The sequence below is a fragment of the Salvelinus fontinalis genome, chromosome 3 (assembly GCF_029448725.1).
Source record: "Salvelinus fontinalis isolate EN_2023a chromosome 3, ASM2944872v1, whole genome shotgun sequence".
Lineage (NCBI taxonomy): Eukaryota > Metazoa > Chordata > Actinopteri > Salmoniformes > Salmonidae > Salvelinus > Salvelinus fontinalis.
The window spans coordinates 56,437,092-56,509,180 of NC_074667.1; the positions used below are offsets into that span (position 1 = coordinate 56,437,092).

At 43.5% G+C, this 72,089-nt stretch overlaps 1 protein-coding gene across 1 annotated transcript; it reads right to left on the bottom strand.

Annotated features, from left to right (window-relative positions):
• Positions 1–23,420: 23,420 nt before the first annotated feature.
• LOC129851157 (membrane metallo-endopeptidase-like 1) lies at positions 23,421–47,051 on the bottom strand. Its single transcript, XM_055917498.1, has 24 exons — positions 46,745–47,051; positions 43,929–44,223; positions 43,368–43,397; positions 42,970–43,029; positions 42,645–42,806; positions 42,393–42,473; positions 42,141–42,236; positions 39,462–39,580; positions 39,276–39,341; positions 39,041–39,175; positions 38,668–38,757; positions 37,893–38,029; positions 37,579–37,672; positions 37,148–37,276; positions 36,887–36,985; positions 36,185–36,268; positions 35,946–36,049; positions 35,784–35,842; positions 29,050–29,169; positions 28,773–28,906; positions 28,557–28,622; positions 28,321–28,416; positions 26,352–26,428; positions 23,421–26,258 (listed from the first exon to the last, which is right to left on the bottom strand). Exons 2-24 carry the CDS (start codon positions 44,083–44,085, stop codon positions 26,159–26,161), a joined length of 2,295 nt encoding a protein of 764 aa, XP_055773473.1. The 5' UTR covers positions 44,086–44,223; positions 46,745–47,051; the 3' UTR covers positions 23,421–26,158.
• Between the last annotated feature and the right edge of the window lie 25,038 nt (positions 47,052–72,089).

The following is a 72,089-nucleotide window of genomic DNA, read 5'->3' on the forward strand; positions in this document are numbered from 1 at the left end:
CATGTCTATCAGTAGAGAGAGGGAGAGATGAGAGTAGCAGGCTCATGTCTATCAGTAGAGAGAGGGAGAGATGAGAGTAGCAGGCTCATGTCTATCAGAGTAGAGAGAGGGAGAGATGACAGTAGCAGGCTCATGTCTATCAGAGTAGAGAGAGGGAGAGATGACAGTAGCAGGCTCATGTCTATCAGAGTAGAGAGAGGGAGAGATGACAGTAGCAGGCTCATGTCTATCAGAGTAGAGAGAGGGAGAGATGAGAGTAGCAGGCTCATGTCTATCAGTAGAGAGAGGGAGAGATGAGAGTAGCAGGCTCATGTCTATCAGTAGAGAGAGGGAGAGATGAGAGTAGCAGGCTCATGTCTATCAGTAGAGAGAGAGGGAGAGATGAGAGTAGCAGGCTCATGTCTATCAGTAGAGAGAGGGAGAGATGAGAGTAGCAGGCTCATGTCTATCAGTAGAGAGAGGGAGAGATGAGAGTAGCAGGCTCATGTCTATCAGTAGAGAGAGAGAGAGATGAGAGTAGCAGGCTCATGTCTATCAGTAGAGAGAGGGAGAGATGAGAGTAGCAGGCTCATATCTATCAGTAGAGAGAGGGAGAGATGAGAGTAGCAGGCTCATATCTGTCAGTAGAGAGTGGGAGAGATGAGAGTAGCAGGCTCATGTCTATCAGTAGAGAGAGGGAGAGATGAGAGTAGCAGGCTCATATCTATCAGTAGAGAGAGGGAGAGATGAGAGTAGCAGGCTCATGTCTATCAGTAGAGAGTGGGAGAGATGAGAGTAGCAGGCTCATGTCTATCAGTAGAGAGTGGGAGAGATGAGAGTAGCAGGCTCATGTCTATCTGAGTAGAGAGAGGGAGAGATGAGAGTAACAGGCTCATGTCTATCTGAGTAGAGAGAGGGAGAGATGAGAGTAGCAGGCTCATGTCTATCAGTAGAGAGAGGGAGAGATGAGAGTAGCAGGCTCATGTCTATCAGTAGAGAGAGGGAGAGATTAGAGTAGCAGGCTCATGTCTATCAGAGTAGAGAGAGGGAGAGATGACAGTAGCAGGCTCATGTCTATCAGAGTAGAGAGAGGGAGAGATGAGAGTAGCAGGCTCATGTCTATCAGTAGAGAGGGAGACATGAGAGTAGCAGGCTCATGTCTATCAGTAGAGAGAGGGAGAGATGAGAGTAGCAGGCTCATATCTATCAGTAGAGAGAGGGAGAGATGAGAGTAGCAGGCTAATGTCTATCAGAGTAGAGAGAGGGAGATATGACAGTAGCAGGCTCATGTCTATCAGAGTAGAGAGAGGGAGAGATGACAGTAGCAGGCTCATGTCTATCAGTAGAGAGAGGGAGAGATGAGAGTAGCAGGCTCATGTCTGTCAGTAGAGAGAGGGAGAGATGAGAGTAGCAGGCTCATGTCTATCAGAGTAGAGAGAGGGAGAGATGAGAGTAGCAGGCTCATGTCTATCAGTAGAGAGAGGGAGAGATGAGAGTAGCAGGCTCATGTCTATCAGTAGAGAGAGGGAGAGATGAGAGTAGCAGGCTCATATCTGTCAGTAGAGAGAGGGAGAGATGAGAGTAGCAGGCTCATGTCTATCAGAGTAGAGAGAGGGAGAGATGAGAGTAGCAGGCTCATGTCTATCAGTAGAGAGAGGGAGAGATGAGAGTAGCAGGCTCATGTCTATCAGTAGAGAGAGGGAGAGATGAGAGTAGCAGGCTCATGTCTATCAGTAGAGAGAGGGAGAGATGAGAGTAGCAGGCTCATGTCTATCAGTAGAGAGAGAGGGAGAGATGACAGTAGCAGGCTCATGTCTATCAGTAGAGAGAGGGAGAGATGAGAGTAGCAGGCTAATGTCTATCAGAGTAGAGAGAGGGAGAGATGAGAGTAGCAGGCTCATGTCTATCAGTAGAGAGAGAGGGAGAGATGACAGTAGCAGGCTCATGTCTATCAGTAGAGAGAGAGGGAGAGATGAGAGTAGCAGGCTCATGTCTATCAGTAGAGAGAGGGAGAGATGAGAGTAGCAGGCTCATGTCTATCAGTAGAGAGAGGGAGAGATGAGAGTAGCAGGCTCATGTCTATCAGAGTAGAGAGAGGGAGATATGACAGTAGCAGGCTCATGTCTATCAGAGTAGAGAGAGGGAGAGATGACAGTAGCAGGCTCATGTCTATCAGTAGAGAGAGGGAGAGATGAGAGTAGCAGGCTCATGTCTATCAGTAGAGAGAGGGAGAGATGAGAGTAGCAGGCTCATATCTGTCAGTAGAGAGAGGGAGAGATGAGAGTAGCAGGCTCATGTCTATCAGAGTAGAGAGAGGGAGAGATGAGAGTAGCAGGCTCATGTCTATCAGTAGAGAGAGGGAGAGATGAGAGTAGCAGGCTCATGTCTATCAGTAGAGAGAGGGAGAGATGAGAGTAGCAGGCTCATGTCTATCAGTAGAGAGAGGGAGAGATGAGAGTAGCAGGCTATTGTCTATCAGAGTAGAGAGAGGGAGAGATGAGAGTAGCAGGCTAATGTCTATCAGAGTAGAGAGAGGGAGAGATGAGAGTAGCAGGCTCATGTCTATCAGTAGAGAGAGGGAGAGATGAGAGTAGCAGGCTCATGTCTATCAGTAGAGAGAGAGGGAGAGATGAGAGTAGCAGGCTTATGTCTATCAGTAGAGAGAGGGAGAGATGAGAGTAGCAGGCTCATGTCTATCAGTAGAGAGAGGGAGAGATGAGAGTAGCAGGCTCATATCTATCAGTAGAGAGAGAGGGAGAGATGAGAGTAGCAGGCTCATGTCTATCAGTAGAGAGAGGGAGAGATGAGAGTAGCAGGCTCATGTCTATCAGTAGAGAGTGGGAGAGATGAGAGTAGCAGGCTCATGTCTATCAGTAGAGAGAGGGTGAGATGAGAGTAGCAGGCTCATGTCTATCTGAGTAGAGAGAGGGAGAGATGAGAGTAGCAGGCTCATATCTATCAGTAGAGAGAGGGAGAGATGAGAGTAGCAGGCTCATGTCTATCAGTAGAGAGTGGGAGAGATGAGAGTAGCAGGCTCATGTCTATCAGTAGAGAGTGGGAGAGATGAGAGTAGCAGGCTCATGTCTATCTGAGTAGAGAGAGGGAGAGATGAGAGTAGCAGGCTCATATCTATCAGTAGAGAGTGGGAGAGATGAGAGTAGCAGGCTCATGTCTATCAGTAGAGAGTGGGAGAGATGAGAGTAGCAGGCTCATGTCTATCAGTAGAGAGTGGGAGAGATGAGAGTAGCAGGCTCATGTCTAACTGAGTAGAGAGAGGGAGAGATGAGAGTAGCAGGCTCATGTCTATCAGTAGAGAGAGGGAGAGATGAGAGTAGCAGGCTCATGTCTATCAGTAGAGAGAGGGAGAGATGAGAGTAGCAGGCTCATGTCTATCAGAGTAGAGAGAGAGGGAGAGATGAGAGTAGCAGGCTCATGTCTATCAGAGTAGAGAGAGGGAGAGATGAGAGTAGCAGGCTCATGTCTCAGTAGAGAGAGGGAGAGATGAGAGTAGCAGGCTCATGTCTATCAGTAGAGAGAGGGAGAGATGAGAGTAGCAGGCTCATGTCTATCAGTAGAGAGAGGGAGAGATGAGAGTAACAGGCTCATGTCTATCAGAGTAGAGAGTGGGAGAGATGAGAGTAGCAGGCTCATGTCTATCAGAGTAGAGAGAGGGAGAGATGAGAGTAGCAGGCTCATGTCTATCAGAGTAGAGAGAGGGAGAGATGAGAGTAGCAGGCTCATATCTATCAGTAGAGAGAGGGAAAGATGAGAGTAGCAGGCTAATGTCTATCAGAGTAGAGAGAGGGAGAGATGAGAGTAGCAGGCTCATATCTATCAGTAGAGAGAGGGAGAGATGAGAGTAGCAGGCTAATGTCTATCAGTAGAGAGAGGGAGAGATGAGAGTAGCAGGCTCATATCTGTCAGTAGAGAGAGGGAGAGATGAGAGTAGCAGGCTCATATCTGTCAGAGTAGAGAGAGGGAGAGATGACAGTAGCAGGCTCATGTCTATCAGAGTAGAGAGAGGGAGAGATGAGAGTAGCAGGCTCATGTCTATCAGTAGAGAGTGGGAGAGATGAGAGTAGCAGGCTCATGTCTATCAGTAGAGAGAGGGAGAGATGAGAGTAGCAGGCTCATGTCTATCAGTAGAGAGAGGGAGAGATGAGAGTAGCAGGCTCATGTCTATCAGTAGAGAGAGGGAGAGATGAGAGTAGCAGGCTCATATCTGTCAGTAGAGAGTGGGAGAGATGAGAGTAGCAGGCTCATATCTATCAGTAGAGAGAGGGAGAGATGAGAGTAGCAGGCTAATGTCTATCAGTAGAGAGAGGGAGAGATGAGTAGCAGGCTCATATCTATCAGTAGAGAGAGGGAGAGATGAGAGTAGCAGGCTAATGTCTATCAGTATAGAGAGGGAGAGATGAGAGTAGCAGGCTCATGTCTATCAGTAGAGAGTGGGAGAGATGAGAGTAGCAGGCTCATATCTATCAGTAGAGAGAGGGAGAGATTAGAGTAGCAGGCTCATGTCTATCAGTAGAGAGAGGGAGAGATGAGAGTAGCAGGCTCATGTCTATCAGTAGAGAGAGGGAGAGATGAGAGTAGCAGGCTCATGTCTATCAGTAGAGAGAGGGAGAGATGAGAGTAGCAGGCTCATATCTATCAGTAGAGAGAGTGGGAGAGATGAGAGTAGCAGGCTCATGTCTATCAGTAGAGAGAGAGGGAGAGATGAGAGTAGCAGGCTCATATCTGTCAGTAGAGAGAGGGAGAGATGAGAGTAGCAGGCTCATGTCTATCAGAGTAGAGAGAGGGAGAGATGAGAGTAGCAGGCTCATGTCTATCAGAGTAGAGAGAGGGAGAGATGAGAGTAACAGGCTCATGTCTATCAGTAGAGAGAGGGAGAGATGAGAGTAACAGGCTCATATCTATCAGTAGAGAGAGGGAGAGATGAGAGTAGCAGGCTCATGTCTATCTGAGTAGAGAGAGGGAGAGATGACAGTAGCAGGCTCATGTCTATCAGTAGAGAGAGGGAGAGATGACAGTAGCAGGCTCATGTCTATCAGTAGATAGTGGGAGAGATGAGAGTAGCAGGCTCATGTCTATCAGTAGAGAGAGGGAGAGATGAGAGTAGCAGGCTCATATCTGTCAGTAGAGAGAGGGAGAGATGAGAGTAGCAGGCTCATGTCTATCAGTAGAGAGAGGGAGAGATGAGAGTAGCAGGCTCATATCTGTCAGTAGAGAGAGGGAGAGATGAGAGTAGCAGGCTCATGTCTATCAGTAGAGAGAGGGAGAGATGAGAGTAGCAGGCTCATGTCTATCAGTAGAGAGAGAGGGAGAGATGAGAGTAACAGGCTCATGTCTATCAGAGTAGAGAGAGGGAGAGATGACAGTAGCAGGCTCATGTCTATCAGTAGAGAGAGGGAGAGATGACAGTAGCAGGCTCATGTCTATCAGAGTAGAGAGAGGGAGAGATGACAGTAGCAGGCTCATGTCTATCAGAGTAGAGAGAGATGAGAGTAGCAGGCTCATGTCTATCAGTAGAGAGAGAGGGAGAGATGAGAGTAGCAGGCTCATGTCTATCAGTAGAGAGTGGGAGAGATGAGAGTAGCAGGCTCATGTCTATCAGTAGAGAGTGGGAGAGATGAGAGTAGCAGGCTCTTGTCTATCTGAGTAGAGAGAGGGAGAGATGAGAGTAGCAGGCTCATGTCTATCAGTAGAGAGTGGGAGAGATGAGAGTAGCAGGCTCATGTCTATCAGTAGAGAGTGGGAGAGATGAGAGTAGCAGGCTCTTGTCTATCTGAGTAGAGAGAGGGAGAGATGAGAGTAGCAGGCTCATGTCTATCAGTAGAGAGAGGGAGAGATGAGAGTAGCAGGCTCATGTCTATCAGTAGAGAGTGGGAGAGATGAGAGTAGCAGGCTCATGTCTATCAGAGTAGAGAGAGGGAGAGATGAGAGTAGCAGGCTCATGTCTATCAGTAGAGAGAGGGAGAGATGAGAGTAACAGGCTCATGTCTATCAGTAGAGAGAGGGAGAGATGAGAGTAACAGGCTCATATCTATCAGTAGAGAGAGGGAGAGATGAGAGTAGCAGGCTCATGTCTATCTGAGTAGAGAGAGGGAGAGATGACAGTAGCAGGCTCATGTCTATCAGTAGAGAGAGGGAGAGATGACAGTAGCAGGCTCATGTCTATCAGTAGATAGTGGGAGAGATGAGAGTAGCAGGCTCATGTCTATCAGTAGAGAGAGGGAGAGATGAGAGTAGCAGGCTCATATCTGTCAGTAGAGAGAGGGAGAGATGAGAGTAGCAGGCTCATGTCTATCAGTAGAGAGAGGGAGAGATGAGAGTAGCAGGCTCATATCTGTCAGTAGAGAGAGGGAGAGATGAGAGTAGCAGGCTCATGTCTATCAGTAGAGAGAGGGAGAGATGAGAGTAGCAGGCTCATGTCTATCAGTAGAGAGAGAGGGAGAGATGAGAGTAACAGGCTCATGTCTATCAGAGTAGAGAGAGGGAGAGATGACAGTAGCAGGCTCATGTCTATCAGTAGAGAGAGGGAGAGATGACAGTAGCAGGCTCATGTCTATCAGAGTAGAGAGAGGGAGAGATGACAGTAGCAGGCTCATGTCTATCAGAGTAGAGAGAGATGAGAGTAGCAGGCTCATGTCTATCAGTAGAGAGAGAGGGAGAGATGAGAGTAGCAGGCTCATGTCTATCAGTAGAGAGTGGGAGAGATGAGAGTAGCAGGCTCATGTCTATCAGTAGAGAGTGGGAGAGATGAGAGTAGCAGGCTCTTGTCTATCTGAGTAGAGAGAGGGAGAGATGAGAGTAGCAGGCTCATGTCTATCAGTAGAGAGTGGGAGAGATGAGAGTAGCAGGCTCATGTCTATCAGTAGAGAGTGGGAGAGATGAGAGTAGCAGGCTCTTGTCTATCTGAGTAGAGAGAGGGAGAGATGAGAGTAGCAGGCTCATGTCTATCAGTAGAGAGAGGGAGAGATGAGAGTAGCAGGCTCATGTCTATCAGTAGAGAGTGGGAGAGATGAGAGTAGCAGGCTCATGTCTATCAGAGTAGAGAGAGGGAGAGATGAGAGTAGCAGGCTCATGTCTATCAGTAGAGAGAGGGAGAGATGAGAGTAGCAGGCTCATGTCTATCAGATTAGAGAGAGGGAGATATGACAGTAGCAGGCTCATGTCTATCAGTAGAGAGAGGGAGAGATGAGAGTAGCAGGCTCATGTCTATCAGTAGAGAGAGGGAGAGTTGAGAGTAGCAGGCTCATGTCTATCAGTAGAGAGAGAGGGAGAGATGACAGTAGCAGGCTCATGTCTATCAGTAGAGAGAGGGAGAGATGACAGTAGCAGGCTCATGTCTATCAGTAGAGAGAGAGGGAGAGATGAGAGTAGCAGGCTCATGTCTATCAGTAGAGAGTGGGAGAGATGAGAGTAGCAGGCTCATGTCTATCAGTAGAGAGTGGGAGAGATGAGAGTAGCAGGCTCTTGTCTATCTGAGTAGAGAGAGGGAGAGATGAGAGTAGCAGGCTCATGTCTATCAGTAGAGAGTGGGAGAGATGAGAGTAGCAGGCTCATGTCTATCAGTAGAGAGTGGGAGAGATGAGAGTAGCAGGCTCTTGTCTATCTGAGTAGAGAGAGGGAGAGATGAGAGTAGCAGGCTCATGTCTATCAGTAGAGAGAGGGAGAGATGAGAGTAGCAGGCTCATGTCTATCAGTAGAGAGTGGGAGAGATGAGAGTAGCAGGCTCATGTCTATCAGAGTAGAGAGAGGGAGAGATGAGAGTAGCAGGCTCATGTCTATCAGTAGAGAGAGGGAGAGATGAGAGTAACAGGCTCATGTCTATCAGTAGAGAGAGGGAGAGATGAGAGTAACAGGCTCATATCTATCAGTAGAGAGAGGGAGAGATGAGAGTAGCAGGCTCATGTCTATCTGAGTAGAGAGAGGGAGAGATGACAGTAGCAGGCTCATGTCTATCAGTAGAGAGAGGGAGAGATGACAGTAGCAGGCTCATGTCTATCAGTAGATAGTGCGAGAGATGAGAGTAGCAGGCTCATGTCTATCAGTAGAGAGAGGGAGAGATGAGAGTAGCAGGCTCATATCTGTCAGTAGAGAGAGGGAGAGATGAGAGTAGCAGGCTCATGTCTATCAGTAGAGAGAGGGAGAGATGAGAGTAGCAGGCTCATATCTGTCAGTAGAGAGAGGGAGAGATGAGAGTAGCAGGCTCATGTCTATCAGTAGAGAGAGGGAGAGATGAGAGTAGCAGGCTCATGTCTATCAGTAGAGAGAGAGGGAGAGATGAGAGTAACAGGCTCATGTCTATCAGAGTAGAGAGAGGGAGAGATGACAGTAGCAGGCTCATGTCTATCAGTAGAGAGAGGGAGAGATGACAGTAGCAGGCTCATGTCTATCAGAGTAGAGAGAGGGAGAGATGACAGTAGCAGGCTCATGTCTATCAGAGTAGAGAGAGATGAGAGTAGCAGGCTCATGTCTATCAGTAGAGAGAGAGGGAGAGATGAGAGTAGCAGGCTCATGTCTATCAGTAGAGAGTGGGAGAGATGAGAGTAGCAGGCTCATGTCTATCAGTAGAGAGTGGGAGAGATGAGAGTAGCAGGCTCTTGTCTATCTGAGTAGAGAGAGGGAGAGATGAGAGTAGCAGGCTCATGTCTATCAGTAGAGAGTGGGAGAGATGAGAGTAGCAGGCTCATGTCTATCAGTAGAGAGTGGGAGAGATGAGAGTAGCAGGCTCTTGTCTATCTGAGTAGAGAGAGGGAGAGATGAGAGTAGCAGGCTCATGTCTATCAGTAGAGAGAGGGAGAGATGAGAGTAGCAGGCTCATGTCTATCAGTAGAGAGTGGGAGAGATGAGAGTAGCAGGCTCATGTCTATCAGAGTAGAGAGAGGGAGAGATGAGAGTAGCAGGCTCATGTCTATCAGTAGAGAGAGGGAGAGATGAGAGTAGCAGGCTCATGTCTATCAGATTAGAGAGAGGGAGATATGACAGTAGCAGGCTCATGTCTATCAGTAGAGAGAGGGAGAGATGAGAGTAGCAGGCTCATGTCTATCAGTAGAGAGAGGGAGAGTTGAGAGTAGCAGGCTCATGTCTATCAGTAGAGAGAGAGGGAGAGATGACAGTAGCAGGCTCATGTCTATCAGTAGAGAGAGGGAGAGATGACAGTAGCAGGCTCATGTCTATCAGTAGATAGTGGGAGAGATGAGAGTAGCAGGCTCATGTCTATCAGTAGAGAGAGGGAGAGATGAGAGTAGCAGGCTCATATCTGTCAGTAGAGAGAGGGAGAGATGAGAGTAGCAGGCTCATGTCTATCAGTAGAGAGAGGGAGAGATGAGAGTAGCAGGCTCATGTCTATCAGTAGAGAGAGAGGGAGAGATGAGAGTAACAGGCTCATGTCTATCAGAGTAGAGAGAGGGAGAGATGACAGTAGCAGGCTCATGTCTATCAGAGTAGAGAGAGATGAGAGTAGCAGGCTCATGTCTATCAGAGTAGGGAGAGATGAGAGTAGCAGGCTCATGTCTATCAGTAGAGAGAGAGGGAGAGATGAGAGTAGCAGGCTCATGTCTATCAGTAGAGAGTGGGAGAGATGAGAGTAGCAGGCTCATGTCTATCAGTAGAGAGTGGGAGAGATGAGAGTAGCAGGCTCTTGTCTATCTGAGTAGAGAGGGAGAGATGAGAGTAGCAGGCTCATGTCTATCAGTAGAGAGAGGGAGAGATGAGAGTAGCAGGCTCATGTCTATCAGTAGAGAGTGGGAGAGATGAGAGTAGCAGGCTCATATCTATCAGTAGAGAGAGGGAGAGATGAGAGTAGCAGGCTCATGTCTATCAGTAGAGAGAGGGAGAGATGAGAGTAGCAGGCTCATGTCTCAGTAGAGAGAGAGGGAGAGATGAGAGTAGCAGGCTCATATCTATCAGTAGAGAGAGGGAGAGATGAGAGTAGCAGGCTCATGTCTATCAGTAGAGAAAGAGGGAGAGATGAGAGTAGCAGGCTCATATCTATCAGTAGAGAGAGGGAGAGATGAGAGTAGCAGGCTCATGTCTATCAGTAGAGAGAGAGGGAGAGATGAGAGTAGCAGGCTCATGTCTATCAGTAGAGAGAGGGAGAGATGAGAGTAGCAGGCTCATGTCTATCAGTAGAGAGAGTGGGAGAGATGAGAGTAGCAGGCTTATGTCTATCTGAGTAGAGAGAGGGAGAGATGAGAGTAGCAGGCTCATGTCTATCAGTAGAGAGAGGGAGAGATGAGAGTAGCAGGCTCATGTCTATCAGTAGAGAGAGGGAGAGATGAGAGTAGCAGGCTCATATCTATCAGTAGAGAGAGAGGGAGAGATGAGAGTAGCAGGCTCATGTCTATCAGTAGAGAGAGGGAGAGATGAGAGTAGCAGGCTCATGTCTATCAGTAGAGAGAGGGAGAGATGAGAGTAGCAGGCTCATATCTATCAGTAGAGAGAGGGAGAGATGAGAGTAGCAGGCTCATGTCTATCAGTAGAGAGAGGGAGAGATGAGAGTAGCAGGCTCATATCTATCAGTAGAGAGAGAGGGAGAGATGAGAGTAGCAGGCTCATGTCTATCAGTAGAGAGAGGGAGAGATGAGAGTAGCAGGCTCATGTCTATCAGTAGAGAGAGGGAGAGATGACAGTAGCAGGCTCATGTCTATCAGTAGATAGTGGGAGAGATGAGAGTAGCAGGCTCATGTCTATCAGTAGAGAGAGGGAGAGATGAGAGTAGCAGGCTCATGTCTATCAGTAGAGAGAGGGAGAGATGAGAGTAGCAGGCTCATATCTATCAGTAGAGAGAGGGAGAGATGAGAGTAGCAGGCTCATGTCTATCAGTAGAGAGAGGGAGAGATGAGAGTAACAGGCTCATGTCTATCAGTAGAGAGAGGGAGAGATGAGAGTAGCAGGCTCATATCTGTCAGTAGAGAGTGGGAGAGATGAGAGTAACAGGCTCATATCTATCAGTAGAGAGAGGGAGAGATGAGAGTAGCAGGCTCATATCTGTCAGTAGAGAGTGGGAGAGATGAGAGTAACAGGCTCATATCTGTCAGTAGAGAGTGGGAGAGAGATCATAGAAAGTGAATCTCATTCTAGTTCTGTGAGATACATGCATGCTTCTCTCTCTCACTACAGCAATGGCCACACTTTGGTCTATATAGGCTACAATGTTGTGCAAATCATAAACACAGGGCAGCTCAACACGAATCAATTACCAGTGCCGTTTTCACATTACGTTTTTAGGGGGCAGCCAGGGGGATTACAGAGGAGTCAACTTGAATTTGCTGATTGCTTTAATTATAATTTTTACATTACAAACAGTGAAAAAATATTTTTCATGCTATGAGAGGTACCGGATCCTGGCAAATGGGTTCAGAAACAAAACTGTCTAAAACTGAGAGGTGCCGGATCCTGTTCTGGCAGGATTCAGCTCACATTAGGCACTGGCCTTCCATAAACTGTTGCCACAAAGTTGGAAGCACATAATTGTCTAGAATGTCATTGTCTGCTGTAGTGTTAAGATTTCCCTTCATTGTAACTAAGGGGCCTAGTCCGAACCATGAAAAACAGCCCCATACCATTACTCCTCCTCCACCAAACTTTACAGTTGGCACAATGCATTAGGGCAGGTAGCGTTCTCTTGGCATCCACAAACCCAGATTTGTCCGTCGTCGGACAGCCAGATGGTGAAGCGTGAGTCATCACTCCAGAGACCTCGTTTCCACTGTTTCAGAGTCCAACACGGCAAGCTTTACACCACTCCAGCCTACTCTTGGCATTGCGCATGGTGATCTTAGGCTTGTGTGCGGCTACTCGGCCATTTAAACCCATTTCATGAAGCTCCCGACGAACAGTTATTGTGCTGACGTTGCTTCCAGAGGCAGTTTGGAACTCGGTAGTGAGTGTTGCAACTGAGGACAGATGATTTTTACACGCTTCAGCGCTCAGCGGTCCCGTTCTGTGAGCTTGTATGGCCTACCACTTTGTGGCTGAGCCGTTGTTGCTCCTAAATGTTTCCACTTCACAATAACAGCACTTACAGTTGACCGGGGCAGCTCTAGCAGGGCAGACATTTGACGAACTGACTTGTTGGAAAGGTGGCATCCTATAACTGTGCCAAATTGAAAGCCACTGAGCTCTTCAGTAAGGCCATTTTACTGACTATGTTTGTCTATGGAGATTACGTGGCTGTGTGCTTGATTTTATAAACACGTCAGCAACAGGTGTGGCTGAAATAGCCAAATCCACTCACTTGAAGGGGTGTCAATAATACTTTTGTATATCTAGTGTATCATTGCTTGACTCGAAGTTTATTTCAAGGACCAGTACGTCCTCAGAAATGCAGCATAGAACACGTACAACTCAGAAGGCACAAAGAAAGAGGAAATGAAAATACTGTCTTTGTCTGTAAAACAAAAAAGAGTAGATATACTAAAGTCCACCTACAGTGGGAAACACATATATATATATATATATATATATATATATATATATATATATATATATATATATATATATATATATATATATATATATATATATATATATATATATATATATAGCAGCACTACGTAGTAGCTATGGGAAAACAGGATGTCTTCCCCTGGATTTGAGCCTACAGACACACTGACTGCCTACTGTTTGGTCTGGAATGACATCTCCAAACTGATTTTAACGTTTCCTCTCGACTGTATTTAGAACTAAAGGGATGTTCTAGAGCGCTGGCTTTCACCTGCTGATGAATGTGAGAGAGTTATAAATGTCCTACAACAATAGCTACTGTAGCAGGCAGAATATCAGAGAAAAACATGTGGCGGAAAAGCCTACTTGTCACGTTCCTGACCTGTTTTCTGTTGTTTTTTATGTGTGTGTTGGTCAGGGCGTGAGTTTTGGGTGGGCAGTCTATGTTTTCTGTTTCTATGTTGGTTTTGGGTTGCCTGGTATGGCTTTTAATTAGAGGCAGGTGTTTTGCGTTTTCCTCTAATTGAGAGTCATATTAAGGTAGGTTGTTCTCACTGTTTGTTTGTGGGTGATTGTCGCTGTGTCTGTGTTTGTTGCACCACACGGTACTGTCTCGTTCGTTCCTGTTCATGTGTTCTTCGTTTTCATGTAAGTTCGTAGTTTAGGTCTGTCTAGTTCGTTTTTGTTATTTTGTAAAATTAGTCAAGTGTATTTCGTGTCTGTTCTTCGTCTTGAAATAAAGTCATTATGTATTCATCACCCGCTGCGCCTTGGTCTACTAACTCACTGAAAGACAGCCGTTACACTACTACTGTAATCTTGGAGCACTGTGCTTATTCATACTGTGTTACCCACAGTTTACTTACAGTACCTGTCCCAGTATTTGCTGAAAAAAACATGTTTGTGGGGGGAAACTAATTTTGATTGGCTGGGCCTGGCTCCCCAGTGGGTGGGCCTAGCTGCCAAGTGGGTGGGCTGCACCCCTGCCTAGTCATGTGAAATCCATAAATTAGGGCTGATTTAATTTATTTCAATTGACTGATTTCCTCATACGAACTGTAACTCAGTAAAATCTTTGAAATTGTTGTGTGTTGCATTTACATTCTTGTTCACTACTTTTGTATATATAGGGTATGTACAGTTGCTAGTGAAAGTCTACACTCCTCTTGCACATTCTTCACATTTTGCTGCCTTAAAATGTTTGTCACGCCCTGGCCTTAGTATTGTTTGTTTTATTTATTATTTTAGTTAGGTCAGGGTGTGACATAGGGTATGTGTGTATTTTGGGGGTATTATATGGTAGAGGGGGTGTTTGTTGTAGTTTATGGTTTTGTGTTGAGTGTATGTGTCTAGCTGTGTCTATGTTGGGTGTAGTTCTAGGAAAGTCTATATTGGCCGGAATGGGTTCTCAATTAGAGACAGCTGATTTCGGTTGTCTCTAATTGGGAGCCATATTTAAGGCTGCCATAGGCTTTAGCTGTTTGTGGGTCATTGTTTGTGTATATGTATAGTTCGACGTAAGTAGTTTGTGTGTGCACTTACGTTTGAAGTTTTCACGATCGTTTGTTGTTTTCGTTAGTGTTGTATAAGTGTGTAGTGTTCATCTTCGTTGTTATTAAAAAAGAAGATGTATTCAAATCATGTTGCGCCTTGGTCCTCTCGTTCATGTCAACGCGATCGTGACAATGTTATCTAAAAAGGGATGTAATATGATTTCCCCCCTCCCCTATTGATCTACACGACCTACGCCACGTTTTTAAAGTGAAATAAAAATAAGACATTTTCCAAATGACGAAGAAATACAAAATGAGGATGTCTTGATTGTGTATGTCTTCACACTCCAGAGTTAATAGTTGGTGGAAGCACCGTTGGCAGCTGTGAATCATTTTGAATAAGAGTCTACTAACCTTGCACAATTTGCAGGGAAACATGTATCCATTGTTTTCATAAACATTGCATTAACCATTTGGCCTAAATTAAAAATATATTTTTGTCAAATCGAATAGCACACAACACAGAATGAAACCCTCTGTATTTTCAAGTATTATGGTGGCAGCATCATGTTAAGTGTCATCGGCAGGGACTGGGGAGTTTGTCAGAATAAAAAAGAATATGAAAGGAGCAAAGCCCAGGTGAAAAGGTTAAGGAAAACATGCCTCATTCTTCTGAAAACCTAACCCTGGGATAGAACTTCATTGGACTCTATGTAAACTGGAAACCATATATCCTGAGGCTGCATTTATTGTAGCAGGGGATTTTAACAAGGCTAATCGAAAAACAAGGCTCCCTGAATTTTATCAGCATATCGAATGCGCGACCATATCTGGCAAAATTCTGGATCATTGTTACTCTAACTTCCGTGACGCATACAAAGCCCTCCCTCGCCCTCCTTGCGGCAAATCTGACCACGACTCAATTTTGTTGCTCCCAGCCTATAGACAGAAACTAAAACAGGAAACGCCCATGCTCAGGTCTGTTCAACGCTGGTCCGACCAATCTGATTCCACGCTTCAAGATTGCTTCGATCACGTGGACTGGGATATGTTCAGGATAGCGTCAGACAAAAACATTGATGTATACGCTGTATACGCTGATATACGCTAATGTTGTACCCACTGTGAATATTAAAGCCTTCCCCAACCAGAAACTGTGGATTGATGGCAGCATTCGCACAAAACTGAAAGCGCGAACCACTGCTTTTAATCAGGGCAAGGCGACCGGAAACATGACCGAATGCAAACAGTGTAGCTATTCTCTCCACAAGGCAATCAAACAAGCTAAGCGTCAGTATAGAGACAAAGTAGAGTTGCAATTCAATGGCTCAGACACGAGAGGTATGTGGCAGGGTCTACAGTCAATCACGGACTACAAAAAGAAAACCAGCCCCGTCACGGACCCCGATGTCTTGCTCCCAGACAAACTAAACAACTTCTTTGCTCGATTTGAGGACAATACAGTGCCACCGATATGGCCCACTATCAAAACCTGTGGGCTCTCCTTCACAGCAGCCAACATGAGAAAAACAATTAAACGTGTTAACCCTCGCAAGGCTGCCGGCCCAGACGGCATCCCTAGCCGCGTCCTCAGAGCAAGCGCAGACCAGCTGGCTGGTGTGTTTACTGACATATTCAATCAATCCCTATCCCAGTCTGCTGTTCCCACATGCTTCAAGAGGGCCACCATTGTTCCTGTTCCTGGACGGGACGCCCCCAGGTGGTGAGGGTAGGAAACAACATCTCCATCCCGCTGATCCTCAACACTGGGGCCCCACAAGGGTGCGTTCTCAGTCCTCTCCTGTTCACCCATGACTGCGTGGCCATGCACGCCTCCAACTCAATAATCAAGTTTGCAGACGACACTACAGTGGTAGGCTTGATTACCAACAACGACGAGACAGCCTACAGGGAGGAGGTGAGGGCCCTCAGAGTGTGGCGTCAGGAAAATAACCTCACACTCAACGTCAACAAAACAAATGAGATGGCCGTGGACTTCAGGAAACAGCAGAGGGAGCACCCCCCTATCCACATCGACGGTACAGTTGTGGAGAAGGTGGAAAGTTTTAAGTTCCTCTGCGTACACATCACGGACAAACTGAAATGGTCCAACCACACAGACAGCGTGGTGAAGAAGGCGCAACAGCCCCTCTTCAACCTCAGGAGGATGAAGAATTTTGGCTTGTCACCAAAAACACTCACAAACTTTTACAGATGCACAATGAAGAGCATCCTGTCGGGTTGTATCACCGCCTGGTACAGCAACTGCTCCGCCCACAACCGTAAGGCTCTCCAGAGGGTAGTGAGGTCTGCACAACGCATCACTGGGGGCAAACTACCTGCCCTCCAGGACACCTACACCACCCGATGTCACAGGAAGGCCAAAAAGATCATCAAGGACAACAACCACCCGAGCCACTGCCTGTTCATCCAGAAGCCAAGGTCAGTACAGGTGCATCAAAGCTGGGACCGAGAGACTGTAAAACAGCTTCTATCTCAAGGCCATCAGACTGTTAAACAGCCATCACTAACATTGAGTGGCTTCTGCCACCATACTGACTCAAATCTCTAGCCACTTTAATAATACAAAATTGGATGTAATAAATGTATCACTAGTCTACATTACTCATCTCATATGTATATACTGTAATCTATACCATCTACTGCATCTTCCCAATGCCGTTCGGCCATAGCCCATCCATATATTTATATGTACATATTCTTATTCATTCCTTTACACTTGTGTGTAAAAGGTAGTTGTTGTGAAATTGTTAGATTACTTGTAAGATATTACTGCATGGTCGGAACTAGAAGCACAAGCATTTCACTACACTCGCATTAACATCTGCTAAACATGTGTATGTGACCAATAGAATTTGATTTGATTAACACTTTTATGCCAAAGACACACCAGAATGGCTTTCCATCAGGTTTTGAGTTGTCCAGCCTCAGGTTTTGAGTTGTCCAGCCTCAGGTTTTGAGTTGTTCATGCCTCAGGTTTTGAGTTGTCCAGCCTCAGGTTTTGAGTTGTCCAGCCTCAGGTTTTGAGTTGTCCAGCCTCAGGTTTTGAGTTGTTCATGCCTCAGGTTTTGAGTTGTCCAGCCTCAGGTTTTGAGTTGTCCCGCCTCAGGTTTTGAGTTGTCCAGCCTCAGGTTTTGAGTTGTCCAGCCTCAGGTTTTGAGTTGTCCAGCCTCAGGTTTTGAGTTGTTCATGCCTCAGGTTTTGAGTTGTCCAGCCTCAGGTTTTGAGTTGTCCAGCTTCAGTCTTGACTTACATTTGCTTGAAAGGCAGAGACAAGGGTTGAATATTGCTGTGTGCCAATCATTCCCAACCAAATTTACTGAGCTTAAGCAATTGAAAAAAAAAACTATGGACATACAGTATGTTGTAGTCAGAGTTGGTAGAATATTATTCAAAATGATTCACAGCTGTAATGGCTGCCAACAGTGGGCTCCCAAGAGGCACAGTGGTCTAAGGTACTGCCTCTCAGGGCTAGAGGCGTCACTACAGACCCTGGTTCGATTCCAAGCTATATCACAACCGGCTGTGATAGGAAGTTCCATAGGGCGGCGTACAATTGGCCCAGCGTCGTTAGGGTTTGGCCGGGGAGGGCCGTCATTGTAAAGAATTTGTTCTTAACTGACTTGCCTAGTAAAATAAAGGTTAAATAAAAAGAAAAAGTGCTTCCACCAAGTATTAACTCTGGGGTGTAAAGACATACACAATCAAAATAATTTTGGTTTTTATTTTATTCTTAATTTGGAAAATTGTATATATTTATTGCACTTTGAAAATGTGTTGTGTAGCTCTGAAGGACAAAAATGTGTAGACTGTGGAAGGGGTGTGTAGACTTTCACTAGGTACTGTATGTATAAGTTGTGCCACATTTAAATTAAACTAGCAATTTAGTGGCTTATGGGATTGTAATAAAGATTTAGAATCAACGACTGCACCCTGATGTTGTTGAGTGTTTTGCAGAGCTCTGTGAACACTGTAAACACTCATTGTAAAATAAAAACATCTAGTTCAGTCATCAGATGTGTACAGAGCTGCCAGTTGTTGGTTATATAAGACCTTACAATAACCATATCATTTTGGACATGGAGAGCTGAAACTCACATAAACAAGCCATCAACTCCTCATTTATATATTTTTTTGCCCATCTGGAAGAAATAGTACCATTAGATTGACGTAGGTTTATCTAGGCACAAGTTTATCTACTCTATCTAGGCACAAGTTTATCTACTCTATCTAGGCACAAGTTTATCTACTCTATCTAGGCACAAGTTTATCTACTCTATCTAGGCACAAGTTTATCTACTCTATGTAAAATGTGAATAAACAGCATTAGAATATCCAACCTGCCTTCCACAATAAACTCCAAACACTACATGTGATGCCTAGACAAGTTAATTTAATCAATTTTACTTAATATCTTCAATAAGTATAGCATTTGTTTTTACATCAAGATATACAGTGACATAATAAATTGCATATTACTAATGCAATGCTTATGCAATATGCAATTTATCACAAAACAGCACAAATTCAGAACGTTGTGAAGTACCCATCATTAAATATAATCAAAAGTTTGAAAAGGACTCACTAGTTTGAGAAGTAAGGATTTAGCTCAATAGCTCTATAATAATCACAATGAAACATTGAAAATGGAAACTTGAAACATCTCAGGTAAACGATCCATTGATAGCGCTAATAAGGGATTGTGAGTCACAAAAATAGCTGTTGGTCTAGATAATTATATAGCAGTATGAGCTTTCACCTGTGAATAACAGAGAAGCACACAGCAATGACAAGGTATCATTTTGTTGCTTCAGAAATGTATTTTCTGCGTGTTCCATTTTGGTTTAGAGTTATATCATAAGGTAGTTATGCAAGAAGAATGAACATCCAATACTAGAAAGTCTATCTGCATTATTTATTTATTTAATTATCATGGTCTAAGGAATACTATAGTGGGGAAATGTCCATCTATTATCACAGGTTAAAGGAGCAATACTATATATATATATATAGTACAGCTTCTTTAACCTGTGATAATAGATGGACATTTCCCCACATCTATATACATACATATATATATATAGTACCAGTCAAAAATTTGGACACACCTGCTCATTCAAGTGTTTTTCTTTATTTGTACTATTTTCTAAATTATAAAATACTAGTGAATACATAAAATCTATGAAATTGCACATATGGAATCATGTAGTAGCCAAAAAAGTGTTAAACAAATCAAAATATATTTTGTATTTGAGATTTTACGAAGTAGCCACCATTTACCTTGATGACAGCTTTGCACACTCTTGGCATTCTCTCAACCAGCTTCATGAGGTAGTCACCTGGAATGCATTTCAATTAACAGGTGTGCCTTGTGAAAATTTCAGTGGTGAAATTTCTTTCCTTCTTAATGTGTTTCAGCCAATCAGTTGTGTTGTAACAAGGTAGTGGTGGTAGCCCTATTTGGTAAAATACTAAGTCCATATTATGGCAAGAACAGCTCAAGCAAAGAGAAACGAAAGTCCATCATTACTTTAAGACATGAAGGTCAGTCAATGTGGAACATTTCAAGAACTTTGAACATTTCTTTAAGTGCAGTAGCAAAAACCATCAAGCGCAATGATGAAACTCTCTCTCATGAGGACCGCCACAGGAAAGGAAGACCCAGAGTTACCTCTGCTGCAGAGGATATGTTCATTAGAGTTACCAGCCTTGTAGCGCAAATAAATGTTTCACAGAGTTCAAGTAACAGACACATCTCACCATCAACTGTTCAGAGGAGAATGCGTGAATCAGGCCTTCATGGTTGAATTGCTACAAAGAAACCACTACTAAAGGACACCAATAAGAAGAAGAGACTTGCTTGGGCCAAGAAACATGAGCAATGGACATTAGACCGGTGGAAATCTGTCCTTTGGTCTGATGAGTCCAAATTTGAGAATTTTGGTTCCAACCGTCGTTTCTTTGTGAGACGCAAAGTAGGTGAATGGATTATCTCTGCATGTGTGGTTCCCACCGTGAAGCATGGAGGAGGAGGTGTGATGGTGTGGAGGTGCTTTGCTGGTTACACTGTCTGTGATTTATTTAGAATTCAAGGCACACTTAACCAGCATGGCTACCACAGCATTCTACAGGGATACGCCATCCCATCTGGTTTGCGCTTAGTGAAACTATTATTTGTTTTTCAACAGTACAATTACCCAAAACCCACCACCAGGCTGTGTTTTGGCTATTTGACCAAGGAGAGTGATGGAGTGCTGCATCAGATGACCTGGCCTCCACAATCACCTGACCTTAACCCAATTGAGATGGTTTGGGATGAGTTGGACCGTGAGTGAAGGAAAAGCAGCCAACAAGTGCTCAGCATATGTGGAAACTCGTTCAAAACTGCTGGAAAAGCATTCCTCATGAAGCTGGTGGAGAGAATGCCAAGAGTGTTCAAAACTGTCATCAAGGCAAAGGGTGGTGACTTTGAAGAATCTCAAATATAAAATACATTTTGATTTGTTTATCACTTTTTTGGTTACTACATGATTCCATATGTGTTATTTCATAGTTGTGATGTCTTCACTATTATTCAATGTAGGAAACAGTAAAAATAAAGAAAAACCCTTGAATGAGTAGGTGTGTCCAAACTTTTGACTGGTACTATATGTGTGTGTGTGTGTTATGTTTTTATAGACAAAATGTGTATGAAGTACAAACCTCAAAATATTATTTGTGCAGATGGTATTGACACCACTATACTGTGCCTTATAACAGTAGGCTGTTTAAATGTAAGTTACTATTTTTAAACTTTTTCCAGAGGAAAAACCAACAACAAATACAAGTGTACATCCCAAAGTATAGTGTGCCGTTTGAGACGCAGCTTTGTATGGTCACTGGTTATTTTAATTCCTTGTAAACTATGGGGAGTCACTTTGACTGTGATTATACTACAACACCACTCACATCCCAGTCCCAAAGCTATTGGATTCCCCTGCACTGCACTGTACACCAGTCTACAGTAAGCCATTACAAGAAGTAAACAGGCAGTGGGAAGGTAGAAAAAGTTTCAAAGGCAGTATATCATGAACATTCAATAGTATATCATGAACATTCAACAGTATATCATGAACATTCAATAAATCAGTCTCTGATGAGACATAACAGTCATGTTCAATTGACCAAGGCATCCTGACTGTGTGGAGCTCTCAGCAATATCGGTGTGTTTGTTTTCCTCAGCAGCGCTTTAGAACCCTTTCTTGTAATATCAAGTGGAAATCACAATAAAAATAAATTAAATGAAAATAGTTTTTGGACAAATTGTGAACATGTGCTGTCTGTCCTGGAAACCGTTGTGGAACACCTCGTAGTAATCTCTGAAATGTTGGCATTTTAGACAGCCAAGTCAGACCATGAAAGATAATAGGCCATAAAGGGCACTGCTACACACAGTATCCCATTTTAGTAGAATACATGATTCTATTTCATTCCTCCATTTCTTGCACACCCAATATGGAAAGGGGGATCCAGATGCAGAAGTAACAGATGTTTTGTCTCTTTGTAGATTTAAAAAAATACACTGCTCAAAAAAATAAAGGGAACACTTAAACAACACAATGTAACTCCAAGTCAATCACACTTCTGTGAAATCAAACTGTCCACTTAGGAAGCAACACTGATTGACAATACATTTCATATGCTGTTGTGCAAATGGAATAGACAACAGGTGGAAATTATAGGCAATTAGCAAGACACTCCCAATAAAGGAGTGGTTCTGCAGGTGGTGACCACAGACCACTTCTCAGTTCCTATGCTTCCTGGCTGATGTTTTGGTCACTTTTGAATGCTGGCGGTGCTTTCACTCTAGTGGTAGCATGAGACGGAGTCTACAACCCACACAAGTGCCTCAGGTAGTGCAGCTCATCCAGGATGGCACATCAATGCGAGCTGTGGCAAGAAGGTTTGCTGTGTCTTTCAGCATAGTGTCCAGAGCATGGAGGCGCTACCAGGAGACAGGCCAGTACATCAAGAGACGTGGAGGAGGCCGTGGGAGGGCAACAACCCAGCAGCAAGACCGCTACCTCCGCCTTTGTGCAAGGAGGAGCACTGCCAGAGCCCTGCAAATGACCTCCAGCAGGCCACAAATGTGCATGTGTCAGCATATGGTCTCACAAAGGCTCTGAGGATCTCATCTCGGTACCTAATGGCAGTCAGGCTACCTCTGGCGAGCACATGGAGGGCTGTGCGGCCCCACAAAGAAATGCCACCCCACACCATGACTGACCCACCGCTAAACCGGTCATGCTGGAGGATGTTGCGGGCACCAGAACGTTCTCCACGGCGTCTCCAGACTCTGTCACGTCTGTCACATGTGCTCAGTGTGAACCTGCTTTCATCTGTGAAGAGCACAGGGCGCCAGTGGCGAATTTGCCAATCTTGGTGTTCTCTGGCAAATGCCAAACGTCCTGCACGGTGTTGGGCTGTAAGCACAACCCCCACCTGTGGACGTCGGGCCCTCATACCACCCTCATGGATTCTGTTTCTGACCGTTTGAGCATGCACATTTGTGGCCTGCTGGAGGTCATTTTGCAGGGCTCTGGCAGTGCTCCTCCTGGCACAAAGGTGGAGGTAGCGGTCCAGCTGCTGGGTTGTTGCCCTCCCACGGCCTCCTCCACGTCTCTTGATGTACTGGCCTGTCTCCTGGTAGCGCCTCCATGCTCTGGACACTATGCTGAAAGACACAGCAAACCTTCTTGCCACAGCTCGCATTGATGTGCCATCCTGGATGAGCTGCACTACCTGAGGCACTTGTGTGGGTTGTAGACTCCGTCTCATGCTACCACTAGAGTGAAAGCACCGCCAGCATTCAAAAGTGACCAAAACATCAGCCAGGAAGCATAGAAACTGAGAAGTGGTCTGTGGTCACCACCTGCAGAATCACTCCTTTATTGGGGGTGTCTTGCTAATTGCCTATAATTTCCACCTTTTGTCTATTCCATTTGCACAACAGCATATGAAATGTATTGTCAATCAGTGTTGCTTCCTAAGTGGACAGTTTGATTTCACAGAAGTGTGATTGACTTGGAGTTACATTGTGTTGTTTAAGTGTTCCCTTTATTTTTTTGAGCAGTGTATATATAATGGAGGAAGGAGAAATGGAGGAAAGGGACATGATTCCCAAAACACTGCTGTTTAGGGCCCCATGTGTATGTAGAGGTTTCCTTCCTCTGTACAGAGAATGTCTTGTTTTACAGGTGGGACGTCATGCAGTTGAGGCATGACTACACATTCCTCATTAAGTCACTAGCTAGTCCAAACCCATGACTCTATTACGGGATGTTGGGAACAGTTTTCAGTTCTTTTTTCTATGCAGAAAACATAGAGCTTTGTATACACTTAAAGACTTCTCTGTGCACCTTTTTGAAATGTACCTCTAAATGTTTCTTTCTGACCATATCCTCATAAGGCCCAATGCTCTGAGATAAGGGACACTGGTTGATCAAATGTTTATCTCTGAAATGTAACACAAGACATACAGTAATTAAAATCACTTAGTTTCAACTTACAGTTGTGACCGTGTATTGAGTATCTATCATAAATAAGATACTGATCACTCCGTGGCAGATCATCACTATAACTCTCAAAGAAAACAGTGCTAGCCTAGCAAGTCTTTTAAGCTACTTTCCAAGCAATTACATATTTGTAGATTTCACATTTATACACACTACCGTTCAAAAGTTTGGGGTCAATTGGAAATGTCCTTGTTTTTGAAAGAAAATTACATTTTTGGTCCATTAAAATAACATAAAATTAATCATAAATACAGGGTAGACATTGTTAATGTTGTAAATGACTATTGTAGCTGGAAACGGCAGATTTATTATGGAATATCTACATAGGCGTACAGAGGCCCATTATCAGCAACCATCACTCCTGTGTTCCAATGGCACATTGTGTTAGCTAATCCTAGTTGATCATTTTAAAAGGATAATTGATCATTAGAAAACCCTTTTGCAATTATGTTTGCACAGCTGAAAACTGCTGTTCTGATTAAAGAAGCAATAAAACTGGCCTTCTTTAGACTAGTTGAGTATCTGGAGCATCACTATTTTTGGGTTCGATTACAGGCTCAAAATGGCCACAAACAAATAACTTTCTTCTAAAATTCATCAGTCTATGTTTGTTCCGAGAAATGAAGGCTATTCCATGCGAGAAATTGCCAAGAAACTGAAGAGCTCATACAACGCTGTGTACTACACAGCATTGGGGCGGCAGGTAGCCTAGTGGTCAGAGCGTTGGGCCAGTAACCGAAAGGTTGCTAGATCGAATCCCCAAGGACTGGGAGGCCCCGGTGCACAACTGAGCAAGTTGGGACTGAGATGCTGGCCTTCTAGGCAGAGTTCCAAAGAAAAAGCCATTTCTCAGACTGGCCAATAAAAAGAAAAGATGAAGATGGGCAAAAGAACACAGACACTGGACAGAGGAACTCTGCCTAGAAGGCCAGCATCCCGGAGTCGCCTCTTCACTGTTGACATCGAGACTGGTGTTTTGCGGGTACTATTTCATGAAGCTGTCAGTTGAGGACTTGTGAGGCATCTGTTTCTCAAAATAGACACTAATGTACTTGTCCTCTTGCTCAGTTGTGCACTGGGGCCTCCCACTACTCCTTCTATTCTAGTTAAAGCCAGTTTGCGCTGTTCTGTGAAGGGAGTAGTACACAGCGTTGTACGAGATCTTCTGTTTCTTGGCAATTTCTCGCATAGAATAGCCTTCATTTCTCAGAACAAGAATAGACTGACGAGTTTCAGAAAAGTTTTTTTTTTTTTTAAATCAGCTTTCTCCACCTACGTACAATAGTCATTTACAGCATTAACAATGTCTACACTGTATTTCTGATCAATTTGATGTTATTTTAATGGACAAAAAATTTGATTTTCTTTCAAAAACAAGGACAATTCTAAGTGACTCCAAACTTTTGAACGGTAGTGTATGTTTTAGCAAAAAATTTAAGCCATCCTTTTTAGATTTTCTAAATGTTCATATTAGATTAAAGCTGCAAATGTTTAACAGTCTGTCTTCAGGTAAATTGCTTTATTTCAAAGAGTGACATAGCCAAGCCAGCTCTAGTTCACCGCTGCTCTACATTTTCTCACAGAGCCTTTATTCATTTCATAGTCAGACTGTAATGAGAAACTTCCCACTGGGCACAGACGTCAATTCAACATCTATTCCACGTTGGTTCCATGTAATTTCATCGTGGAAAAAAACGTTGATTCAACTAGTGTGTTATTATTCACTTTACCTCTTGCTTCGTGGAAAAATGTCTTGAAAAACAAATGTTTCATATCAGACAGGATCGTACAAGGCAACACGGTGCCTAAAGATACTCGGTGCACATAGATTTAAGCCACTAAATATGTGGGCTTGAAAGCGCTGTGGATTTGCCACCTGAATGACTTGACAATAAAGCACAAAGAGTTGTTTAGGAAATTCTTCAAAAAGTCAGTTAAAGCATGGAAAGCCAGCTCGGCTGAAACCTATTCTACACAATCTTAGGAATGTCCTACATTTTCCCGACTATTCATGTATCAACTGACCACCCGCAGTGGAGCTTCAGATTTATACATGTACACTCTTAGAGAAAAAGGTTCTGGATAGAACCAATAAGGGTTCTATGCTTGCTTCATATATGGCACCCTTATTCTTATTCACTGAACTAAAATTGGTTCCATTTAGAACCCTATATGGATCCAATTTTGGTTTCATTGAAGAATAATCCCTAAAGGCTCTATATAGAACCTTCAGGGGTGCCATATATGAAGCAAGTATAGAAACCTTTTTTGGTTCTACCCAGAAACTTTTTTCCTGAGAGTGTATACAACAAAACCACAAGTAAAACTGTTCACCCACAGACAACATCTTCAAGCTGAGTAGCCATATAAGCACATACTCCTTGCAAGTGTTTTTCCTGTCTAATCGTAGTTTTAATCTGCTTCAAGTGGTGATACTAAGGTGTAGTTTGGTCAGTCATCCAGTCCATATATAAACTGTATTCTGCATTTACACACTGTTAAAACACTTGTGTAAATATCTATGTTATCTTCTGCCATGTAAATCTATCAGACATACTCTAAGGCAGGATGCCTCTGTGGTTGTTAAGCATGTTCTTTTGTTCAGTTGCCCCAGTCAAGAAATAATTAACAAGAGTAGAAGAAGGCAGGAACTGGCTACCACACCCGACATTTTATCTCAGGGTTCATGGGAGTACCCGGTTTGCACTGGAATGCCTCTGAGAATGCTCCAAAATTCTGTAGGGAGCCAAGCACCCTGTGAGAGAAGATAGGTAAAGAGTGTTAACAGATTACTGACAGAAAATAGGTTGGAATAGCCAAACGCTACATTTTTACAGTTGGTCGTTACCTGTATTCCAGGGGACTGTGGGAGTCCGTTTTGATGGACTGGCTGGCATATTCAGGCCGATAGGCACCACACCATACCTGGAGGAGGAAGATGTATCACTAATTCATGAATTCAATTTTGACACAATAAAAGCAGATACAGTATTACTGTGCCCATAACACATTATTTTCTCAACTACACCTGTTCATATTTTACAAGTGAAGATATTTTGGGACTGAATGTAAACCATAAAATGATGAGGAACATGATATGCCAGAGAGAACACCTTAAGGGGTACCAAGTCTTTTTCCAAGGCGCTGTTCGACAGCCCAACTGAATAATCCCAGCAGGGATTATGCTTGACTTTAGCTTTGACCTGGTTTTGGATGAAGACTGTCAAACACTAGTCTGGCTTTGCTCTGGCATTGTTTTCCCTGGCACAGTACCGCAGTGGTCTTTATTTTGGCAAAATATTCTGGACCCCTAGGTAGGCAGCTTGATATAATTATCTGGGGTAGTTTTAAACCCTTTGGTCCAACTGTTTATTTATTGAAACCCAAGTATTTAGGAAAATATACAGTTTTGGGGCTTTGTTGTCAGTGGTCTCTAGACCAGCGTTTCTCAATGGTTCGTGAACAGCAGTGGAGGAAGGGTGGTAATATACACTATATATACACACAACTATGTGGACACCCCTTCAAATTAGGGGATTTGGCTATTTCAGTCACACCCGTTGCTGACAGTTGTATAAAATTGAGCACACAGACATGCAATCTCCATAGGAAATGTTGGCAGTAGAATGGCCTTACTGAAGAGCTCAGTGACTTTCAACATGGCACGTCATAGGATGCCCCATTTCCAACAAGTCAGTTTGTAAAATGTCTGCCCTGCTAGAGCTGCCCCGGTCAACTGTAAGTGGTGTTATTGTTAAGTGGAGACATCTAGGAGCAACAACGGCTCAGTCGCGAAGTGGTAGGCCACACAAGATCACAGAACAGGACCGTCAAAAATCTTCTGTCCTTGGTTGCAACACTCACTAGTTCCAAGCTGCCTCTTGAAATAACGTCAGCACAAGAACTGTTCGTCGGGAGCTTCATGAAATGGGTTTCAATGGCTGAGCAGCCGCACACAAGCCTAAGATCACCATGCCAATGTCGGCATTGGCTGGAGTGGTGTAAAGCTCGCCGCCATTGGACTCTGTAGCAGTAGAAACACGTTGTCTGGAGTGATGAATCACGCTTCACCATCTGGCAGTCCGACGGACTAATCTGGGTTTGGCGGATGCCAGGAGAACGCTACCTGCCCCAATGCATATTGCCAACTGTAAAGTTTGGTGGAGGAGGAATAATGGCCTGGTGCTGTTTTTCATGGTTTGGGCTAGGCCCCTTAGTTACAATGAAGGGAAATCTTAACGCTACAGCATATAATTACATTCTAGATGATTCTGTGCATCCAACTATGTGGATCGCTGACCTTGAGTCAGGCCTAAATGCCCAACATCAATGCCCGACCTCCCTAATGCTCTTGTGGCTGAATGGAAGAAAGTCCCCAGAAGAGTGGAAGCTGTTATAGCAGCAAATGGGGGGATCAACTCCATATTAATGCCCATGAGCTTTGAAGGAGATGTTCGACGAGCAGTTGTCAACATACTTTTGGTCATGTAGTGTAAGTTTTATGAAATAAAGGTTGAGAAACAGTGGTCTACTCCAGACAACTCAATTTATTAAAGGGATGCTTAGGGATTTTGTCAATGAGGCCCTTATCTACTTCCCCAGATCCAGATGAACTCGTGGTTAACATTTTTATGCTAGTAGATACCCATAGACCTCCAGTCATTGTGCTAACGCTAGTAAGCATTGGCTCGCGAAACTACCTCTTACTTCCTTCTTACTGGACACAGATACATAAAAATGGTATCAACAAGGGAAAGTAGATAAAGGGACTCATTGCCAAAATCCCGAAGTATCCCTTTAAAGTGGTGTTTACTCACTTGGGCAAAGTTAAGAAAGAAAAGTTGTTTGTGGTCCATGTCCAGACCAGGTAAACGATGCTCTTCACCTTCTCTCTCCATCCACTTCATGTAGGCCTGACCACAAACACACAAAAACATTCAAATGTCAAATATAAAAGAGATACTATTTAAATCAGAAATCAATTTTTGTTAGAAAGTGGTTCGTGTTTTCATTGTGTTGTGGGGATTGAATGGGTTTTGTGAGGGTGTCACACCTTATAGGCTTGCCGAACCCCTCCGTTGTCAGCGATGTTCTCCCCCAAAGTGCTAATTCCACTGACCTGGGGTCACGCAGAGACAGTCATTAACACACTCACAAAAAATCATTCATCGTCAATAATCTTTTCTAGTGAAGCTAAAAGGAAGTATTAGTCAGTACACCCAAATAAATGTTTGATTTTCCTATCCTTCTGCTACAATGGGAAACTCACATTTTGTCCGCCTGCGAGTTTCCAGTTGAAGTTGCCATATTGTTGCACCATGCATTGTGATTGGTCCTTGAAGTGCTCAGCAGAATAATTACTCCACCAGTTAAGCATGTTACCATCCTTATCAAAATTACGGCCTGTTTTGAAAGATAAAACGGAATTAATTGTGATGCAGTCTCATTTAAATTTCCCCATGAATTAATACTCTATACTAATCATCATTGTGCAACACATTGGACACAAACATGTACAGTGACTATAAATATGAGGACTGCCTCACCATTGTCATCAAATCCATGGGTGATCTCATGTCCAATGACCATCCCTATTCCTCCAAAGTTCAGGGCCTGGAGCTGCTGCTTACTGAAGAAAGGAGGCTGCAGGATACCTGCAGGGAATACTAGGATAAAGAACAGAGAGAAATGGACAGAGAACAGATCAGGCCAAATGAACAAAGACAGTCTATCATTTTGCAACCTTAGGAGCAAGCCAATTAAACAGAATTTCAGCTTCATATCTGACTAATCATCACTGCACATTACCAGTCCATGTGTTTGCGGCATTGTCTGAGTGGAATTCATTGTGGCTTGCGCCCCAACCTCATCTCTTTTAGCCACAAAGCCTGTGTGCACTGGAGCCTGAAACTAGATCCATTCTATCAACAGCGGAAAGCATTACCGCCAGTCATTATTCTCAATGAGGTTAAAGTGGCAGTGAGACAGAACACCGGCGCACGCGGCAGAGCGGGTTCACACATACAGAGAGGGCTCACATACAGAGAGGGTTCACACATACAGAGAGGGCTCACACATACAGAGAGGGTTCACATACAGAGAGGGCTCACACATACAGAGAGGGCTCACACATACAGAGAGGGCTCACATACAGAGAGGGTTCACATACACAGAAAGTTCACATACAGAGAGGGTTCACATACAGAGAGGGCTCACACATACAGAGAGGGCTCACACATACAGAGAGGGCTCACATACAGAGAGGGCTCACACATACAGAGAGGGCTCACATACAGAGAGGGCTCACATACAGAGAGGGCTCACATACAAAGAGGGCTCACACATAGAGAGAGGGCTCACACATACAGAGAGGGCTCACACATACAGAGAGGGCTCACATACAGAGAGGGCTCACACATACAGAGAGGGCTCACATACAGAGAGGGCTCACATACAGAGAGGGCTCACATACAGAGAGGGCTCACACATACAGAGAGGGCTCACACATACAGAGAGGGCTCACATACAGAGAGGGCTCACATACAGAGAGGGCTCACACATACAAAGAGGGCTCACATACAGAGAGGGCTCACATACAGAGAGGGCTCACATACAGAGAGGGCTCACATACAGAGAGGGCTCACACATACAGAGAGGGCTCACACATACAGAGAGGGCTCACACATACAGAGAGGGCTCACACATACAGAGAGGGCTTACACATACAGAGAGGGCTCACACATACAGAGAGGGCTCACACATACAGAGAGGGCTCACATACAGAGAGGGCTCACATACAGAGAGGGCTCACATACAGAGAGGGCTCACACATACAGAGAGGGCTCACACATACAGAGAGGGCTCACACATACAGAGAGGGCTCACACATACAGAGAGGGCTCACACATACAGAGAGGGCTCACATACAGAGAGGGCTCACATACAGAGAGGGCTCACATACAGAGAGGGCTCACATACAGAGAGGGCTCACACATACAGAGAGGGGTCACACATACAGAGAGGGGTCACACCTACAGAGAGGGCTCACATACAGAGAGGGCTCACACATACAGAGAAGGCTCACATATACAGAGAGGGCTCACACATACAGAGAGGGCTCACATACAGAGAGGGCTCACACATACAGAGAGGGCTCACATACAGAGAGGGCTCACATACAGAGAGGGCTCACACATACAGAGAGGGCTCACATACAGAGAGGGCTCACATACAGAGAGGGCTCACATACAGAGAGGGCTCACATACAGAGAGGGCTCACACATACAGAGAGGGCTCACACATACAGAGAGGGCTCACACATACAGAGAGGGCTCACACATACAGAGAGGGCTCACACATACAGAGAGGGCTCACATACAGAGAGGGCTCACACATACAGAGAGGGCTCACATACAGAGAGGGCTCACATACAGAGAGGGCTCACATACAGAGAGGGCTCACATACAGAGAGGGCTCACATACAGAGAGGGCTCACACATACAGAGTGGGATCACACATACAGAGAGGGCTCACACATACAGAGAGGGCTCACATACAAAGAGGGCTCACACATACAGAGAGGGCTCACACATACAGAGAGGGCTCACATACAGAGAGGGCTCACACATACAGAGAGGGCTCACACATACAGAGAGGGCTCACACATACAGAGAGGGATCACACATACAGAGAGGGCTCACATACAGAGAGGGATCACACATACAGAGAGGGATCACACATACAGAGAGGGCTCACATACAGAGAGCGCTCACACATACAGAGAGGGATCACACATACAGAGAGGGCTCACATACAGAGAGGGCTCACACATACAGAGAGGGCTCACACATACAGAGAGGGCTCACACATACAGAGAGGGCTCACACATACAGAGAGGGCTCACATACAGAGAGGGCTCACACATACAGAGAGGGCTCACATACAGAGAGGGCTCACATACAGAGAGGGTTCACATACAGAGAGGGCTCACATACAGAGAGGGCTCACATACAGAGAGGGCTCACATACAGAGAGGGCTCACATACAGAGACGGCTCACATACAGAGAGGGCTCACACATACAGAGAGGGCTCACACATACAGAGAGGGCTCACATATACAGAGAGGGCTCTCACATACAGAGAGGGCTCACATATACAGCGAGGGCTCACACATACAGAGAGGGCTCACACATACAGAGAGGGCTCACATACAGAGAGGGATCACATACAGAGAGGGCTCACATACAGAGAGGGCTCACATACAGAGAGGGCTCACATACAGAGAGGGCTCACATACAGAGAGGGCTCACATACAGAGAGGGCTCACATATACAGCGAGGGCTCACACATACAGAGAGGGCTCACACATACAGAGAGGGCTCACACATACAGAGAGGGCTCACATACAGAGAGGGCTCACACATACAGAGAGGGCTCACATATACAGAGAGGGCTCACACATACAGAGAGGGCTCACATACAGAGAGGGCTCACATACAGAGAGGGCTCACACATACAGAGAGGGCTCACATACAGAGAGGGCTCACATACAGAGAGGGCTCACATACAGAGAGGGCTCACATACAGAGAGGGCTCACATACAGAGAGGGCTCACATACAGAGAGGGCTCACATACAGAGAGGGCTCACACATACAGAGAGGGCTCACACATACAGAGAGGGCTCACACATACAGAGAGGGCTCACATACAGAGAGGGCTCACACATACAGAGAGGGCTCACATACAGAGAGGGCTCACATACAGAGAGGGCTCACATACAGAGAGGGCTCACATACAGAGAGGGCTCACATACAGAGAGGGCTCACACATACAGAGTGGGATCACACATACAGAGAGGGCTCACACATACAGAGAGGGCTCACATACAAAGAGGGCTCACACATACAGAGAGGGCTCACACATACAGAGAGGGCTCACATACAGAGAGGGCTCACACATACAGAGAGGGCTCACACATACAGAGAGGGCTCACACATACAGAGAGGGATCACACATACAGAGAGGGCTCACATACAGAGAGGGATCACACATACAGAGAGGGATCACACATACAGAGAGGGCTCACATACAGAGAGCGCTCACACATACAGAGAGGGATCACACATACAGAGAGGGCTCACATACAGAGAGGGCTCACACATACAGAGAGGGCTCACACATACAGAGAGGGCTCACACATACAGAGAGGGCTCACACATACAGAGAGGGCTCACATACAGAGAGGGCTCACATACAGAGAGGGTTCACATACAGAGAGGGCTCACATACAGAGAGGGCTCACATACAGAGAGGGCTCACATACAGAGACGGCTCACATACAGAGAGGGCTCACACATACAGAGAGGGCTCACACATACAGAGAGGGCTCACATATACAGAGAGGGCTCTCACATACAGAGAGGGCTCACATATACAGCGAGGGCTCACACATACAGAGAGGGCTCACACATACAGAGAGGGCTCACATACAGAGAGGGCTCACACATACAGAGAGGGCTCACATATACAGAGAGGGCTCACACATACAGAGAGGGCTCACATACAGAGAGGGCTCACATACAGAGAGGGCTCACATACAGAGAGGGATCACATACAGAGAGGGCTCACATACAGAGAGGGCTCACATACAGAGAGGGCTCACATACAGAGAGGGCTCACATACAGAGAGGGCTCACATACAGAGAGGGCTCACATACAGAGAGGGCTCACATATACAGCGAGGGCTCACACATACAGAGAGGGCTCACACATACAGAGAGGGCTCACATACAGAGAGGGCTCACACATACAGAGAGGGCTCACATATACAGAGAGGGCTCACACATACAGAGAGGGCTCACATACAGAGAGGGCTCACATACAGAGAGGGCTCACACATACAGAGAGGGCTCACATACAGAGAGGGCTCACATACAGAGAGGGCTCACATACAGAGAGGGCTCACATACAGAGAGGGCTCACATACAGAGAGGGCTCACATACAGAGAGGGCTCACATACAGAGAGGGCTCACACATACAGAGAGGGCTCACACATACAGAGAGGGCTCACACATACAGAGAGGGCTCACATACAGAGAGGGCTCACACATACAGAGAGGGCTCACATACAGAGAGGGCTCACATACAGAGAGGGCTCACACATACAGAGAGGGTTCACATACAAAGAGGGCTCACACATACAGAGAGGGCTCACACATACAGAGAGGGCTCACACATACAGAGAGGGATCACACATACAGAGAGGGATCACACATACAGAGAGGGATCACACATACAGAGAGGGCTCACACATACAGAGAGGGCTCACACATACAGAGAGGGATCACACATACAGAAAGGGATCACACATACAGAGAGGGCTCACACATACAGAGTGGGATCACACATACAGAGAGGGCTCACACATACAGAGAGGGCTCACACATACAGAAAGGGCTCACACATACAGAGAGGGCTCACACATACAGAGAGGGCTCATACCTACAGAGAGGGCTCATATCTACAGAGAGGGCACATACCTACAGAGAAGGCACATACCTACAGAGAAGGCACATACCTACAGAGAGGGCTCATACCTACAGAGAAGGCTCATACCTACAGAGAAGGCTCATACCTACAGAGAAGGCTCATACCTACAGAGAAGGTACATACCTACAGAGAGGGCTCATACCTACAGAGAAGGCTCATACCTACAGAGAAGGCTCATACCTACAGAGAAGGCACATACCTACAGAGAGGGCTCATACCTACAGAGAAGGCTCATACCTACAGAGAAGGCTCATACCTACAGAGAGGGCTCATACCTACAGAGAGGGCTCACACCTACAGAGAGGGCTCACACCTACAGAGAAGGCTCATACCTACAGAGAGGGCTCATACCTACAGAGAAGGCACATACCTACAGAGAGGGCTCATACCTACAGAGAAGGCTCATACCTACAGAGAGCGCTCACACCTACAGAGAGGGCTCACACCTACAGAGAAGGCACATACCTACAGAGAGGGCTCATACCTACAGAGAGGGCACATACCTACAGAGAAGGCTCATACCTACAGAGAAGGCACATACCTACAGAGAGGGCACATACCTACAGAGAGGGCACATACCTACAGAGAAGGCACATACCTACAGAGAAGGCACATACCTACAGAGAGGGCTCATACCTACAGAGAGGGCACATACCTACAGAGAGGGCACATACCTACAGAGAGGGCACATACCTACAGAGAAGGCTCATACCTACAGAGAAGGCACATACCTACAGAGAGGGCACATACCTACAGAGAGGGCACATACCTACAGAGAAGGCACATACCTACAGAGAAGGCTCATACCTACAGAGAGGGCACATACCTACAGAAATGGCTCATAAATATGGGCTCATAAGACTGTTAAATAGCTAAACAGACTATTTGAGACTATTTTTGCACTGTGTCTATACACACTTACAGGACTCTACACACTCAAACTGACATTCCAATGCACACATATAAACCCTACACACACACACGCACTCACATACAATCACCATTTACACTGCTGCTACTCTATTTCTCATATCCTGATGCCTAGTCACCTTACCCCTATACAATTCTATGGTATTGGAACTGACTTCTTACTTTCTTGTGTTCTTCACATTTTAAATGTTTGATTTATTGTGTGTTTTTGACTACCTTGTTATTTTTAGTGGTATATTGATATTGATTACTGCATTGTTGGGTTTGGAGCGTGCAAGAAAGGCATTTCACTGTACTTCACTGTACTGCATGTGACATTAAAACTTGAAACTTCACACAGCATAGCACTCACATCAGAGCCAAACCATAATAGTCACCAGGTGGTCTGTCTGTCAGCTTTCAGTAAGACTACAAATAGACCCAAAGGAATGGCTTGAAGAGTTGTGTAATATTTCACGGTGGTTCAGGGGAAGAAATGTTCAATGTACTGTTTCATGTTCTGTATGTAACGCAATATTATTACAACCAAATGCAAACGAGTCCATATTCAAAATTCCTTTGATTTTCTCCAGTTACCTGCAAGCTGCATGCATTCACATCAATTCTTAAATCAGGAGTAGACTATTTTTCAATCATTCAAGAATTTGTAAGAAATAAATCATTTGCTAGTATAGAAACAAATACTGTAGTCACAATTATTGTTAGTAAGGGATATCCTTAAGTCAGGATTGGCCGGCGATAGATAACTTCAGATGGATGACGAACGATGCAGCCAGTGTGTTGGCTGTTGTCATATTACCTATCTGGTTTCTGTTTGGTGAGTAGAAAGCATTGACCACAGCAGCACCAATGATCCACCTAGAAAAAAACACTAGAATATAGACCTCACCATTTAAGAGGGAATGTGTACATGTGTTTATGTTCACGTGTGTCTACGTGAGGCTAAATGGAGGTATCTTACATGTCCGGGTCGACCGGCTCTCTCAGCTTCTTCAAACTCTTGTGTGCTTCAGCCTGCAGGTTCTCAAGGACGTTCTCAAAGTAGTTCTCCTCACTGAAGTTCAGCTGCAGACAGAGACCAGATCATCAGAAACAATCTAGACAACAATTTGTACATCCATTTCACTCTGAAAAGGAGGATTTATCATAATCCTTTGAGGCCCAAAGGTGCTAATGTGTGGGCAGGTCTCACAGACATACATGGGCATACTCCTGGTCAAGCTTCAGATTGCTCTCTTCCAGAATGTGGTCAGGATAGCCAATATGCTCCTTAATGGCCATGGCCTGTAACATAGAGCAGTAGAACAGTCAGCTGGTCAGTTCTTTCTTTTACATATTCAAAACACTGATTATGTACAGGTAACTGCCAAAATAAATGAAACACTTGAGTAACTGAGGGATACAAAGTGTATTGAAAGCAGGTGCTTCCACACAGGTGTGGTTTCCATTAGTTAATTAAAGCAATTAACATCATGCTTAGGGTCATGTATAAAAATGCTGTGCAGGCCATTATTTTGGCTACCATGGCCATGCCCCTATAGGATGATAATGTCCCCATACACAAGGCACAAGTGAACACAATGGTTTGATGAGCATGAAAACGATGTAAACCTTATGCCGTGGCCGTCTCAGTCACCAGATCTCAACTCAATTGAACACTTCTGGGAGATTCTGGAGCGGCGCCTGAGACAGTGTTTTCCACCACCATCAAATTATGGAATTTCTCGTGGAAGAAGGGTTTCGCATCCCTCCAATAGAGTTCCAGACACTTGTAGAATCTATGCCAAGGTGCTTTGAAGCTGGTGGTGGCCCAACACCCTATCAAGACACTTTATGAATTTGTTTCTATTATTTTGCAGCTAGCTGTACATTGTATGTTTGTTTGCTATACTATGTTTGTACCTTCTCTCTTGCTTTTTCCTTAGACTGGTCATCCATCCAGCTCAACTCCTCTAGCGTCTCCACGTACGCTTCCTGGATCTTACTGATGAGGTCACTAACCTGCCCACACAAAGAGATAGTATATTCATTTACAGGGAAAGCAAACACAAACACACACACACACACACAAAGTGCAGACTAAACTGCTGTAGTGACAGTGATTATAGAAGCCGGAGCAGATTTTCCTGTTTTGTCTGCATCCTGTCTACAGGAGTGACTCACCATGCGTTTACTCTCGCCAGCAAAGGTTTCTCGCACATACAGAGCCCCCACTGCGTTCTCCATGCTGCCCTGGACGTAACGCACACAGTCTCTCCACCGCGCCTCCTCTATGGTCGTCCCATACAGAGCCTGACCACACAGACAGACCGTCAGTTGCCACACGTTTATAGATGAATGAGCTTTTCAATGTGTTTGTTTCTAAGGGCTCATTAAATCTGTATCATTGAAGTGTTACAGATTGCGCAATATACATTTTAAGGTAATTTCCAATTGAGCCGACATAAGCATGCCACGTTTACCGTGAATGAATTCTTCGCTGTCGCAGGAACATTGCCTTTAAATTTCAATCACAATGTAATGCTGAATTTCCACAATATGGATTGAATGGAGCCCTAAGGGTGCTCCTAGATGTGCTCCTATCTCTGTCTCACCTTTTTATAGTGTGCCCTGGCATCTTTGAAGCGGCGACTAAGGCTGCTGACTCTCTCCATGACAACCTGCCAGGTGAGGTAGTTCTGCATGGTTCTGGAGGAGGAGACATTTCACCCAATAATGTCACTCAATCACTCAACCAATGGATATACTGTACATAGGGACAGCCGAATAACCCTTTTGTTTTAGGTTCTAGATAGCACCTTTTTTTCTAAGAGTCTACCGTTCTGCATGACTCACATGATAAATCACTGTATATAAAATATTGATAGAGGCAAATTTTAACTATGGTCTACACATCATCAGCTCTGACCTGACAGTGTGTTTGGAGAGCACTTTGTTCATCTTCTCCAGGTAAGGGGAGCTATAGACCACCACCTCCTCTTCCAGCTGTACCTTCACAGCCACGCTGGACAACACACCACGCACAAACCTTGTCCAGTTAAAACCCTGGAAGAAATAGCATTGTTTTTGTTAGTAATATTATTCTGAGGCTTGCTCTGCAATCTACAAGTGCATTTTGTAGCGATCTTAACCTAACAACTAGCGACCTCGTCAAGAAGCTCTGACCTCTTGGCGTAATGGCTAAGATGTTGGGTTGACAGTCGCTGGACCCAGGTTTGAGTCCCGGTCGAGGCAACCCCCCAAATGTACTACTACATTGGTGTCAGAAATGGGATTGTGCCTGTGAGGCCATCGGAAAGGCGTGTACATGTGAGGGACTTGGTATAGCGAAGCGTGGGAACACGCTCTCCCGACGGAAGGGGGTAATGTAACAACCTTAATGTATGCACTAGTGTAAGTCGCTCTGGATAAGAGCGTCTGCTAAATGACTCAAACGTAAACCAATACCTAGCAAGATCATCAAGGGGTTTGGACCTCTGAGCGTAATGTTTAAGGTGTTGGCTTGACAGTCGCTGGACCCGGGCTCGAGTCCCAGTCGTGGCTACCCCCTGAATTCGCTACAATATATATATATATATATATATATATATAGTATAAGGCTTTCTCTACTTTATAAGGACAATGCCATTAGATTTAGGGCTCAAGTCGTATCCACTTGAAATCACTAGAGTTGAAGCACTTACGTTGAGATTGAACGACTCCTGCAGCTCAGTCAGGGTCATCTTTTTGTAGAGAATCGTGACATCTTGACGATCCTCTGCGGGGGATGTGGCCTTTGACATGACAAGACAGAAAGCACAGGCCTACAGTCATGTCTGATGTATTGAAGTGTAAGGTGACAAACACTGTATTTAGCCATAATGTTGATCTATTCAAGTTTTTAACATGCAGATGACATGTAGTACAGTATAGTTGATTTCATCCGTCTCTATTAGAAGTTTCTTGTTGAAGACTAATTCATTTAATAAGAGGGGGTAAATCCACCTCATTTGTGTTCCTGTCTCTTTTTAACTTCTGTCACAGTTCCAGTTCCTGTTGTGGCAGGCTGGCACTCACATTTGCGATATCTGTTTCCAGCTCCAGCACTTGCACCATCTCCTCCACCACACGATCATCTTCCTGGGTCAAGTTCCTGTCTTCCCGGGCAATCCTCACCATGGAAACCATGAACTGCAGGTAGGCCTCTCGAACCTAAAGAGCCACATGACACATACATGCAAAGATGACCTTGTCTTTTCCAGTGCAATGACATTAACAGTACATTAATACACAATACTGTTTATGAAAGTACCCTTTTGTAGTTTCCATCATTGAAGTAATACTCTCTGGATGGCATTCCTAGTCCTGGCTGGTCAATCTGTAAAATAAAAACAGACTTGTTAGTTTTCTTACCACCCAATCAGAATGGGGGAAGATTTAATAAAAAAACACAAGCACTAAACTTTTGGAACATTGCGTATTCAAACGCTGTCCTTACGTAGATGATGTGGCGCCGGGAGTCACGGTCATCAGTCCACACATACATATCCAGCAGGACCTTCTTGTGGTAACGAGAGATGAGGGTCACTAGAGTGTCCTCCAGGCTCCAGGCCTCCTCTGGGATAATACAATTAAACATAAATACAGTACCAGTCAAAAGTTTGGATACAGCTACTCATTCAAGTGATTTTCTATTTCTACATTATAGAATAACAGTGAAGACATCAAAACTATGAAATAACACATATGGAATCATGTAGTAACCAAAATAGGGTTAAGCAAATCCAAATACACTACCAGTCAAAGGTTTTAGAACACCTACTCAATCAAGGGTTTTTCTTGATTTTTACTATTTTCTACATTGTAGAATAATAGTGAAGACATCAAAACTATGAAAAAACAAATGGAAGTATTTAGTAACCAAAAAAGTGTTAAACAAATCAAAATATATTTTATTCTTCAAATAGCCACCCTTTGCCTTGATGACAGCTTTGCACACTCTCTGTATTCTCTGAACCAGCTTCACCTGGAATGCTTTTCCAACAGTCTTGAAGGAGTTCCTTCATATGCTGAGCACTTGTTGGCTGCTTTTCCTTCACTCTGCGGTCCAACTCATCCCAAACCGTCTCAATTGGGTTGAGGTCGGGTGATTGTGGAGGTCAGGTCATCTGATGCAGCACTCCATCACTCTCCTTCTTAGTCAAATAGCCCTTACACTGCCTGGAGATGTGTGGGTCATTGTCCTGTTGAAAAACAAATGATAGTGGGACTAAGTGAAAACCAGATGGGATAGTGTGTCGCTGCAGACTGCTGTGCTAGTCATGCTGGGTAAGTTTACCTTGAATTCTAATAAAACACAGACAGTGTCACCAGAAAAGCACCCCCACACCATCACACCTCCTCCTCCATGCTTCACGGTGGGAACTGCACATGCGAAGATCATCCATTCACCTACTCTGCATCTCACAAAGACAGGGCAGATGGAACCAAAAATCTCAAATTTGGACTCATCAGAACAAAGGACAGATTCCCACCGGTCTATTGTCAATTGCTCGCGTTTCTTGGCCCAAGCAAGTCTCTTCTTATTATTGGTGTCCTTTAGTAGTGGTTTCTTTGCAGAAATTCGACCATGAAGACCTGATTCACACAGTCTCCTCTGAACAGTTGATGTTGAGATGTGTCTGTCAGTTGAACTCTGTGAAGCATTTATTTGGCTGCAATCTGAGGTGCAGTTAACTCTAATGAACTTATCCTCTGCAGCCAAGGCAACTCTGGGTCTTCCATTCCTGTGGCGGTCCTCATGAAAGCCAGTTTCATCATTGCACTTGATGGATTTTGCGACTGCACTTGAAGAAACTTTCAAAGTTCTTGAAATGTTCTGTATTGACTGACCTACATGTCTTAAAGTAATGATGGACTGTTGTTTCTCTTTGCTTATTTGAACTGTTCTTGCCATAATATGGACTTGGTCCATATTAGGGCTATGTTCTGTATACCACCCCTACCTTATCGCAACACAACTGATTGGCTGAAATGCATTAAGAAGGAAAGACATTCCACAAATTAACTTTTAACAAGGCACACCTGTTAATTGAAATGCATTCCAGGTGATTACCTCATGAAGTTGGTTGAGAGAATTCCAAGAGTGTGCAAAGCTGTCATCAAGGCAAAGAGTGGCTACTTTGAAGAATCTCAAATATAAAATATATTTTGATTTGTTGAACACTTTTTTGGTTATTACATGATTCCATATGTGTCGTTTCATAGTTTTGATGTCTTCAATATTATTCTACAATGTAAAAAAACAGTAAAAATAAAGAAAAACCCTTGAATGAGTAGGTGTGTCCAAAAGTTTGACTGGTTGTATACATTAAATCTACATTAAATCTAACATTCAACATCTGGTTGGCAGAGAGTAGACTGACTACCTCTCACACAGCCAAGTTTAGATGGCCACTGCCGCACGATTTACAGTGCAGTCATAAATCTGTCTGTGCAGATGCACCAGATGCACTTCCGCGTTGTAAATTCTGTTTGAGAACCTACATTTAATTACACTGGCGACAGTCAGGTTTAGTGCAGAGAAAAACGGTCTATTTTAAGAATCAGTCACAGTCCTGATTGGGAAGCTGCCCACTCAACACATCCACCCCCCCCGTCACTACACCTGACTGCCCTTCAGTAGAGCCAGGGGGGCACGCCTGGATGACCATGTCACATGTCACTCACAATCATATCACTCATCATTTCAGTTGGTGGATGTGGGACTAGAAGTACCCACAACAATAGTAAACTAACACATTTTGGACCAACTGGGGACTTTTTGTTAGTCGCCACAAGGTCAAATGCTATTTCTAGGGCGTTTAGGGTTAAGGTTAGAATTAGTGTTAGTGTTAGGGTTAGAATTACGTTTAGGAGCTAGGGTTAGTTTTAGGTTCAGGGTTAGGAGCTAGGGTTAGGTTTGGGGTTAGGGTTAAGGTTAGGTTTTGGGGTTACGGTTAGGGTTAAGGTGAAGGTTAGGGTTAGGGTTACGATTAGGGTTAAGTTTTGGGTGAAGGTAATGGTTAGATTTAGGGTTAGGTTTAGGGTTAGGGGTCAGAGAAAATAGGATTTTGAATGGGACTGAATTGTGTGTCCCCACATGGTAAGTTATACAAGACTGTGTGTGTGTCAGTACCAGTAGTGCTGTTCCAGTCCTCCGAGGCAGCAGGCCAGTCTCCTATGCTGTCAATGAGATGCATGAGCGGCTGGGAGTCGCGCTGCTCTATGAGAGCTACAGAAGACAACATGACACTATTAGCAACACACTGTCAGTCAATCTTACATACAGTACTGTTAATGAATGTTACAGGGTATGCAGCTGATTCCGAGACCAAACGTCTGTGTAATAATGTTAGTTTGGAGTTTGGTTGAGAGGATCCCTACTCACTCTCATTCATGCAGGAGCTGTAGAGAGTTTTGGCCTTCTTGAAGGCGTCACGGTCCTGATCACTATCAGTCTCAAAAACTCCTGTGAGGAGACGACCAACAGAAACAAAAATGTACCTCATTCTGTCTAGTGATGTGATCTAATACAGAAAGTAGATTTGATCCTGCAAAAAACACCGTATCTGAGCATAGGTCTCTTTTCCCACACAATGGCTGACCCTGAGGTTCCTATGGAAACATGTCGCTGTCTGACCTTTGAGTACAATCTCCAGCCTGTCTCTGAGGATGTCGAAGACACTGTGCCGGGAGCTGGTCTCTGGGATGACATGACGCTCCAGCCAACCCCCACAAGCATATTGGTAGAAGTTCTGACACGGCTCCACCGTCGCATCCATGTTCTGCAAGAGACGAGCGGCTGTGGAGGGTAAAGTCAGCGGAGGATGGATAGGGGAGAATGTGAATAACATTGAAGGAAAGGGAATATTATGATGCAGTTATCTGTTAAGTTGATATAAAATTGAGTGATGAGTTTTGTTTTTGGAGGACGGACAACCCCATACGCAGGCAGAACTGCTCACCTGCTGTGACGCACTCAGGAGTTGTGCAAACATTGCTGGGGCCAGAACGATACTTCTGCCCTGAAAACATCAAAAAATAAATAATATTGTCATTCCTGGCAGAGTAGGAATTTATTAGCAGCAGCATCAAGGGATTTTAGATTTCTCTGGCAAATCATTGCTTGATACTGTCTGTCTGTCTGTCTGTCTGTCTGTCTGTCTGTCTGTCTGTCTGTCTGTCTGTTCGTTCTCTGAAATGGCTGCATCAGCAATGACTCTGTTCTCTCGCTTTTGTCCGACATTGCTGATGAGGCAGCAGAGGGAATTAAGAGGGGATCATCCTCTGTCCAGATTACATCGTACCGTATCCTATAACATATAAACACATACAGTATTTCAACTCAAGTGTCAAGACTCACCCTCAGTGACTGAGCTCCTATTGGACCGCTCTGCATTGGAGATGAAAAGACATTACAAACACTTGTTCAGAGCAGTTACTGTACCTAGTACACACAGGAGGCTGGTGGCACCTTCATTGGGGAGGACCGGCTCGTGGCAATGGCTGGAGCGGAATTAGTGGAATATTATCAAATACATCAAACACATGGTTTCCAGCTATTTGATGCCATTCCATTTGCTCTGTTCCAGCCATTATTATGAGCTGTCCTCCCCTCAGCAGCCTCCACTGCTAGTACAGTAGACTAGAATGCGTTGCCTAATTGTTTTCTGAAAATTGGTTGCCTATAGATTTCACAAAACACTCTGGAATAGTTGTCAAAAGATGTTAATAACGTTTTCTGTTACTCTCCTATTTTAATAACCTACTGCTTGAATGTGCTTTCAAACAATACTAATCACAACATAAACACCTGAAACATCACACATGTTACGGTATTTCTTCACTCATTTCCAGTGAGGTGAGTGTAATTAGTGGAGGTCAAACTCTATTTATATTTTGATTGTAACTGGGTTGAGCCTACCTCTCAGAGCCGATGTGTAGAGGACTATCAGTCCAGCCAGGGCACAGCTGACCAGCAACAACAGCACAGACAGCCCAGTCTCTGCAACAGTCCAACGACGCTTCCCTGGTTTGGTAGATTTTTCCATGATATCCATTTGGCTTTCGGATTTGCCCATTCTCAGCTCTCCGGGCTCTCTGGAAAAGTAGTGTGGAGAGTGACAGGAACGGGGTACAGCCAGAGAGCGTGTGGTGCCTCCCTGTGGGTGAGTGGGCTGTGTAAACTGATGCAGTGCAACGCCAGTCGCTCAAGTGACCTAGAGCGAGTGAGAAAAACATAGTTGAACCTTTGATTTATCTCTTCTCCATATGAAAGTGTCTCCTTTCTATGCTAATAGTCTAATAAATCACACACTTCCATGGTTCCATTACTGCGCAACATTGTAATGAAATGATTTTGCGTGTCAAATACATGGTGTTCTCTTGACTGCTGCTGTGATGTGGTATTGAACCAGCCTTAGCTGATACTGCATGACAAATTGTGATTTTGGGTGGGGTACTTCGCTATTTTCAGGAAATTACGAGGTTGGGACATAGCGTAATATTTGTTAAATTAGACTTGAGACATTTTTAGCCTTGCAGATGGTCCTTTTAGGCCTATGTTAGATATAAAGTGGGTTTCTTAAAGCATTCTTAATGTAATTATGCATTTGTGCATTTTGATAAAAAACAAATTATAGACCTAACTGAATAGGTGTAATGTGGCCCTTTATAATTCTACAGTTGGCTGTACACTTCTCTACAACATGCTTCCAGAGCAATATTTCCTATTCATTGCAATGTTTTATTTGAACACAATATTGCAAATGAGCATTTCTGGGGAACAAACCCTCAATTACTAATACCTTTCGGCATCACTTTGCATCTATTCACTTATCGGCACCTGTTCCTCCTATACCAGCCTCCTCCCATACCAGCCTCCTCCGATACCAGCCTCCTCCGATACCAGCCTCCTCCGATACCAGCCTCCTCCCATACCAGCCTCCTCCCATACCAGCCTCCTCCGGTACCAGCCTCCTCCAATACCAGCCTCCTCCCATACCAGCCTCCTCCCATACCAGCCTCCTCCCAAACCAGCCTCCTCCGATACCAGCCTCCTCCGATACCAGCCTCCTCCAATACCAGCCTCCTCCCATACCAGCCTCCTCCGGTACCAGCCTCCTCCAATACCAGCCTCCTCCCATACCAGCCTCCTCCCATACCAGCCTCCTCCCATACCAGCCTCCTCCGATACCAGCCTCCTCCCATACCAGCCTCCTCCAATACCAGCCTCCTCCCATACCAGCCTCCTCCCATACCAGCCTCCTCCCATACCAGCCTCCTCCGATACCAGCCTCCTCCCATACCAGCCTCCTCCAATACCAGCCTCCTCCCATACCAGCCTCCTCCAATACCAGCCTCCTCCCATACCAGCTTCCTCCAATACCAGCCTCCTCCCATACCAGCCTCCTCCCATACCAGCCTCCTCCAATACCAGCCTGTTGCACACTTTCTCTAGATTACCTCTATTAGGAGTGACAGGAGGCAGGGCTGTAAATAAGAGGTGCATGTCGCTGTGCCCCAGTAACTCCTCTTGATGAATACTCATGGGCACATGTCTGGCACTGCTGTGATGGATGACTGGGGGGAGGGGGGAGGATGGAGGACGAGGATGAAGAGGAGGGAGGATGGAGGGGAGGGAGGAGGATGGAGGGGAGGGAGGGAAGATGGAGGGGTAGAGGAGGGGAGGATGGATGGGGAGGATGGAGGGGAGGGCAGATGGAGGGGTAGAGGACAGGAGGATGGAGGGACAGGATGGAGGCGGGGGAGGATGGAGGGGAGGATGGGGGTGTGGAGGGCTAGATGAGGGGAGGATGGAGGGGTAGAGGAGGGCTAGATATTTAGATATTATATATTTAGATATTGCATATTTGATTTCTAATAGTGATTTGATTGTATTGTCATCATCAAGGACCTTTTTCTAAATCAGTTTTCTCACTAATGGTGGTGCTCATTTATGCATTCAATTCCGTTGATATAGGTATTACCCTCATACGTCTTGAAGAATAGATTAGATTTAGTAATCTAGAAAAGAGTCCTTCTATTTAGGCCATGAGCCATGAGACTTGAGCACCATGCGCAGCGTTTCACTTAGTGAGCAGTGTTATGGTGTGGATCTGTATGTGTCAAAAGGAAACCTTCGGGTGGAAAATGTAATGGATTAAAATGTTCCTTTCTTGAAAGATATTTTCTCATTAGTTTGGATGACATGTTCGGTGATTGGTACCGTAGCTACTTTTCTAAACTCTCAACTCTGTGCCAGTGATTAGTGCCTGTGTGTCAGGTCAACAGTGTGAACAGTGTATGAACAGTCTAACATACTCACGTCTACACATATTGCTTTGTTTATAACTGTATAATTACATTGAAAATATAACATTGTAATATTTCTAGTAGTTTGCTAAAAATGACATTTCAGGTGGCTTTGGAGGTATTTGTTGGATGCACAAACATAGCATTCATGGTCGAAATAATCCCTATGGTAGTCGACACACATGATACAGTTTTCATTCAAAATAGAACAGATAAGTGTTATCTGACTGGGAGCAAAATGAGACATATATTTTGTAATCTAAATTAAATGACCAGCAAAGATCTTACAAATAAGACTCCAGTTTAAATCCTATGAAAAGCTGAAGCTATAGCAGCTATGAAGGTATACCTGTGTATGAACCTGTCCTGGTACAAGGTGTTCAGAGGTGTGTAGCGAGGGAGTGCCTGTGAGGCAGTGCTCCTTACCTGTATCTGGTCAGTAGAACTCCCTGAGACGTCCCTTACAGCAAGCTGTATTTCCCAGACACCCCTACTGAGCTGTCACCCAGAGCTGGTGTGTGGAGAAATGAGGCTGTGGAACTGGATCCTGGAGAGAGACTATCTGGTCTAGTTCGCAGCTCAGGGAGGGTGTGTGAGAGAGAGACAGAGTGAAAGAGTGAGAGAGGGAGTGAGATAGAGATAGAGAGAGGGGGGGTGAAAGAGTGAGAGATGGAGGGAGGGGAGGGGTATAGGGAGAGATGGTAGCAGGCTGCCAGTGAGATAGTGACAGTGATAATAAGAAATCATGAGGAGAAGAAGGCTGCTGGGAGGGGGACAGAGAGAGAGAAAGAGAGAGACAGAGAGAGAGAGAGAGAGAGAGAAAGAGAGAGACAGAGACAGAGAGAGAGAGAGAGAGAGAGAGAGAGAGAGAGAGAGAGAGAGAGAGAGAGAGAAAGAGAGAGACAGAGACAGAGAGAGAGAGAGAGAGAGAGAGAGAGAGAGAGAGAGAGAGAGAGAGAGAGAGAGAGAGAGAGAGAGAGAGAGAGAGAGAGAGAGAGAGAGAGAGAGAGAAAGAGAGAGACAGAGACAGAGACAGAGAGAGAGAGAGAGAGAGAGAGAGAGAGAGAGAGAGAGAGAGAGAGAGAGAGAGAGAGAGAGAGAGAGAAGCAGGAGAGGGGATAGGAAGATCGCAGTAGGCATCAGTTTCCTCCTCAGTGTTTCATTTTCTCACAGAGGTTTCTATTGAAGGTTCCCAGCTGCTGAGTGAATCAGTGAAAAGGACAAAGGGATGCTGAGAGACGGGAAGCTGCCTGGGAGAGCAACTGGAGAAAAGCATGGGCTTACAGGAATCTGCGGAGGGAGTGTAGGGAATGTAATATTGTCTCCTTCGTGTCCCAGGCCGAATGAGCAGGTTAAAACCATGTTTCCCCTCTACCCTCCAGCCCCAGCCCCAGGGAGGGCACTACTGCTTGTGGGAAGTTAGTTAGCTGCTGCCTGGTGTCGCTTCTGGCTGAGACATGAACCCTGCCCTGGTGTCAGATTGAAATGGCGTGGCGCCCAGGCTCATTATCAGGCTGATTAACCACAGTAATGAACTGATATTAGAGAGATAGTGGGAGACACTGTGACCAGCTAACATCCTTCTTCATTCACAAGGTGGCACTCAAAGAAATAGGCAACATAGTGCATATGGCTGGGGGAGTGTGAAACAGACAGAGGGCTATAGGAACTATATGTATCAGATCTCACAGCAATATTTGTATTCCATTCCACTAGAAATGGGTCCTTGTGTCAAATATTCTATTGTTAGGCCCTGAGCTTGGGAAATCAAGTTTTGCAAATTAGCTCATAATTCTGGAATCATTTAGTTGGAGGGAATGTTGTTCCTATAACTTATAAATCATTCTCTTTTCGCTGAGATTTCCTGAACAGTCTTGATTTCAGGTTCAGCGGGAAAGAAGGGGCCAGGAGTTGCTTTTAAATATTGAAGTTCCCCTGTTTTCATGCCCTGGGTAAGTGTCCCCATTTCCTAACTTCATAATTACATATGGTAACTCAGTTAAACAATACAGTGTACATGTGTGTCACTGTTAACTTAATAGAGAGGACCGTCAACAGCAGCTCATTGATATGTACTCTATTGTATGTTGATAGTCGTCTTAAGGATAGCAAGCTGTTTACCAGACATGGCTTGTCATTCTTGTTAATCCTTATATGGCTGATTGTCTGATTGTCTGATTAGATTATTGTCTGGATGCTCTCTGTACTCCACCTGTGTATGAAGTGGAGACTGCTCCCAGTGCTCGGCAAAAGCGTGTGCTAATTTTATTCAAGTGCAGGAGCTCAAATTCAATCATTAGAGATTAATTCAAAGTGTTTAAGGCAGTGTATGTTTGTGCTTGCTCAGGCCGTAAGTAAATGCTTCACTGTCTAACTGATTAGGAACTTTGAAAAACAAGCTTTGAAAGCTTTTTAATTAGGCTATTAGGAATGAAGTCAAGTCATGTTTTTGATGGAGCAGCTAGCATGAGCTTGCTAAAAGCCTGCTGCACTGTACTCTCATTTGATCTGAATTGTGTTGGGAATTGCAGATACTGTAGGTCTCTGGGGGAAATTGAAAGATTGGGACACCTGGATTGTAGTATAAATGACGCTTGTTGTTTTTATCAAGAACATACTGGACATTTATGTCTCTTTAATATAACAAATCAAAATGATATAATTTTCAGTTCCATATAAAATGTCCTCCGATTTGCACATATGACTGTTTTTTCCCCATCATTTATCTTCCTATTCTAGAAATGTATTTATTTATGTTTCACCATGTAATGTTCCATTTATTTTTCTGGAATGTTTTATTTCTTGCTGGAACATACAGTATATTACATAAGCCTATGATAATGGTTGTAATCATCAGTTGCAGATTTCACATTTTATGCTATTTATTAATTATATCCCTGCAGAATTCTAAAGGATTATTGCTCTGAATGTCCCCAGCTAACACACCATATATGAGCTTATCATTGCATAACTTTAGGATTAGCATTGTTTAATGTGAATCCCATTAAGTCATGCTGTCACTAAATTGATACGATCCCACGTAAAAAAAAATACATTCAGTCCCGTGTCTGTCAAACACGATTTGTCTCTGTAGACAGGTCCAAACAAACGTGTGTTCTGGGGTAACGTAACAACGATTACCTCCATGGTTAAGAGCTGGGTAAAATAAACCCATTCATTATGGTTTGACAGGAGTGAATGTTGAGGCTGTCTGCCTGTCTGCCTGCCTGCCTGTCTATCTGTCTGTCTGGTGTGCCAGCGTTAGTCCCTACAGACTGGCTGTCAGGGTGGTGTCAGGCTGTAGAATCATGGGCTGATGTTCTGTCCCCTGATGTTCTGGCTCTGCTGTGATTAACCACTAGGTTCTTCCTCTACAGATTTACTGCTGTCTAATACTATATAGAGACACATGGCTCTGCAGGTTTGTCAACTCACATAAAGCACTCTTAACAAGTCCTGGTCAACATACAGTTGAAGTCGGAAGTTTAAATATACTTAGGTTGGAGTCATTAAAACTCGTTTTTCAACCACTCCACACAATTCTTGTTAACAAACTATAGTTTTGGAAAGTCGGTTAGGACATCTACTTTGTGCTTGACACAAGTAGTTTTTTCAACAATTGTTTACAGATAGATTATTTCACTTGTAATTCATTGTATCACAATTCCAGTGGGTCAGAAGTTTGCATACACTAAGTTGACTGTGCTTTTAAACAGCTTGGAAAATTCCAGAAAATTATGTCATGGCTTTAGGAGCTTCTGATAGGCTAATTGACATCATTTGAGTCAATTGGAGGTGTACCTGTGGAGGTATTTCAAGGCCTACCTTCAAACTCAGTGCCTCTTTGCTTGACATCATGGGAAAATCAAAAAAAATCAGCCAAGACCTCAGAAAAAACATTGTTGACCTCCACAAGTCTGGTTCACCCTTGGGAGCAATTTCCAAACGCCTGAAGGTACCACGTTCATCTGTACAAACAATAGTACGCAAGTATAAACACCATGGGACCACGCAGCCGTCATACCGCTCAGGAAGGAGACGCGTTCTGTCTCACAGAGATGAACGTACTTTGGTGCGAAAAGTGCAAATCAATCCCAGAACAACAGCAAAGGACCTTGTGAAGATAATGGAGGAAACAGATGCAAAAGTATCTATATCCACAGTAAAACGAGTCCTATATCAACATAACCTGAAAGGCTGCTCAGCAAGGAAGAAGCCACTGCTCCAAAACCGCCATAAAAAAGCCAGACTACGGTTTGCAACTGCACATGGGGACAAAGATCGTACTTTTTGGAGAAATGTCCTCTGGTCTGATGAAACAAAAATACAACTGACCATCGTTATGTTTGGAGGAAAACGGGGGAGGCTTGCAAGCCGAAGAACACCATCCCAACCGTGAAGCACGGGGGTGGCAGTATCATGTTGTGGGGGTGCTGTGCTGCAGGAGGGACTGGTGCACTTCACAAAATAGATGGCATCATGAGGGAGGAAAATTATGTGGATATATTGAAGCAACATCTCAAGACATCAGTCAGGAAGTTAAAGCTTGGTTGCAAATGTGTCTTCCAAATGGACAATGACCCCAAGCAAACTTCCAAAGTTGTGACAAAATGGCTAAAGGACAACAAAGTCAAGGTATTGGAGTGGCCATCACAAAGCTCTGACATCAATCCTAATGAAAATTTGTGGGCAGAACTGAAAGTGTGTACGAGCAAGGAGGCCTACAAACCTGACTCAGTTCCAACAGCTCTGTCAGGAGGAATGGGACAAAATTCACCCAACTTATTCTGGGAAGCTTGTGGAAGGCTACCTGAAACGTATGACCCAAGTTAAACAATTTAAAGGCAATGCTACCAAATACTAATTGAGTGTATGTAAATTTCTGACCCACTGGGAATGTGATGAAAGAAATAAAAGCTGAAATAAATTATTCTCTCTAGTATTATTCTGACAGTTCACATTCTTAAAATAAAGTGGTGATCCTAACTGACCTCAGACAGGGATTTTTTTACGAGGATTGAATGTGAAATTGAGTTTAAATGTATTTGGCTAAGGTGTATGTAAACTTCCGACTTCAACTGTATCTCTCCAGGCCCACAACTACCTGATATGATTTTTCCTTCTCATCATGGTCTCTCCAGGCTTTCTCAACATCTCTCTCCTGGTTATGATTATTGAGTGTCTGTATGGGTGGTTGTACATTAGTATGCATTGGCTGTTGCCTGTTAGGTTGTCTTTCCTTTTACAAACGCTGTCTGAGCACTGAGCAGTCTTTAATGCCTCTCTCACTGAGGCGAAACCCTAGAGCATAATTACTTTGATGATAACCAGCCATTTGTGAAGAACGAGAGTTGTCCTCGTGAGGGTCATTGAGTAGCAAGGATAATGTTTGTCTAAGTGTGACTGTTCTTGTACGCGCATTTGTCTGTGTATGTGTTTGTGTGTGTATGTGTTTGTGTGTGTGTGTGCGTGCGTGCAAACATGTGCATGTGTATATATTTTGTATTTGCCTGTGCTCTGCAGGTATTTGTTTCTATGTGTGTCTGTTGTATTCCAGTGGCAATAATTGATTTAAATATGCCATTAATCCATTACACTGGTGGGAATTGGCCTACAGTGGCTTGCGAAAGTGTTCATCCCCTTTGCATTTTCCCTATTTTGTTGCCTTACAACCTGGAATTAAAATAGATTTTTGGGGGGTTTGTATCATTTGATTTACACAACATGAAATAAGAAATAAGACAAAAAAATGGAAAACTTGAGCGTGCATAACTATTCACCCCCTAAAGTCAATACTTTGTAGAGCCACCTTTTTCAGCAATTACAGCTGCAAGTCTCTTGGGGTATGTCACTATAAGCTTGGCACATCTAGCCACTGGGATTTTTTCCCATTTTTCAGGGCAAAACTGCTCTAGCTCCTTCAAGTTGGATGGGTTCCGCTGGTTTACAGCAATCTTTAAGTTATACCACAGATTCTCAATTGGATTGAAGTCTGGGCTTTGACTAGGCCATTCCATGACATTTAAATGTTTCCCCTTAAACCACTCGAGTGTTACTTTAGCAGTTTAGCGCCATCCATCAGTCCTTAAATTCTGACCAGTTTCCCAGTCCCTGCCGATGAAAACGTCCCCACAGCATGATGCTGCCACTACCATGCTGCACTGTGGGGATGGTATTCTCAGGGTGATGAGAGGTGTTGGGTTTGCGCCAGACATAGCGTTTTCCTTGATGGCCAAAAAGCTACATTTTAGTCTCATCTGACCAGAGTACATTCTTCCATATGTTTGGGGAGTCTCCAACATGCCTTTTGGCGAACACCAAACGTGTTTGCTTATTTTTTTCTTTAAGCATTGTCTTTTTCTGGCCACTCTTCCGTAAAACCCAGCTCTGTGGATAGTACGGCTTAAAGTAGTCCTATGGACAGGCATTCCAATGTCCGCTGTGGAGCATTGCAGCTCCTTCAGGGTTATCTTTGGTCTCTTTGTTGCCTCTCTGATTAATGCCCTCCTTGCCTGGTCCGTGAGTTTTGGTGGATGGCCCTCTCTCTCTTGTTGTGGTGCCATATTCTTTACATTTTTTAATAATGGATTTAATGCTGCTCCGTGGGATGTTCAAAGTTTTTAATATTTTTTTATAACCCAACCATGGTCTGTTCTTCTCCACAACTTTGTCCCTGACCTGTTTGGAGAGTTCCTTCGTCTTCATGGTGCCGCTTGCTTGGTGGTGCCCCTTGCTTAGTGGTGTTGCAGACTCTGGGGCATTTCAGAACGGGTGTATATATACTGAGATCATGCGACAGATCATGTGACACTTAGATTGCACACAGGTGGACTTTATTGAACTAATTATGTGACTTCTGAAGGTAATTGGTTGCACCAGATCTTATTTAGGGGCTTCATAACAAAGGGGGTGAATACATATGCAATCACCACTTTTCTGTTGTTTTTTGTATATACTTTTTTGAAACAAGTAATTTTTTAAATTTCACTTCACCAATTTTGACTATTTTGTGTATGTCCATTACATGAAATCCAAATAAAAATCTATTTAAATTACAAGTTTTAATGCAACAAAATAGGAAAAACGACAAGGGGCATAAATACTTTGGAAGGCACTGTATATGGGCTAAATTAAAATGTTTCTTACAGAAGAAATATGAAAAGCATAAACATAGTAGCAATTGAAAGGGAACTGTTTGGAGTTGATGGGAAAATTATTAGACCAAAGATGAGGACACAACAGTTCATCTGACACAAGACTGAATCCAAACATTACACTGTTGATTGTATGTGCATTTTACATTTACTGTACTTTTCACTGCATTTGTTGATAACGAAATCTGAAAATACACTGGATACATTCAGTAACATGATAAGAATATTCCTGGAAAAGGTGGGGTAGATGCAACATAAGACAAATGACAAGGGTTTGAGTGAGAGGACTAAACTGGTGTCTCCAAATGGCCAGACACCTTTCCAAAGTGTGCACAATTCCTAAGTCATTTCAATGCACTTTTATGACTCAAACAATAGTCTTCAACTGTAAGGTGGTGTTTTGTGCTCTCCTGTGCCGTTGAGGAACTAGAGAAAGCATACTTGTAGTTGTTTTGTTAGGAACACAACCCTACATCCCCACCATACAGTACCAGTCAAAAGTTTGGACACACCTATTCAAGGGTTTTTCTTTATTTTTGACTATTTTCTACATTGTAGAATAATAGTGAAGACATCAAAACTATGAAATAACACATATAGAATCATGTAGTAACCAAAAAAGTGCTAAACAAATCAAAATATATTTTATATATGAGATTATTCAAAGTAGTCACCCTTTGCCTTGATGACAGCTTTGCACACTCTCTGTATTCTCTAAACCAGCTTCACCTGGAAGGCTTTTCCAACCGTTTTGAACGAGTTCCCACATATGCTGAGCACTTGTTGTCTGCTTTTCCTTCACTCTGCGGTCCAACTCATCCTAAACCATCTCAATTGGGTTGAGGTCAGGTGATTGTGGAGGCCAAGTCATCTGATGCAGCACTCCATCACTCTCCTTTTTGGTCAAGTAGCCCTTACACTGCCTGGAGGTGTGTTTGGTCATTGTCCTGTTGAAAAACAAATAATAGTCCCACTAAGCACAAACCAGATGGGATGGCGTGTCGCTGCAGACTGCTGTGGTAGCCATGCTGGTTAAGTGTGCCTTGAATTCTAAATAAATCACAGACAGTGTAACCAGCAAAGCACCCCCATACCATCACACCTCCTCCTCCATGCTTCACGGTAGGAACCACACATGCAGAGATAATCCATTCACCTACTCTGCGTCTCACAAAGACACGGCGGATGGTACCAAAAATCTCAAATTTGGACTCATCAGACCAAAGGACAGAATTCCACCGCTCTAATGTCCATTGCTCGTGTTTCTTAGCCCAAGCAAGTCTCTTCTTCTTCTTGTTGTCCTTTTAGTAGTGGTTTCTTTGCAGCAATTCGACCATGAAGACCTGATTCAGGCAGTCTCCTCTGAGCAGTTGATGTTGAGATGTGTCTGTCACTTGAACTTTGTGAAGCATTTATTTGGGCTGCAATTTCTGAGGCTGGTAACTCTAATGAACTTATCCTCTGCAGCAGAGGTAGCTCTGGGTCTTCCATTCCTGTAGCGGCCCTCGTGAGAGCCAGTTTCATCATAGCGCTTGATAGTTTTTGGGACTGCACTTGAAGAAACTATCAAAGTTCTTGAAATTTTCAGCATTGACTGACCTTCCTGTCTTAAAGTAATGATGGACTGTCATTTCTCTTTGCTTATTTGAGCTGTTCTTGCCATAATATGGACTTGGTCTTTTACCACCCCTACCTTGCCAAAACACAACTGATTGGCTTAAACGCATTAAGAAGGAAAGAAATTCCACAAATTGACATTTAACAAGGCACATCTGTTAATTGAAATGCATTCCAGGTGACTACCTTATGAAGCTGGTTGAGAGAATTCCAAGAGTGTGCAAAGCTGTCATCAAGGCAAAGGGTTGTTGTGGAAAAATTCTTACACAGGGACACTCGAGGTCCATCTTAAATGAATAATTGTTTACTTGTCAGCGCGCTGGGGAGGTTCCAACCAACTCATTGCACCATAGTACACATGTCAATCAGGAGCTCTGCTTGGGCAGACCCAGCAGTTGTCTTATATACGGCTATACACAAACAAGTTATATTTGTAGGATTTAGCATAATGAATTAATCATTACCGTTTTGTTTCATTCATGTGACTGACCAATACTGTTTCATAATGTGACAGACCAACACCTCACGAGGCTTCTCCTCTCTAAGCTGAGACCTTGAAACTGAGATATCGTTCGTTCTCAAAACAACGTCTGGCCGTACTGCCAAATTGCAGCTACTGATAGGTGTGATTTGTTCAGTCAACCACTTGCACGAACACAGAAATTAGTTTATAGAACAGCACATGAATAGAACACAGTAATTAGTTATAAGAAAAGCACAAACATTAAAATTCCCATTACAGGGTGGCTACTTTGAATAATTTATTTAGCACTTTTTTGGTCGCTACATGATTCCATATGTGTTATTTCATAGTTTTGATGTCTTCACTGCTATTCTATAATGTAGAAAATAGTAAAAATAAAGAAAAACCCTTGAATGAGTAGGTTTGTCCAAACTTTTGACAGGTACTATACGTAAAATGTATGCACGCATGACTGTAAGTCTCTTTGGATAAAAGCATCTGCTAAATGGCATATATTATATATTATCACACAATTACTGTTATTGTTTACGCAGTATGCAAAAACGGGCCATTATAAATCCCAATCTGGGTCAGGCAGGCATCATTTGTATGTAAGCTTTCTTAGTGTCCAACAAGATTTCTCTGCCCTTAACCTTGTTCTGAACACCTCCAAAACAAAGGTCATGTGGTTTGGTAAGAAGAATGCCCCTCTCCCCACAGGTGTCATTACTACCTCTGAGGGTTTAGAGCTTGAGGTAGTCACCTCATACAAGTACTTGGGAGTATGTCTAGACAGTACACTCTCCTTCTCTCAGCACATATCAAAGCTGCAGGCTAAAGATAATCTAGACTTGGTTTCCTCTACTGTAATAGCTCCTCTTTTACCCCAGCTGCCAAACTAACCCTGATTCAGATGACCATCCTACCCATGCTAGATTAGGGAGACATAATGTATAGATCGGTAAGGTAAGGGTGCTCGAGCGGTTAGATGTGCTTCACCATTCTGCCATCAAATGTGCCACCAATGCTCCTTATAGGACACATCACTGCACTATACTCCTCTATAAACTGGTCATCTCTGTATACCTGTCGCAAAACCCACTGGTTGATGCTTATTTATAAAACCCTCTTACTCCCCCATATCTGAGATATCTACTGCAGCCCTCATCCTCCACATACAACACCCATTCTGCCAGTCACATTCTGTTAAAGGTCCCCAAAGCACACACATCCCTCGGTAGCTCGTCTTTTCAGTTCGCTGCAGCTAGTGACTGGAACGAGCTGCAACAAACACTCAAACTGGACAGTTTTATCTCAATCTCTTCATTCAAAGACTCAGTCATGGACACTCTTACTGACAGTTGTGGCTGCTTTGTATGACGTATTGTTGTCTCTACCTTCTTGCACTTTGTGCTGTTGTCTGTTACCAATAATGTTTGTACCATGTTTTGTGCTGCTACCATGTTGTTGTCATGTTGTGTTGCTACCATTCTGTGTTGTCATGTGTTGCTGCCTTTCTATGTTGTTGTCTTAGGTCTCTCTTTATGTAGTGTTGTGGTGTCGTGATGTGTGTTTTGTCCTATATATTTATTTTATTTTTAATCCCAACCCCTGTCCCTGCAGGAGGCCTTTTGCCTTTTGGTTGGGTGTCATTGTAAATAAGAATTTGTTCTTAACTGACTTGCCTAGTTAATTAAGGGTTAAATAATATAAATAAATAATTGAAAAACGTGTTCTATTGCCAACATGACTACCTAAGTTATAAAATACGATCTTACAGTGTGGCTTTCACAAGGCAATTTAGAGAAACAGATCGCAATTTTGGTGCGCATCGAAAAGAGTCATGAGTGCATTCAGGTGTGTGTTCTGTGACAAATTTTCTTCAAATTAGACAAACAGGCTCATTCAGTTCAGAACAACACAAGGTTTGATGTCATGTCATCTCGCAGTTGTACATCAAACATAGTGATCATAAATGTTGACACTGTATATGACATAAGTTTTATGATATGGAAATGTGAAGTGCACATTTGGACTCGAGGGTATTTGGCTTGCTTTTATGACATCAAAGCTGTATTTATAATCATCGTCCTATCTTATCTTATCTTATCTTATATCCTCTTAATTTACATAATTTCAAAATATGCAAGAGTTGCACGATTAGCAGAGGGATGGGGCAACTTCTTGTCATGCATGGTGCCCAATTTCAGAACGGCTGTCAGTCAAAACCCATACATTGTAGCGCAGAGTTTGAGGTCTGACGTCATTGATAGCATGTTACTGTACATCCACGGCATTCCAATTTAGCTGCATATCAGTGCCCAAATCTGCCATTTTCAACCCGTTTATGGGTACGAGTGTAAAGGGCTACACAAAATCCAGGCGGTCAACTGATGAATTAAAAATGAAATTGCTATTGCGATATACACATATGTTGATGTTGGGGTGGTGCTGGAGATGATGAATATGAAGTTGAACATTTTGACATGTCCCTTTAAGTTAATATCAAAAACTACTTTCTATCACTAGATTTGAACTTGTAATCTTTGGAACTAGAGGCAGATGCTTACACCCATCCGCCATCCTTGTCGACAATACTTTGGCTAAACCGAAAGCTACTTGAAGATATCAGTGCCCACTGTTGCCTCTAGTGGCCGGTTTCCACATCATCTCCTGACGTCCTCAGATATGGATGGACGTCGAATACTGACTTGTATCACGGGTGATCTGCCTGGATAGCATATGGGGAGATCCTTTCCTGGAATACCAAGGGTCTACAATGATTATACACAGATAAGCACTCCATTCCAGGAAAACCTTCATCGGTGCCCTGCACACCTAAATACTAGCTAAAGAGTGCTCCGTTGCCATGGTTGTTTTTCTCATTGTGCTCTTACCATAATCCCTCTCTGACACGCAGCGCTCTATAGAATGATAGATAATGCCAGGACCTGGATTTTTATGGAGGAAGACAAAACAATATTCCTTCCATCCTGAAATGGCTGCACATTTAGTTCTCCTCAGTTGATTAGAAGCATTTTTATTGTGTGGAGGAAAAAGGGAACTCAAAGAACACGTGTTTCTACAACCTAGGAAGGATTCTGTTTTGCCCTGACACTGTACAGTGTGGATTGTATACAGCCTTTAGTGTCTTTGATCACTTAATGCATTTGTGGTTCCTGGGTTGCTTCTGAAAGGTAGAGTATCTGCAAACCTATTTTGGAGACTGTGTCTCTGCATACCTCCTCTTGGACTCTGTCTCTCACCCAGTGTGATCTCTCCTGCTGTCCTGTCCATCAGAGCATGGCAGCCAGGACAGCCAGTACAGCCCTCTCCCTGTGCCAGGCCTAATCCTCTTTATCGTAATGGCATCCACCTGCTATCGGCAGGATGGTGGGAACAATCGACCCTCTGTGTCTCTTTATCAGCACGGCGACCTCCCCCTTCAATATCTCACTGCCACCTGCTGTGACAGGCATCCCCTCTCAGCCTGATCCTATCAGCCACCCTGACCCTTCACTGTCCATCACAATCTCCTCCATGGAGTATGTTGCCCAGTCCTGCTTACTGCTTATCAAACATGATTTCAAATGAATAATATAAGAGGTGTCACCATCAGGCAGTAGGCCTAGCCCACAGACAAAAGTTTAAATCAGAGTCAATATTTTAGAATCATATAGTTGAGATTAAATCATATCTTAAATTGAGAGGTAGCAGAGAGAGGGGGATTCCATCTCTTTTTGTGGCATTTACCTTGCCCTGGGCACCTTAAAAGAAAGAAGGTGGAAAGATTTAATGTCATGAAATTATGAATGATGATGGTGATTGCAATAAAACCAACTGTACAAATGATGGTATGTTCTGTATTAAATGGGAACCAATCTAGTCAGAGAACACCTTACGTGACTTATACAAACATTTGATGTATATTGACATTGGCATTGGTTTATTTTTCTTTCCATGTACTGTAGCCTACTTGGACTGGTCTCCGTAGACACAGTGTGACGCCTGCAGCTCCACAGCAGGGGAGCCCACAGGGAATTTTAGTTCAGAGGAAATTAGAAAGAGCAATATCATATGGTAAAAACAAGGTTCCCATCTAGCAGTGAAGGACCCACAGTATTTCTACACCCTGTAAAACTATGATGAGATCAATACATTCAGCTACTCCAGATGGGATTTGAAATTAGTTTTAACATGGTTGGAGCACTTAGCTCAGCCTCAGCATGAACACAGTGTCCTGGTTTACTTCTTGTGTAAGACATTTCCATTTGTTATTGACTTTTACAGTTCATTCTTATCTAAAATAGTTATTTTAAAGTCACACGACATCGCCCTCTACAGGGTATGAAATGATTCATATTAGAGACATGATATAGTTTACCACAGTATGAGTCTTAATACCCATAAAACCTAGCGGTCAAACATGGTCATTTTCCCTATAGGGGATGTTAGAAACACTTCAAATAAGCGCTGTGTTTCGTGTAGGCTAACCCTGGTGTGACGTTTTGATAACGTGTAAATCTCTCTCGGACAAAGTGGCTTTTATCAATATATTCGCCTGTATTTGCTAATGCTAATTAGCTTCTAATGTGTCTATCATATAGAACAACAAATGCCTGTCTCAAGCTTCACGTCACTCACCAGGGCCATGATGATCTGGATGAGCCTGCCGAATCAAGGCAAAGCTAAAAATCTCTAGCTCATGGTTAGCTAATTAGCAACATTAGCCTTGCTAGATGGCTACATAAGCCATCTATTTGTCTAGCCATTTAAATGCATGAGAAATTCATGAAAACGAGTTTAGATTTCTTTGGCTTTTATAAGCCAACAGTCTAGCTTGATAGTTAACTAGCCAGCTAACTTTGATGGTGAAGCTAGGCATTCTTGATGATGTTTGTTTGTGTCTATGGGTGAGGGCTGGGGGGGGGGGGGGGGGGGGGGGGGGTAGTCTGTATTTTTCAACCTACAGCTTGTTTTCCATCTTCTTTTTAAATAGTGAGTCAACATGTTTTCAGCACTTTTATTTCCATGACTGATCAAAACTCATTTTCTCATGGCTCTGTCGTTTCTCTTTGCGGCAGACATACACTGAGTGTACAAAACATTAAGAATACCTTCCTAATATTGAGTTGCGCTTTGGAACTCTCCATCTTATCTCTATGAACCCACCCTACCTTCACCCATTTCCCCTATGCTACTTCCTTCACTTGTTATTCTCCTGACTTGATAACATCTAGACTCAGTAACACGTTTAAAGATACTTACACACGGGCCGTGGTAAACGGCAATTGAACCATGAGAAAATCTGTCTACCGTGTGTAGAGAACAGCGTTCCTGGTTGTTGTCAGTTCAAATGTTGTCATTTAAACATAATCTTCGCCGCTTACTGCAGCCCGTCTGTAAGTGCATTAAAAGTGTTGTGGTGTACTGCTTTTGATACCTTTTTTCGCCTGTGTAATGCTGTACTCCTCTTATTCTGGGGTTCAGACTGAATGCAGTGCTAAATGTGCTGCTCACAATTGACAGCAGCAACATGGACCTGTTAAATTGACAAGAAGTATATTGATAGAGCTGCATTTAGGCATGGCTTCCTAGTTTTGAGTCTTAAGTGTGTTTCTCATTCTGCTGGAATAGTATTTTATATTAAACCTACTTTAAGCATCCAGTTGTTTCTCCATTTGTAACTGACCCACCAAAAATTACAATATGCTGTTTTACGTGTTGTGTTATTTGTGCTGGTCTAATTCCTAACATTTAAAAGCGCTCTCGGTTATAAATAATGATTAATATGGTGCCCCTCAATGTCCCAGGTTTGAGGCATTAGTGAATAAAATGATTGAATCTTTACTTCAAGTCACATGTTTATATGTTATGTATAAAATGCATATTTTATGCATGGTTTACTATTTAAATGTATTTAAAAGAATGTAATTGTTGGAGTTCGTGTGCTTGACGTGATTTATGGGTGACTAGGTGCATTCTTGTCAAATAAATATGCTTATTCATTCATGATTCTGCAATCAATCTGGCTTTGAATCTGCAACAGAACATGTCAACAAGTTAGTTCTGAATTGTGTTAATATAGCAGTGCATTCTGACACCATGAATTGAAATAGATTTCACCTGGTTCATATAGTTGGCAGACATTATAAGGGATTAAATATAGACTCCACCGGCTGAAGGAGAAGAGGATCTGGTAAAATAAGAGCATGTTGCTAATTTCATCTAGGTAGCTAGCTAGCTTTTTTTGCAAAACAATTGCCTACTATTCATGGCACAATGTAAATATCTGACTGCTACTAGGATAGTATTCTGTAGAAGACACAAGACCAAACCATAAATAAGCCAAACAAATATTAGTTAAATATGGAAAAGTAAATTAACATTTTCAATGTATCTTTTGTTTTGGATCAAGGTAGCTAAAAGCTAGCTAGCTGACAGCAAAGGTGCCGGAGCTTGCAGGGATTTATAGTCTTGCACAATGTCTACTTTGATGCTAATTAACATTTTCAAATCTGAGAGGAAATATCGCCGAATACATTAAAGTCACCTGGTTCGAGAGAGATTTACACAGTTATCAAAACGTCACACCAGGGAAAGTCTACATGAAACACAGACCTTGTTAGAAATGGTTCTAAAATCCCTTATGGGAAAAATGAATGGTGAAAAATGATTGGAACCATTTCCAGGTTTGACCTCTACATTTTATGGGTATTATGACACGTCCACTGTGGGGCTATTTCTCTAGTTCACCCTCTACCCTTTTAGTCCCCAAACAAGCTCCCAGAGCTCTGGTCCCATACGCACATTAAGAATTGTCAGAATTGCTTCACATTTATCCACGATTACCAATATCAAATGAACCAGGGCTTTTACAGTACTGAAGGTCCCCATTTATTAAATATTCCAATAATGATATGTTTGTAAATCTTGTGTAAGTCCCTCTTTTTTTGTTTTGTTGTTGTGATGTTCGTTATCAGTGGTTAATGGACGATGAGGCATTCTGGCAGCAGGCAGTTGCCTAATTGCCTGGAGCACAACAGTGGGAGAGTAATTACAGGGACACAGAGGAGTATATGACTTCATGACTGGCACCATTTAATGATAATGGGGTGCAACTCACAGTAATGTGGTCAGCCAATCACACTGGACTGGCTGAGACACATCTCAATGCAAACGAGCCATGACTGGAATACAGAGTAGCAGCTCGCCCACACAGCTCAGCACCGCTCAACACGGGAGTATGTATATCATTATGACTGTGACCCCCCCCCTCCACCCCCCGCCACCTGCAGTGCCATGATTATGTCACCACGGATGGACAGGTTTAATTCTAGATAAACTAATCTCCTCCTACTAGTAAGCAGTGGATGAATACTCAGAAATATCTAAGCTTTTACAAGCACAGATTGTCCTTTATGATGGCACAATGAAAAACTTTGCATTGGCCTTGTCTAAATTTCACAAGTACAAGTATTCAAACTAATTAGGAATATGCCCATTATATTAGACAGTCATTGCACATCATATAGACAATCGGTAAAGGGGATTATATACTGGTCTGGGGTATGTGTTATGTCACTCCTTATCATTTGAATTAAAAATAGAATACTGACTTCCTGACAAATTACACAGTTTTGAAACCTAAATGTACACTGAGTGTACAAACACCTTCCTAATATTGAGTTGCACCTCTTTTGCCTTCAGAACAGACTCATTTTTTCAGGGCATGGACTCGACAAGGTGTCGAATGTGTTCCACATGATGCTGGCCCATGTTGACTCCAATGCTTCCCAAGGTTGGGTCAAGTTGGCTGAATGTCCTTTGGGTGGTGGACCATTCTTGATACACACAGAAACTGCTGAGTGTGAAAAACCCATCGGAGTTGCAGTTCTTGATAACCTCAAACTGCTGCGCCTGGCACCTACAACCATACCTTGTTCAAAGGTACTTAAATATTTTGTCTTGCCCATTATCCCTCTGAATGGCAAACATACACAATCCATGTCTCAATTGTCTCAAGGCAACAAACTGACACGTTTTCATTTTGGTCAAAAACAACTTTATATCGAAGAAATGCCTTTGATTTCGATGCGAGAAGACCATTAGACCCAAGATCGCATGTGATCTGGGATTTCTATTGGAGAATCAGTTTTAGCCTATCTTCATACTGTAATGTCTTTGGTTAAGGTTATTTTAAAATCTGATTTTAAAAGAAGATCAATTGAAGAAATAGGCAGGTTTATGACTTTGTGGCTATGGTAACTAGTGATGACCTGCATTATGTGTAACTAACATCACAACAGTAGCTAATCAAATGTGTTGTACCGTGATGCGTTGTTATGGAGGTAAAGTCAAGCTGAAAACATAAGAGAAACTGATCAAACTTGCATTAGGTTTGCATATAAATGATTATAGCTACATCAATTTAAAACTTTTATGAACTAGCTAGGCAGCAAATTTGCCAAATATCTTGAACAATGATATCGTCTTCAGAATTTACCAACACTAACTCTAACTTTTGGTTAGCTAGCCAGTTAACGTTAAGATCAAGTTGCTTGCTCTTCTCGTCTGAATAAATGAGCGCCTTGCGAGAGCACAACAAAGACTTATTGATGCAGTTAAGGCACCAAACCAGAAGAGTATTGACTATCCAAGGCAGCTTGGAGACTGACTCGGATGGGAAGACAACAAAAAACCGAGGTCAAAATAAAGAAAACAGACCCCCTGCAAAGACCATGATGACCTCGGTACTGCCAGGTCTGCTCTCAGCAAACCTACTGTACAGTTCAAGGAGAGAGACAACACTGAGACACAGGCCACAGCCCCACAGAGAACTGCATGTAGATAGCAAGCTAGCTAGCTATGTCAGGTGAATGCAAAATAACTGATGCCAGAGTATTTTTTACATGCAAACTAATAATTAAATATTAAACTGATTATGTCAGATGGCAGAGTATGGCATTAGTCATGTAAACAGTTTACTCTGCTTGCAGTGGCGGTCGGTGACGTTTAATTAAGATGAGGGAGGACTCCATTTTTTTTTATGAGCATGGCCTTATTTCTATTACAGCATATTGGATGACTCTCATTCATATTCCATTCACCCAGCTCAATGTAAAATCGATAGGTTTAGGTTATTACATTATACTTGAGTTTTCCCCTGTACCCATCATAAGGTTGCTACATCCTAGCCGATGAATGAAAGTTTACAACGTAGATTTATTTTTTTAATTTTTTAATTTCACCTTTATTTAACCAGGTAGGCTAGTTGAGAACAAGTTCTCATTTACAACGGCGACCTGGCCAAGATAAAGCAACGCAGTGTGAACAGACAACAACACAGAGTTACACATGGAGTAAACAATAACAACAGTAAACAGTAGATGCACAGGTTGAGACACAATTTTTAGTAATCAAGTTGACAGACAGTGACACATTCAATTCCACCTTGCACCTTGCAATTCCACCCTGCATCTAGATGATCTAGGGTGTAATCATTAGTCAAAGCGTCGCAAACTAGAGTTTCTATTGGAGAAATACAGGTATGTTTCTCCCCGTTTTCTTCCGTTTTCTTCCGTTTAAGAAATATTTTTCAACATAATCGTCGGAATGAATACACTCCTGATCAAATTGCCACCGAACTATTTACATTGACACCCAACCCCCTCCATTTGTTTTGTAAACTGCTGCTACTCGCTGTTTATTATCTATGCATAGTCACTTTACCCCTACCTACATGTACAAATTACCTCTACTAACTTGTACCCCCGCACATTGACTCGGTACCGCTACCCCCTGTATATAGACTTGTTATTGTTATTTTATTGTGTTACTTTTTATTATTTTTTACTTTAGTTTATTTAGTAAATATTTTCTTAACGCTTCTTGAACTGCACTGTTGGTTAAGGGCTTGTAAGTAAGCATTTCACGGTAAGGTCTACACGTGTTGTATTCTGAACATATGACAAATAAGGTTTGATTTGATTTGAAACACAGTTCACTTTCATAGCAGCCACATACAGCATGATCCCTTTGCTCGTTAATTCCTTCTCGCATCTACACGCTCTCCTCTTCTCACCTTTTCCCTTCACTTTTGGACTTCAGCGCACAACACATCAGCTGTCTGTGACCAGTCGAAAAAACCTTTCCAAGCCAAAACCTCATATCATAACCGCTAAACGCTAACCGCTACACACAGCCTACATCATTGTCACTATATTAGCTAACGTCATAGTCAATATTGCTACTAGAGCTAACGTGCTAGTAAACCCGCTACAATATTGCAGTACAGTGTATAGTCAGCAAGCAGTGAAGTGAGTTTGGAAAAACTTTAAGTATGCATCTTATAAATAGTTTTCACATACAAACGTTATATGTCCGAACTCAGAATAAAAAAGTATTCGCAAAAATAACATGGTCATTGCCGATTTTCTGCATTCATCAAAAGTCCCATCAGAATCCTGACTTCAGATGTTTCCATGTAAACAAGATTATTAGGGAGATCCCGTGTAGCTCAGTTGGTAGAGCATGGCGCTTGCAACGCCAGGGTTGTGGGTTCGTTTCCCACGGGGGGCCAGTACAAAAAAAAAAAAAAAAAAAAAAAACATACATATACACAAGTATGAATGTATGTACTTGTAAGTCGCTCTGGATAAGAGCGTCTGCTAAATGACGTAAATGTAAATCGTTCTTCTTGCAAAGCATGTAAATGTTTCAAACAAACTATTATATTAACCTTATTATCCACAATAATCATGTAACTGTGCTCTAGACTAATGTTGGCATATCAGTCACATCATAAGATTTCCATAGAAAATTATGCTGAACCCGTTTTCCTCAGGTGAGGCAGAGGAATCTGTGAAAGTCCACCATCCCTTGGAACACACTACTGTTTACATAGGACACTAGCTCAAACCAGGCCAAGCTGCAGAACACACTACTGTTTACACAGGACACAAGCTCAAACCAGGCCAAGCTGCAGAACACACTACTGTTTACACAGGACACAAGATCAAACCAGGCCAAGCTGCAGAACACACTACTGTTTACACAGGACACAAGCTCAAACCAGGCCAAGCTGCAGAACACACTACTGTTTGTACAGGACTTTTTCAAGATCGAGCCAACGGCTGTTTTGCAAGTCTGGTCAGATCACTGGATATTAGGAGGGCCTTTAGAAGGCCCATTCTCTATAATCAGGAGAGTGAACGGGTGATTTTGTTATTACAGAAGTGGTGTATGGACAGTTCTGTTCAACTCCATTACTATGCAATTAAAAAGCAACGACTAGGCTAATTTCCAATGAAGGTCTAATTTGTTAGTCCTGATACAAAGTTGTTACTGTTGCAATTACTCTGTTACTATTATCATAGACCATTTAAAGAAAGACAGGTATATCTTCTCCCACTAGATGGCACTGTATCATCAAAGTGGAGCAATACAACTGCTTGATACCACTGAACTCACTGCTGTGTTTTTATTGAGCAGCACATTTCACCTTTTATAGTCTCATTAAAAATGTTTCCTCTTCTTGTGTCCATAGAGGGAGGTGGGTAACGACACATTCCAATCCCCTGGACTGGAGCAGACGTCAGCCTCAGAGAGACAGCAGCCTTTACTTGGCTATGACTGGATAGCAGAAATGAATTCTACACAGAAATAACCAGTTTAGTTGGGTAGCAGCTGAAATGTTTATCTGTTTGAAATTGATACACTGTTTTCCCTCCTCCCTTAGGGATTGTGGATGCATAGAGCTCCATGACAGAGTGATCTGCACACTTCCACAGGTCAACAAGCAGGCTAAGTGCATTTACTTAATCGAATATATTTTTCTTGAGCTGTGAATATGATTTGGGGTTCAAGTATTTTTAACCAAAAGAATATGAGGGCTATGACTGAAATAGCAAAGTATTATTATTTGATGAATGACTGTTGATATACCCTCCTTACAGATGATCTGAAGAGGACCTCTCACCCCCATCACTGTCAATACAGAAGGAAAATCCCCAGCACACCATGGTCATTCACCAAGTGTATGAGTAACTGTAGCAGGTTTTTGGATTAGACCTACATAATGTCACTATTGCTGACTGAAGAAGAGACCCTGAATAACTGTCCTGTCTGAATCTGATTCTCCTTGTTGTTTATGTACGTTCTGTTACAGGATCAGCAGCCGACTGTTCCCAACCATGTTGGATTTGTATTTATTAAGGATCCCCATTAGCTGCTGCCAAGGCAACAGCTACTTGTCCTGGGGTCCAAAAATATTAAAGCACTTACATTACATATAAAACAAAAGATAAAACAGTACATCATATAACATTATTACATCACTACATGTCTACAATACAAAATGTTTAATACCACCATACAACAATGTCACAATGCATGATGGTGCATTTGTCTGTATCTTTGTGTGTGTTTCTTCACAGTCCCCGTTGTTCCATAAGGTGTATTTTTACCTGTTTAATTTTTTTTTATTATACTGCTTGCATCAGTTACCTGATGTGGAATAGAGTTCCATGTAGTCATGGCTCTGTGTAGTACTGTGCACCTCCCATAGTCTGTTTTGGACTTAGGGACTGTGAAGAGACCTCTGATGGCATGTCTTGTGGGGTGCATGGGTGTCTATGTGCAAGTATTTTAAACAGACAGCTCGGTACATTCAGCTTGTCAACACCTCTTACAAAAACAAGTAGTGATGAAGTCAATCTCTTTTCCACTTTGAGCCATGAGAGATTGACATGCATGTCATTAATATTAGCTCTCTGTGTACTTTTAAGCCCTGTTCTGAGCCAACTGCAATTTTCCTAAGTCCCTCTTTGTGGCACCTGACCACACTACTGAACAGTAGTCTAGGTGTGACAAAAATAGGGCCTTAGGATCTGACTTGTTGATAGTGTTGTTAAGAAGGCAGAGCAGCGCTTTATTATAGACAGACTTCTCCCCATTTCAGCTACTGTTGTATCAATATGTTTTGACCAGTTTACAATCTAGGGTTACTCCAAGCAGTTTAGTCACCTCAACTTGATCCATTTCCACATGATTCATTACGAGATCTAGTTGAGGTTTAGGGTTTAATGCATGATTCATCCCAAATACAATGCTTTTAGTTTTGGAAATAATAAGGACTAACCTATTCCTTGCTACACATTATGGAACTAACTGCAGCTCTTTGTTAAGTGTTGCAGCGATTTCAGTTGCTGTAGTAGCTGACGTGTATAGTGTTGAGGCATATATAGACACAACACAACACAGAGTGCCTGGATACAGCCCTTAGCTGTGGTATATTGGCCATGTACCACAAACCCCAGAGGTGCCTTATTGCTATTATAAGCTGGTTACCAACGTAATTAGAACAGTAAAAAGTAGTGTTGTTGTTGTCATACCCGTGGTTTACAGTCTGATATACCCCGGCTTTCAGCCAATCAGCATTCAGGGCTCAAACCACCCGGTTTATAATCTCTGTTATTTGTCAATTGCTCATTCTCATTGCTTACCTGGCCAATAGTTCAACCACAAGTTTTAGTTCCCATCACAAGCCTTTGATGTTGCCTACAGCATTGTCTGTCAGGCTGGTCCAACACAGTCCCCAGCAATGTGCCCCAGCTCAGCAGCCTGGATCTGAGGAGCTGTGGATACGACAGCAGCATCCCTGGATTCCCCTTTACACAGCCACAGTCTAAGGAGCAGCAGGTGAGCCATTGCAAGATGTAAGAACAGATATCACAAGTCTTGATGTTCATGGCAAAGCTTTGTGTGTCTTATGTTAGCATGTGTTTGTTTGGCATACTGGTATGGAGTGTATCTGGTTAATACACTGCTCAAAAAAATAAAGGGAACACTTAAACAACACAATGTAACTCCAAGTCAATCACACTTCTGTGAAATCAAACTGTCCAATTAGGAAGCAACACTGATTGACAATAAATTTCACATGCTGTTGTGCAAATGGAATAGACAAAAGGTGGAAATTATAGGCAATTAGCAAGACACCCCCAATAAAGGAGTGATTCTGCAGGTGGTGACCACAGACCACTTCTCAGTTCCTATGCTTCCTGGCTGATGTTTTGGTCACTTTTGAATGCTGGCGGTGCTCTCACTCTAGTGGTAGCATGAGACGGAGTCTACAACCCACACAAGTGGCTCAGGTAGTGCAGTTCATCCAGGATGGCACATCAATGCGAGCTGTGGCAAAAAGGTTTGCTGTGTCTGTCAGCGTAGTGTCCAGAGCATGGAGGCGCTACCAGGAGACAGGCCAGTACATCAGGAGACGTGGAGGAGGCCGTAGGAGGGCAACAACCCAGCAGCTGGACCGCTACCTCCGCCTTTGTGCCAGGAGGTGCACTGTCAGAGCCCTGCAAAATGACCTCCAGCAGGCCACAAATGTCCATGTTGATCAACGCTTGAATAGAAACGTAGTTCACACCCCAGATTTGGAAGTCAACACAGTCGCTACAGTCCCATTAGTTTTCTTTGCAGCCTCGTTTGAATGTCGCGTGTGCGCACATTTGTACGGAATGGGGTGAGTTTACGTTAGTTCTCCATGTTTGTGCTACGTTAAGACTTAATCATTCAGTCAATTGAGCATTTCTTGTCGTTCTCATATCTCCATTGTGCCAGTTAATGCAAGATATTTAGGAAATGGAGTGAGACATTCTGGGGAGGGTTTTAGTGATAGACATCGTTGCGTTCAGTCACAGGTCTAACATTGAGTGGAGAGGGCAGACTGTTGTGTCCTAACCTGTCAGGGAGGGGAGGGATTCTTAGTTTCAATTTTTCTGATACATTTTGCAGGGTTATTGGGGTGGAATGGCAATTTGAAGGGTTTTGTAATTTTATCAAAAAATGGATATGTTTATGTTTTTTTCTGGAATATCTGGTTTGCAATTATTTAGTTGACAAATGAATAGCCATTTTCTAGCTATCATAAGTTACTTTTCTCCCCTTTTATCCATCAAACGGGTATTCAAATCACCACAGATGGATCATGGCAAATTTAGTGGTAATGTCCTGTAATCTGAAGGGTTCTAGTTAGCCAAATTAGATAATGAAATGTCTTGACGTATTACATAGGAATAAAGTCGACATTGCTCTATTGCAAAATACATATTTTAGAAGGTGATGTCCATAAAAATAATCAAAATCTAAAGGGGTGCTTTTTTTTTTTTTACATAAACGCAATCTACCCCGTACAATTGAAAAACAATGATAAACAGGGCAGATTTACTTACATATGTTCCACTCTGTACGGAAGGAAAATAGCAGTTATATCTATTTATGCTCCTAACTCATGACAAAGATTTTCTCCCTTCTGTAACCAGTAGCCTGATCAATTTATCGGATTATATGCTTATTATTGGAACTGACATGAATGCTATTATTGATTATAAGATTATCTGGACCTTCTCATAGCAAGTGAATGCTTCCAATGCACTTAAACCATTTCTTAAAGATCTTAATGACTGCTGGAGATTTCATAATCCCACAACTAAGGACTATACATGCTTTTCTGCTAGATTTAAGACTTTCTCGAGAATTGACTATGTTTTAACATCTACTGATATTACAGGTATGGAATTTATAAAAACATTATCGTCCATTCTCTGATCATAATCCCATTCAAGATGCCGTCGCCTCGCTTCAAGTCCTTAGGAAACTATGCAGTCATTTTAAAAAATGTATTATTTCTTACATTGTTAGCCCAGAAAATCTTAAGTGTTATTACATACAGCCAGGAAGAACTATTGGATATAAGAGCGACATCAACTTATCAACATTACGACCAGAAATACGACATTCCCGAAGCGGATCCTTTGTTCGGACCTCCACCCTGAACATTGGATCTAATCCCAGAGGCCGACCCAAAACAACGACGTCGCCAAAGGAGAGGCAGACGGAGCGGCCTACTGGTCAGACTCAGAAGGCGAGCACACCACCCACCACTTCCGAGCAAATTAGTTGCCAATGTCCAGTCTCTAGACAACAAATTGGACAAAATTAGAGCACAAGTTGCCTTCCAGAGAGACAGAGATTGTAACATTCTCTTTTTCACGGAAACATGGCTCACTCGGGATATGTTGTCAGAGTCGGTACAGCCCCCGGGTTTCTTCATGCGTCGCCCTGACAGAAACAAACATCTCTCTTGTAAGAAGAAGGGCGGGGGTGTATGCCTCATGACTAACGGCTCTTGGTGTAATAATGACAACATACAGGAACTCAAGTCCTTTTGTTCACCTGACCTAGAATTCCTGACAATCAAATGCCGACCGCATTATCTCCCAAGAGAATTCTCTTCGATTATAGTCACAGCTGTGCACCCCCCCCCCCCCCCCCCCAAGCAGATACCTCGACGGCCCTGAATTAACTTCACTGGACTCTATGTAAACTAGAAACCACATATCCTGAGGCTGCATTTATTGTAGCTGGGGATTGTAACAAAGCTAATGGAGTCGCAATTCAACGGCCCAGGCACGAGACGTATGTGGCAGGGTCTACAGGCAATTACAGACTACAAAAAGCAAACCAGCCA

Excerpts from the sequence above, each read along its gene's own strand:
- LOC129851157 (XM_055917498.1), bottom strand. The coding sequence starts at position 44,085 with ATGGGCAAATCCGAAAGCCAAATGGATATCATGGAAAAATCTACCAAA. Across the intron at positions 43,030-43,367 it reads TAGGAGCTCAGTCACTGAGG|GGCAGAAGTATCGTTCTGGC; the intron begins GTGAGTCTTGAC and ends TGATGTTTTCAG. Across the intron at positions 42,474-42,644 it reads GCTGGAGATTGTACTCAAAG|GAGTTTTTGAGACTGATAGT; the intron begins GTCAGACAGCGA and ends GTCTCCTCACAG.